Below are 72,089 nucleotides of genomic sequence, written 5' to 3'. Positions count from 1 at the left end.
GTATGAGATATTTGATTGTCTATTGATTGATTGTGCTTTGTTATTGTGTTTTCTTGTTGGGCCTTGGCTCACGGGTGCTGCGTGGTGCAGGTGAAGGTAAAGGCAGGTTGGATCAATCCTGAGACGGAGAGCTAGGGTTGAATCTACATAGTTAGCAGTTCGGCCGCCACGGCCGAGGAGTGGAACAGGACGAGAAATGTTCATCTGTCTATTTTGCCTTAGAATGGCTAATCATTGTATCTAGATCTTGAATCTTTTGTAAATGGTCTTTAACTTATAACTTTTGGGATCCCATACAAATAGAAAATGTTTATTTATAAGAAATGCAGCTTTTGAGACCAAAATCTTTTAACCTTAGTTCGACTATAGTTTCAGTAACACGTTTTGAATTAAATGACTTGATTAGCAAGTCTTGCACCTTTATAAACACACAGTGTAACGGTCTTGGCTATCCAGGGCATTACAAAAACTCTCTTTGAGGTAATGATTTCGAGCCCTTGATTTTTCTGGATTTTCTGGTTTTCAGATGGTGTTCTTGAGCTTCAAGCTCAATTTTGATTTCTGTATTTGATGAGGTTCTTAGCTAGGTTTTGGGTGTTATTAGGTTGTTTTGGATGAGATATAGTGAGTTCTGGGTTGAATTTTGAGTTTGGTTGAGGATTGGAGTGGATTTTTGGAGCCTTGGCTCGAGAAAGTTCGATGAGAAAAATCCAAGATTTTGCATGTCTGGTGTTAGCGCTGTAGCGCTAGGTTGGGAGCGCTACAGCACTAGGCTGCGTTTCTAGGGGGCTTAGGTTTCTGACTATAGCACTGTAGCGCCTAGCGCCCCTCTGGTAGCGTTGTAGCGCTATCCTGCCTCCAGAACTTGATTTTTGGGTACTTTGTTGGGTTGTTGTCCAGGGGCACAGGGGTCGATTCCACCACCCCGTTTAGTGGAATTGGTCTTCCTGAGAGCTTGGGATTGGTCCTGAAGTTGGTTTACGGAATCGAATTATAATGAGGGTTCTATTTACGATATGTGACTAGGTGATTGCTTGGATTTTGGGACAAGATCGTACTCGAGGAGCCGACTCTTGAATTTAGTGCAAGTGTAAAAGGTAAGAAAACTACACCCTTATGTGATTGTGTGGGACTGAGATTCCTTGTATTTGAATGCATATATTGTGTGATTGTTATGTGCCATGTAAGCATGAAAAAAACGGCCTAAGAATGCCGAAATTGATATTTGCGCACAGGACGCGGCTCGGCCACTGGTGGCTATGGTTAATAAAATAATCCCTAAGCTTGGCCTAAGTGAGCTAGAGTTAGTGGGTTAAACACTGGGCTCAGCCTAAGCTAGTCGTTGACAGTGGGTTAAATAGAGGGTACAACCTTAGGGCGTCGACCCTGAGTATTGTACAATGAATATTGTTATGTTATCATTGTTGTCTGGTGTGTATAACTTGTTTAATATTGAGATGAATGGCTTATGAATAATTGATTGACCTCTCTGATTGGATGACTGTTATGGCATGCTAAATACCTGGTTAACAACTTTATGGATTATTTGATTGTCGGTATTGTTTATGCGCTACATTATGGTTTACTTGATGGGCCTTGGCTCATGGGTCCTATGTGGTGCAGGTAAAGGGAAGGGCAAGGTTGACCAATCTTGAGTTAGAGAGCTCTAGGGCAGAATGTATATAGTCAGCTGCTCGTTTGCATGGACCGAGGAAGGATACAGGGACAGGAGAACCTAAAGTGCATATTTTTCCATTAGAGTGGCTTGTGGTTGTACATAACCTTTGAAATTTTGTAAACTTCCCTAACCCTTTTTTTTTTTTTGGATCCCGTGTATCAAATGTTTGTTTCAATAAAATTTATCTTTTATGACCAAAATCTTTTAACCCTAGTTTAATTATGGTTTTAGTGTCACATTTTTAACTAAATGACTTGATTAGCAAGTCTTTCACCTTTATAAACACACAATGTAACGGTCTTGGTTATCCAGGGCGTTGCAACTTGGTATCAGAGCGTCCTAGGTTTAAGGGTTCTTGAAGACTGACTGGACATGTACATTCGCCGCTAAAGACAAGCTCGACTCAGGGTTTGGTAATTATATATTCATGTTTATATGCTTAAGTGTTTGGAAAGAAATATGAATGTTGTTATCTGTTTGATTAATAGGGAGCATGAGATACTGATAGGGCCTGACCCTTGATTGTTGTGTGATGATATTGGGGCGTGCTTATTAGCATTGCTGTTGTATGTGAATGAATATTTGGATAAACGATAATATCTTGATTTCTTGTGACTGGTTGTGTTCCAATGGTGATTCGTGGAAAGATTGTTACCCTGTCATCATAGTCTAACCGTCGAGTCATTGATTGCAGATTAACTTGGATAACTATGCATCCAAGGCGATCTATACGACTAGCCGACACTGGGTCTGAGGCTAGAGATGATGACCACGGCTAGAACCCTCCGCCACTCCCTGAGAATTGGGAATAGATTATGGCAAACATGCAAGCCTAGCTTCAAAGTGAGGAAGAGCAGATCCATCTTCTAAGACAGTAGGCTTTGTTAGGGAGTGATGCATCTATTGTGCCACCTGCAGTGGTACCAGTTGTTTAGCCATTGGATGTTGGGATTAGGTGGGAGCCGCTGTATGAGCGGTTCAGGAGGCAACATCCTCCAACCTTTGAGGGAGGACCAGATCCACTAAAAGTTGAATAGTGGATGAGTATGATTACCGCTATCCTAGACTTCATGAGGGTATAGGGTAATGACAGGGTGTCCTACGCCACATATATGCTGAGGGAGGATGCCTGCATTTGGTGGGGGTGGCATCGCATACTAGAGATGTTACTACTCTAGGTTAGGATGGATTCAAGGACTTGTTTAGTCAGAAGTATTACAATGTTTCCTTCAAGGCAGCGAAGGTGAATGAATTTGTGGGATTGGTACAGGGCAACATGACAGTTATAGAATATGCCCTGAAGTTTGATAGACTCGCAAAGTTCGGACCAAACCTTGTGCCTACTGATGCAACTAGGCAGGACAGATTTATCCGAGGGCTTAATTCTATAATAGCCTGAGATGTGAGGATTACAGTAGTACTTGGGGGGACGACTTATGCCCAGGTTGTTGAGAATGATCTTACCGCTGAGGAAGCGGAGAACAAGATCTAGAGGGAGAATGCGGCAAGATGGGAGGTTCGTAGAGCGGTGCCTCCACATTCAGGATCTGGTAGGGGCCGAGGTCCCAATGATCTGAAAAGGAAGACCTCTGATACTTCGACCACTGCTGGTCCTGATAGGAGGGGTCGAGGTGTTCAGGGTGGCTGCCAGGGAAGCGATGATACATGGAGGAGCTACCCAGAGTGCACAAGGTGTAGAAGACGCCATCCAGGCGAATGCCGGGCCAAGGCCTATTATGTGTGTGGGGTGTTGGGACACCTCAAGAAGGATTTCCCAACAGTGAAGAAAGGGGAAGCAGGGAAGGTGGACAGCTTGACTCCAGCTCGAGTGTTTACCTTGACACAGGTAGAGGCCGAGGCTAGTCCCTCGATGGTGACAGGTTAGCTTTCTAGCGTTGGCTTTTCTTTTACTGTATTGATTGACTTTGGTGCTACGCATTCATTTTTTTCTAGTAAGGTGATTGATAGGTTGTGTATACCTAGTGAGTACTGTACTGTGGAGTTTGGGACTATATTGCCTTTCTAGGAGATGGATTAGAGCACTGCCAGTGATGGTTGATGGTAGGGAGCTGCTATTAGTAGACTTGATTAAGTTAGGTATGGAGGATTTTGACATGATTTTAGGGTGGATTGGCTGGTCAGATATGGGGCTACTATTGATTGTAGGAAGAAGATTGTGACTTTTGAGCCTGAGGGAGAGGATCCTTTCGTCTTCGTGGGTGCGGTATGTGGACCCCGTGTACCCATGATATCAACGCTGAGAGCTAGGGATCTATTACAGGGAGGATGTATAGGTTTCCTGACTAGTGTGGTGGATACTACCAGAGTGTTGCCAACAAGGCCGGAAGAGACTAGATTGGTTTGTGAATTCTTGGATGTATTTCCTGAGGATCTACCAGGATTGTCGCCGCACAGGGAGATTCAGTTCGTCATCAAGTTGGCACCGAGGACAGAGCCAATGTCAAGGGCACCATATTGAATGGCACCGGTAGAATTGAAAGAATTGAAGATACAGCTACAGGAGCTTCTGGATTTAGGGTTTATCAGGCCTAGCTACTCACCATGGGGTGCTCTGGTTTTGTTTGTGAAGAAGAAGGACGGGACTCTGATGATGTGTATATACTACAAAGAGTTGAACAAGTTGACCATCAAGAATAAGTACCCTCTGCCAAGGATTGACGACTTGTTTGATCAGCTGCAGGGAAAGACGGTATTCTCGATGATTGATCTTTAATCTGGTTATCACCAGCTGAGGATCAAGGACGAGGATATACCGAAGACAGTCTTCCAAACGAGGTATAGGCACTATGAGTTTCTGGTCATGTTGTTTGGTTTGACCAATGCCCCAACATCCTTCATGGACCTAATGATTAGGGTGTTCAAGGACTTCTTGGATCAGTTCGTGATTGTCTTCATCGACAACATCTTAGTGTACTCCAGTTCAGAGGCAGATCATGAGCAACATCTTCGACAGGTCTTTCAGAGGTTAAGAGAACACCGGTTGTACGCCAAGTTTAAGAAGTGTGAGTTTTGGCTACCAGAAGTGACATTCCTTGGACATATTTTTAGTAAAGACGGGATTAAGGTGGATCCATCTAAGGTGGAGGTAGTGAGAGATTGGCCGAGGCCAAGGAACGCCTCAGAGGTTAGAAGTTTCCTTGGGTTAGCAGGTTACTACAGACGGTTTTTGGAAGGGTTCTCGAAGATTAATGCGCCGATGATAGAATTGACAAGGAAGACATTGAAGTTCGTCTGGTCAGACAAGTGTGAGAACAGTTTTCAAGAATTGAAGCGACGACTTATTTCTGCACCTGTGCTGAGTCTTCCTTCAGAGGAAGGAAAGTTTGTGGTATATTGTGATGCGTTGAGGTTGGGTTTTGGCTATGTGTTAATGCAGAATGGAAAAGTTACAGCTTATGTATCACAACAGCTGAAGGAGTATGAGCAGCAGTACCCTACCCATAATTTCGAATTGGCATCAATGGTATTCACACTGAAGGTGTGGCAACATTATCTATATGGGGAGAAGTGCGAGATATACACCGATCACAAGAGTTTGAAGTACTTCTTCACCCAGAAGGACTTGAACATGAGGCAGAGACATTGGTTGGAATTGGTAAAAGACTATGACTATGATATTCTTTACCACCCAGGGAAAGCCAACGTAGTGGCAGATGCATTGAGCCGGAGAGGCCCGGGTCAGTTATTTAGTTCCACTCAGATATCGAGAGAATTGGCTGATGAGATGTCTAGAGCAAGGATAGAGTTGGTGGTGGGACGGTTGGCCAACATTACTTTGTAGTCGACCCTACTAGAACGGATTAAGGAGGGTCAGTTGGTGGATGCACAGTTACAGGAGGTTAGAGAGAATGTCTTAGCAGAAGTAGCTAAGGAGTATTCTATTTCTGAGCTTGGTTTGTTACGGTATCAGGGTCGGATTTGTGTTCCGACTGATGTGGGGATTAGACGAGAGATATTAGATAAGTCTCATACTACCCCGTACTCACTTCATCCGGGTACCACGAAGATGTATCAGGATCTACGGACGTTGTATTGGTGGCTTGGGATAAAGAAGGATGTGGTGGAGTACGTGGCCAGGTGTTTGACCTGTCAGCAGGTGAAAGCAGAGCATCAGCGACCATCGAGGTTGCTTCATCCTTTGGGTATTCCCAAGTGGAAATGTCAGGATATTACGATGGACTTTGTGGGAGGTTTACCCAGAATAATAGGGCTTCATGACTCGGTGTGGGTGATAGTGGACAGATACACCAAGTCAGTTCATTTTCTTCCGGTGAAGATGACTTATACGATGGATCAGTACGCAGAGTTGTATGTGAGGGAGATCGTACGTCTCCATAGGATTCCTAAGTCTATTGTGTCAGATTGGGATCCTATCTTTACCTCCAAGTTTTGTGGTAGTTTGTAGAAGGCTATGGGGACTCAGTTGAAGTTCAGCACGACCTTTCATCCTCAGACTGATTGACAATCTGAGAGGATGATTCACGTGTTCGAGGATATGCTTAGGGCATGTATGATCGACTTTGAGGGATCTTGGAGTAAGTATCTCCCGTTGATTGAGTTCTCATACAACAATAGTTATTAATCAACGATTGGAGTAGCTCAATATGAAATGTTATATGGGAGAAGATGTAGATCTCCCATTCATTGGGATGAAATGGGTGAGAGGAAGTATTTAGGACCGGACATGGTTCAGAAGACTAATGAAGCAATTGAGAAGATTAGAGCTAGAATTCTTGCTACGGTGATCCTAAGCGTAGGGACGTGGAGTTCCAGGTCGGGATCACGTGTTTCTGCGAGTTTCACCACTACGAGGGGTGAGAAGGTTTGGGGAAAAGGGAAAGTTGAGCCCTAGATTCATTGGACCTTTTGAAATTCAAGAGAGGATCGGACAGGTGGCTTACAGGTTAGCTTTGCCACCATCATTGTCGGGAGTTCATGACGTATTCCCTGTTTCTATGCTTTGGAAGTACGTCTCAGATACAACACATGTATTGATGTATGACGACTTGGAGTTGCAGAAAAATTTGTCTTATGAGGAACAACCGGTTCAGACTTAGACACGAAAGTTAAGGTTCTACGGAACAAGATGATTCCTCTGGTTAAAGTGTTATGGAGGAATAGCAGGGTCGAGGAAGCGACCTGGGAGCATGAGTTAGCAATGCGGGATCATTATCCCAAGTTATTCAGGTAAAATTTCGAGGACAAAATTCTCAGTATGAGGGGATAGTTTTAACGACTCAAAATTTGCTATTAAGGCTTAAGAGCCTTGATTAGCGTGCCAGGAGGGCATAATTGGTATATGTATTATTTAATGGTTAAATGCATGATTATTTGATTATATGTGAATAAATGATTAAATGTATGTTTATGAGTATTAAATGTGCATGTGGGCCCTGATTAGTTTAGAAGGGCATATGTGTAATTTGAACCCGTTGAGGGTATGATTTTGAGTTACATGCGGTGTTTCCGGCATGAGGAGATCCTGTCCCGTGGTGTTAGTCGAGAGTCACGATTGTAGTAAGTAATTTTTTAGTTGAGGTTGGTTACCATTAGTAACCTTAGTGTTAGTGGTATTAGTGAAATAAGAAGGGAAACGTGTTGTTTTTGCAAAGAGTGGAAATGACTAGGTTGCCCTTGAGGTTTAGGAAGGAAATGTTTTGAAGGAAGGGTAGAAAGGGTCATTTAGGCTTTAAATGAGATAACTCACAGCTGAGGATATGCTATACTTACAAACTTCTCAAAACTTCCATAAGTCACATTTGGTTCACTTTTGAAGAAGAAAGAATAGAGCATAGGTCTTGAGAGATGGATTTTGAAGGAGGTAAAGAGTGAGATCAACTTGAAGAAGAATTTACAGCCATCTACATTTAGAATTTCGAAATTTGGGAAGGAGGTAAGAAGTTCATGTTCTGGTTTTAGGTTTTCATTTGTTCTTGGGAATTTTGGATTTTAATTTCTGAATTTGGGTTTGTGATGAAGTTGTGAGGAATTGAGCTTGGGATTTTGAGTGTTGAAGCTTGGAGTGGTTTGGGGGCAGCCTAGGCCGAAACTATCTTTGAGGTAATGATTTCTAGCCCTTGATTTTTCTGGGTTTTCTGGTTTTCAAATGGTGTTCTTGAGCTTCAAGCTCAATTTTGATTTCTGTGTTTGATAAGGTTCTTAGCTAGGTTTTGGGTGTTATTAGGTTGTTTTGGATGATATATAGTGAGTTATGGGTTCAATTTTGAGTTTGGTTAAGGATTGGAGTGGATTTTTGGAGCTTTGGCTCGGGAAAGTTCGATGAGAAAAACCCAGTATTTTGCATGTCTGGTGCTAGCGCTGTAGCACTAGGTTGAGAGCGCTACAGCGCTAGGATGTGTTTCTGGGGGGGCTAGGTTTCTGACTATAGCGTTGTAGCTCCCCTCTGGTAGCGTTGTAGCTTTACCCTGCCTCCAGAACCTAATTTTTGGGTACTTTGTTGGGTTGTTGTCCAGGGGCTCGAGGGTCGATTCCACCCCCCCCCCCCCCTTTTGGTGGAATTGGAATTCCCGAGAGCTTGGGATTGGTCTCGAAGTTGGTTTACGGAATCGAATTATAATGAGGGTTCTATTTACAAGTTGTGACTAGTTGACTGCTTGGATTTTGGGATGGGATCGTACTCGAGGAGCCGACTCTTGAATTTATTGCAAGTGTAAAAGGTAAGATATTGTGTGATTGTGATGTGCCATGTGAGCATGAAATAAATGGCATAAGAGTACCAGAATTGATATTTGTGCACAAGACGCGGCTCGGCCACTGGTAACTGAGGTTAATTAAATAATCACTGAGCTTGGCCTAAACGAGCCAGGGTCAATGGGTTAAACACTGGTCTCAGCCTAAGCAAGCCGGAGACAGTGGGTTAAACGGCGGGTGCGACCTTAGGGCGTCGACCCTGAGTATTGTATGATGAATATTATTATGTTATCGTTGTTCTCTGATGTTTATAACTTGTTTAATACTGAGATGAATGGCTTATGAGTAGTTGATTGACCTCTCTGATTAGATGACTATTATGGCATGCTAAATACCTGGTTAATAGCTTTATGGATTATTTCATTGTCTATATTGTTTATGCGCTGCATTATGGTTTTCTTGCTGGGTCTTGGCTCACGGGTACTACGTGGTACAGGTAAAGGCAAGGGCAAGGGCAAGGTGGACCAATCATTAGTTGGAGAGCTCTGGGGCATAATGTACATAGTCAGCTACTCGTCCACCACGGCCGAGGAATGATACAGGGACAGGAGAACTTAAAGTGCCTATTTTGCCATTAGAGTGGCTTGTGGTTGTACATAACCTTTGAAATTTATTAAACTGTTCCTTAACCCCTTTTTTTTGGGATCCTGTGTATCAAACATTTGTTTCAATAAAATTTATCTTTTATGATCAAAACCTTTTAACCCTAGTTTAATTATTGTTTTAGTGTCACATTTTTAACTAAATGACTTGATTAGCAAGTCATGCACCTTTATAAACACACTGTGTAACGGTCTTGGTTATCCAGGGCATTACGTGATATTTGTTTATCTTACAAATACTTATCGCACTTGAGTTCGAACTTCCTAGTATTCATATATAGTTCATTCGATTGTGCACTATTTTGACTTCGTTATTCTCAAAATCGAATATTACTTTTACCCCGTATCTTCATTATGAAATACTTATTCGCATGTAACCTCGTTAGCCTAGTTATTTCTCGCTTATCTATTGTAACTTTTCCTCATCCTCGAGTGTGGTCTCGAGGTTACGAGGTCGAAACTTATTTGTAAAAAATTTCTAGCTCTATCTCGACTTATAAACTTTTGTTGGTTTATTAAGAATTCAAACTTGTGACGTGTCGATTAGAGTTTGCTAGGTTGTTCCAGACTTGTATAATTCGTGTTAGGTTTATGATCCATACACTGTTATTGTTTACACTTTGATTAGTTTTATTTCATTTTTATTGATGCTACATTTTCGAGCTTATGGTATTATCGTATACCACTTATGCCCCCTTAATATCCAATGATTGCATTCTTAGGTTATTGAATTTTGAGAGCTTACAAAAAGTACAACAATAAAAATACACAAAATTTTGAATAAAAATCAGTGCTTTATTGATAAAAAATCATAAATTAAATACAAGCTGGGTTAAAAATAAATCATCATCATTCCTATATTGCTGATAATAAGGTCGTAGATGTTCATCATTTCAAGCTCGTGGGACTAATTCTCCATTCAATCTCGCTAGTTTATAAACACCAGGTCGAATGATGGACTCGATTTGGTATGGTCCTTCCCAGTTATGCCCGAGAACAAGATGTCCTTCATTTCTCTTTCTGGGACACATCTTCTGATAATCAAATCCGGACATTGTTTAGATAAGAAAGGATCATCCCAGTAGTAATGCTTCACATCATGATTAAACTTTTTCAATCTCTGCCCTACAAATTCTGGTGGCACTACGTTGGCTGCCAGATAATTCACATAATCGGCAAACCATGGCACCAACTCATCTTCAACTGCAAATAATTGTTCATCTGGGAAACTCTCATTAATCTCCCCTGCAGCAAGTTCTGACTCATCCCCCAACTCAAGTCTTGATAAGTGATCCGCTACCAAATTTTCTGTACCCTTTTTATCCCGAATCTCCATATCAAACTCTTGTAAAAGAAGTACCCAACGAATAAGTCTAGGTTTAGCATCTTTCTTAGCAATAAGATGCATGATTGCTGAATGGTCTGTATACACAATAACCTTGTTTCCCATCAGATAAGGCCTGAATTTATCGAATGCTTATACAATGGCAAGAAGTTCTTTCTCAGTGGTGGCATAATTCAACTGAGCACCATTTAGTGTTCTGTTGGTGTAATAAATAGTCTGAAATACTTTGTTAACACGCTGCCCCAGAACTGCACCCACTGCAAAATCACTTGCATCGCACATTAACTCAAATGACAGCTCCCAATCTGGTGAAATTACTATAGGTGCTGACACCAATTTCTGCTTTAGTATCCTGAAAGCTTCAAGACACTTCTCATCGAACTCAAATGGCACCCCATTCATCAACAATGCTGAGAGTGGCTTAGAAATCTTGGAGAATTCCCTTATAAATCTTCTGTAGAGCCCTGCATGACCAAGGAAACTTCTCACCCCTTTCACTGAAACTGGAGGTGGTAAGTTCTCAATAGTAGCAATCTTAGCCCTATCAACCTCAATACCATTCTTGGACACCTTGTGCCCAAGTACTATGCCTTCATTTACCATGAAATTGCATTTTTCCCAATTCAATACTAAATTCGCCTCTTCACATCTTCTCAACACATAACAATTGTCAAAAGAAGACCCCATAACAGAAAAATCATCCATAAAGATCTCAATGCTTTGTTCCACCATATTAGAGAAAATAGTCATCATACACCTTTGAAAAGTGGCTGGGGCATTGCACAGACCAAACGGCATACGACGGAATGCAAATGTACCATATGGACAGGTGAAAGTTGTCTTCTCTTGATCCTCAGGAGCAATGGCTATTTGATGGTACCCTGAATAGGCATCTAGAAAACAGTAATATTGGTGTCCAGCCAACCTATCTAACATCTGATCAATGAAAGGCAGTTGAAAGTGATCTTTTCTGGTTGCTTTGTTCAGTTTATGATAATCTATACAAATCCTCCAACCAGTTATGGTACACGTTGGGATAAGTTCATTATTGTCATTCTTCACCACTGTAATCCCTCCTTTCTTAGGGACTACCTGAACTGGACTTACCCAACTACTATCTGAAATGGGATAGATCACCCCAGCATCTAACCACTTCAAGATCTCCTTCCTTACCATATCTTTCATTGATGGATTCAATCGACGTTGTGCTTCAATGGAGGGCTTACTATCATCTTCCATCAAGATCTAGTGCATAACTGTGGATGGACTTATTCCCTGAATATTTGCCAACGTCCATCCAATTGCCAACTTATGGGTTCTCAAAACCCTTAAAAGTTTTTCCATCTCCTCAGTAGAAAGAGAAGAAGACACAATGACTGGTAAACTCTCATTCTCACCCAGAAAAGCATATCGAAGATGTGCTGGCAATGATTTCAATACCAACTCTGGCAGTTTCTGAACTGATGGTAATGGTCTTTCCCTTGGCCCAAATCTTCATATTTTTTATTATAAATTGGCCCTTCAGAATTCATCCACTGTACACACTCTTGGACCTCACTGTCTAACTCATCATCTATATCATCAGTTATCAAACTTTTCTGAAGTGAATCCTCTGTGAGGTTAATTTCTGCCATCGCTTTCTCTACCATGTCAACTCTGAAACAACTGTCATTTACATTTGCAAACTTTAAAGCCTTAAACACATTGAATACCACTTCTTCACCCTGAACTCGAAGTGTCAGTTCACCTTTCTACACATCAATTAGAGCCTGCCCAGTAGCTAAAAATGGTCTTCCTAGAATGATTGGGACATTTTCATCTTCTTCCATATCCAATACTGTGAAGTCTACTGGAAAAATGAATTTGTCCACTTTATCAAGAACGTCCTCTATGATTCCCCTGGGATGTTTAAAAGAACGATCTGCTAGCTATAATGTGACTATAGTAGGACTAGCCTCCCCCAAACCGAGTCTTCTAAATACAGAAAAAGGCATTAGATTTATACTCGCCCCCAAATCACACAAAGCATGCTTACACTCAAACTTCCTGATTGTACATGGTATAGTAAAGCTCCCCGGATCTCTCAACTTTTGGGGCAACTTCCTCTGCAATATTGCACTGCTCTCTTCAGTGAGCGCCACCGTCTCATAATCTTCCATCTTCCTCTTCTTGGACCAAATCTCTTTCATGAATTTCACATAGTTGGGCATCTGCTCTAAGGCCTTAACAAAAGGAATATTGATATGCAACTTTTTGAATACCTCTAAAAACTTAGAAAACTATTTATCCAGTGTAGTTTTTCTAAGCCTTTGAGGATATGGAACTCGAACTGGCTGGTCATCAACAAAGGGAGGACAATTTTTTGAACTCTGGTGGTCTTCAGTAACCCTTTTCTCATTTGTATCAGATTTCTCACCCAACTCTTCATTCTGAACCACTGACTTTTGTACACTGGGCTGCTCCACTTGCTTACCATTCCTCCACGAAATTTCTTGAAAGTTCTCTTTAGGATTTACCACAGTATTGCTAGGCAAATTCCCTTGCGGTCTGTTATTAAGCATGTTGGCCAACTGACCCACTTGTGTCTCAAGGTTTCGAATAGAGGATATGGTCTCAGTCATGAATTGAGTCTGAGTATTAGTGAGTGTCAACAAGGCTGCTTGCAATTCATTAGGCTTTTTTGGTTGATCTTGCGGCCTAAGCTGGTGTGACGATGAGGCTTGATTCATAGGCCGTTGTGACATGTTTTGCTGGTATGGCCCTTGAAACTATGACTGTTGGCCCTGATTATTTCTCCATGAGAAATTTGGGTGATTTCTCCACCCAAGATTGTAATTGTTGGAGAACGGGTTTTGATATGGCCTCTGAAAATTACCAACTGCCTGTACTTGAGCTTGATCAACTGACATATTACCATACATGTTGGCCGCTGTACATTGTTTATACAAATGAGGCCCTCCACATAATTCACACCCTGATTGCATCTGTATAGCCTGGGCTTGAGCTGAGATCTTGTTTTGTTGCAACTGCTTTGTCAATGAAGTAACCTGAGCAATTAAAGCAGTGATAGCATCTAATTCATGTACCCCAGCTACTTTTCTCTGTGAGGTGTCTCGTTCGGCAGGCAACTGATAATTTTTCATAGCCATCTCCTCTAACAATTCATATGCCTCATCAACCCCTTTACTCATGAAAGCACCACCTGCTGCTGCATCTATTATAGTGCGAGTAGTACCGCAAAGCCCGTTATAAAAATTGTGGACTAACATCCACTTCTCTATACCGTGATGAGGGCATTTCCTGAGCAGGTCTTTGAATCTTTCCCAAGCATCGTACAATGAATCTCCCTCATTCTAATAGAAGTTATTGATTTCTCCCCTCAACTTGGCAGCTTTTGCAGGAGGAAAGAACTTGGAGAGAAACTTCTGAGCTAGTTCCTCCCATGTATTAATTGAGTTGGCCTGTAGAGAAATAAGCCAACTTTTTGCCCTGTCCCTTAGTGAAAAGGGGAACAATCTCAACCTTATTGCATCATCGCTCACCCCATTAAACTTGAACGTTGCACATAGCTTAAGGAAGTTCACTATGTGCAAGTTAGGATCCTCATTGGGGAGACCACCAAACTATACAGAAGTCTGGACCATTTGTATCATTACCAGCTTAGTCTCAAAGTTATTGGTAGTAACAGTCGGCGGCCTAATGCACGAGTGCACTCCTCTGACAACAGGGAACACATAATATTTTAATGCTCGCACATTTTGGTCCTGAGCGATGTGATTTTGACCATCATTGTTGTTAACCCCGTCTCTTTGGTTGGCAGCCATTAATGCTTCTAACCTCTTATTCCTTCTGTTTTGTCTGCAGGATCTTTCAATTTCAGGATTAATAGGCAAAAGGTTTGTAGATCCTTCACGTCGCATACAAAAGATTCACCTATTATAACAAAGTGCGACAACTTAGATTAGTTCAACTAAATAAAAACAGCCAAATTAGAATAAAAATTAACTATTTTGATATTAATCGAATATCAATTCCCCGACAACGGTGCCAAAAACTTGTTACAGTATTTTTTCTTTCTACTGCACAAGTATACGCAATCGAATAAACAAGTAATAGTAGTGTAAATACAATATCGTTCCGTCAGGGAATTGATCCAATAATTACCAATAGCAAACTTTTATTTCTTTTTTATTAATGAAAATTTAATGACAATTAACAACGAACAATAAAATAGAAAAACTGAATTTAATTAACAAAATTTAATATAAGAGAAATATTAGAGCATTCTAATTTCATCAACATTCAATTCTATTCAAACAATAATACTACTAATATGTTTCTTTGATATATGATTATAGTAGGTTTACTATTGACAATTCTATTCTTTCTCAAGATATAAAATATTCAGTTTACCTGTGAATTCGCTACATGTCTGTGATAAATTCTACACATAAACCGCATTAAGAACAAAAACCTAATTGCTACACAAACCAATTTGATACTTTTGTTCTAAATTGAAATCTATGTCTATTGCCTAAAGCTATTCCAATTCTCACTTTTCAGAGATTGAATTAAAACCAATAATCATGCAAAAGATGGCCAATCAATTACAAGCATTAAACATAAGAACAATAGATAAACATAAATTCAAAGAATCATAGAAATTGCATTAAAGATGAATAAAATATCTAGTAACTACATTAAAATACTCTAAATAAGAATTTAGTTCATAATATTAAACATCATCACAAAATCTAAAATTCAAAAGCATAAAGAAAATAATAAAAATGAATTCTTCTCTGTTTCTTTGCTCCTACCGTCAGAATTCCTCCTCCCTCTGTTTCTTCCAATCTTCTTTTTATTATTTTCAAAAACCAAAACCTACGAATTTCCATAGAAATTTCCAAAAATACCCTTGTGCCGATATATCGCCTACAATGCTGCGATATATCGCCTGCCGGATGTACTCGATAAAAACGCAATAATTAATGTCGTTTCTGATTCAGCCAAAAATTGAAATTGCTCACGCGATGATATATCGCCCAAGACAGGCGATATATCGCCTGTACCAAATTTCCAAATATTCACCAATTTTGACTACTCAAACATATATTTATCCAAATTCTCGTACTAATCAGAATTATTGCGACACACTGCACAAGTTCACCAAACAGATCAAATACAAACTTTCTCTTGAGAAAAACAACCAAATCAAACTGAAAAAGTTATGAATAAGCGTATATTTTGTACGCTTATCATCACCATTTCAAGCTTGTGGGACTAATTCTCCATTCAATCTCGCTAGTTTATAAACACCAGGTCGAATGATGGACTCAATTTGGTATGGTCCTTCCCAGTTATGCCCGAGAACACCTACAGAGGGGTCTCGTGTAGCCAAAAACACACGTTCGAGCACTAAATCTCCCAATCCAAATTTTCTGTCCCGAACCCTCTTGTTGAAGTATCGTGTAGCCCTTTGTTGGTATGCATCGTTCCTTAGTTAGGCTTCGTCTCGTCTTTCTTCAATTAGGTCTAGAGTTTCTTTGAGCTCGGATTGGTTTGAGGTCTAGTCGTATGCCTCACGTCTTATTGTTGGGATTTCGACCTCAATAGGCAACATAGCCTCGCAACCATAAGTCAGGGAGAAGGGGGTATGTACCGTTAAGGTTCGGGCTGTCGTTCTATATGCCCATACGACTTGTGGTAATTCCTTTAGCCATTTCCCTTTAGCCTCCTCGAGCTTTTCTTAATAGAATTCTTCAGAGTTTTATTCACAAAAGTGTTTATTAGAGTAGCTTACAATCTAATGTTAAAGTCACTAGTAATTAATGAGTGCATTACACATACACACTCAAAAGCCTTAAACTTGGAGTTTTCAGATATGATGCCTCAAGAGTTGCCTAAATAATTGCCTCCACAGAGGGCAATAGACCATAAGATCGACTTGGAACCGGGGACAAGGCCACCAGCCAAGGCTCCATATAGGATGGCTCCATCGGAGTTGGTAGAATTAAGGAAGCAGTTGGATGAGTTACTTAGCGCGTGGCTGATACAACCTTCAAAGGCTCCCTATGGTGCGCCAGTGTTATTTCAGAGGAAACAGGACAGATCACTCAGGATGTGTGTCGACTATCGTGCATTTAATAAAGTTACAGTAAATAACAAGTATCTAGTTCCTAATACTGCAAACTTCTTTGATCGGTTGTCAAAAGCATCTTACATCACTAAGCTAAACCTGAGGGCAGGATACTGGCAAGAGAGGATTGCTCCAGGAGATGAGTCAAAAATGACGTGTGTAACAAGGTATGGATCATATGAGTTTTTGGTGATGCCTTTCGGTTTGACTAATGCTCCTGCAACATTATGTAATTTGATGAATGATGTGTTATATGAGTTCTTGGATAGATTTGTGGTTGTTTATCTTGATGATATAATGGTGTATAGCAAACTTTGGCTGATCATTTGAGACACTTGAGGGAAGTGTTCTCGAAGTTAAGAGAATATAAAATGTATGTGAAAAAAGAAAAGTGTAAATTCTGCAGCCAGAAAGTGAAGTTTCTAGGGCATTGGGTTAGCAAAGGGAATTTGAGAGTAGATGAGTGCAAGATTAAGGCCATAATGGACTGGCCAGCACCGCCAAAAGTGTCGAACCTTAGGTCATTTTTTAGGCTGGCCAACTATTATCGTAAATTCATTAAAGGATACTCTAAGCGGGTGAGCCCCTTGACGAGTTTACTCAAGAAATAAAAACAATGGTGTTGGTTCAAGGAGAGTGAGGAGGCATTCAGAAAATTAAAGATTGTTGTGTCCTCGAAGCCTGTCTTGAAATTTCCTGATTTTGACTTGTCGTTTGAAGTGCATACCGATGCGTCTGACTATGGTCTTGGTGGGGTATTATTTCAGGAGGGACATCTAGTGGCCTTTGAAAGTCGCAAATTGAAGGATGCTGAGCAAAGATATTCTACACATAAGAAAGACATGGCGGCAGTCGTGCATTGTCTTGATGTATGGAGGTACTATCTGTCGGGGACCAAGTTTACTGTGGTGATGAATAATGTAGCCATTACGTATTTCAAGTCTCAAAAGAAGCTGACCCCTAAACAAGTTAGATGGTAGGAATACTTGGAAGAATTCAATTTTCTATGGGTTCATAGGCCTGGATTGCAGAACCAAGTGGTTGATGCACTTAGTCGAAAAAAGGTGCATGTTTATATTGCAATGTTGTCCCATGTGGAGATAACTCTTTTTGAGCAGGTGAGGGAGCAGCCTCTATTCGACTCAACTTACACCAAGCTTAAGGCACAGGTTTCCGAAGGGGTAGTAAAAAGGTACTAGGTTGAAAACGATATGTTGTATGCCAAAGGAGGCAGGTTGTTCGTACCAAGAGGTGGTGGCTTAAGGAATGAGTTGCTGCATGAAACACATGATACTTTATGGGCTGGTCACCCAGGCATAGAATGGATGCTGGCTTTGCTTTCTAGGATATATTTTTGGCCCAAGATGGAAGCAGATGTAAAGGCATATGTGAAGACATGCCTTGTGTGTCGTAGGATAAGACTGAGAGGAAAATAGAGGCAGAGTTATTACAACCTCTGCCTATTCCGGAGAAGCCATGGCAATCAATAAGCATGGACTTCATTATGGGATTTCCGGAAGTACAGGGGCTGAGATCGATTCTAGTGGTGGTGGATCGATTTTCCAAGTATGGGATATTCATTCCTGCTCCCCATTCTTGTCCAGCAGATGTTGCTCTAGGTCTGATTATGAATAATGTGGTTAAGTATTTTGGGCTTCCAGAGGACATTATCAATGACAGGGATGCGTGATTCACAAGCTAATTTTGGACAATACTATTTAACATGTTGGGATCTGATCTGAAATTTTTGACACCGAATCATCCACAAACTGATGGGCAAATTGAAAGGATGAATTAGTTGCTAGAAGTAGTGATGCACATTTTCCCCATGGGGACGGGGCCCCGCGGGGACCAACCCTAATAGGGCGGGGAATCCCAATCTAAATGGGGAATGAGGAGGGGACGAAAATAATTTTCAATCCCCGAATGTTAAATGGGGCAGGGATAGCACTCCCCTCCCCAACAGGGCCCCGTTTAAATTTTTATATATTTTTGTAATATTTTATATGTATTTTATATCTTTCTTTATGTGTTATTGTAGTATAGTAGTAACTCTTTTAATATTTTAAATTTTATTTAGGATAATGTTTAATATTTTAAATAATAAATATTGTGAAATATTTTAATTTACATATAATTTATGATTTTATTTTAAAATTTTAATTTTATTTTTTCTTAAATAAATGGGTTCCCCGTGGGGATTCCCCATCCCGCCCCCGACGGGGAATAAGCGGGGATGGGGCAGGGACGGGGATTAAAAATATAAATGGAGATGAGGACGGGGACGGGGGGAGCACTCCCTGCCAATTCCCCGCCCCGTGTACATCACTAGCGGAAAGAGTACTTAAGACATTGTGTGTTGGCTAGCAAAAGAAATTGGGTGGAGTTATTGGATGTTGCACAGTACTGTTACAATATTTAGCAGTCCTCGGCCATAGGGATGAGACCGGCCAAGATTATCTTCGGTAGGTAGCCACTTACACCACAGGAAATAGCCAAGCAGAAGTCCCAAGGAGTGTTTCCAGCAGCGTACAAGTTTTCCAGGGGCAGAACCGAGTTGTTGGAGATGGCGCAGGACTACCTTGCTAAGGCATCTAAGAGAATGAAGAAATATGCCGACAAGCATAGGCTTAATTTTGAATTCAATGTGGGGGATAAATGGTTGGTGCAGAAGTACGATGGTCCCTTCGAAGTTGTTAAAAATGTTGGAGGAGTTGCATACAAGCTCGGGCTGTCAGAAAGGTTCAAGGTGCACCCGATGTTTCATGTCAGTTTTCTTAAAAAGTTCAATGAGGACTCAATGGGTGGCAGAAAACAAGTTGTAAAGGCACCTCCAACTGTACGGAAACAATATGAGAAAGAAGTGGCAAAGGTGGTGGATCATAGGGTACTTGGTGCCAATAAAAAGAATCAGCCTACAAAGTACTTGATTCAATGGAAGGGTGAAGAGGAGGCAGATGCTTCGTGGGACAAGGCAGTGTCCTTATGGTAGTTTAAGGACGTCGTTAATGCCTACCTCAGATACATCTCGACGAGGAAGTGGAGTCTTTCTGGTGGGGGTGGATCGTTACCCCCTAACTAAGGTCTACGCGCGCGGACCTGAACACGAGTCGGTGTGCACGCAGGGTACCCGCTCGTCGGGTGGTGCGCGCGCAGCAGGAAGCCGAACTTGGTGTGTGAGCACACCACTAGTATAATTGATATTGTCTCAAACAACTTGGGTTCTAGAGGTCCTAAATAAGATCATAGAATGATTGGAATCAATTGGGAAGTGAGGTTACACGGTACGACTGAGAAATGGGAAAATATGGCTCCCAAGCAGAAATCATATATACTCCTAGCAGAAGGTTGAATGTCCAGAAGTCTCCTTAGGAGGGGTGGTCTTGCCGTCCCAAGGAGAAGTCATGGGTGTGGCTCTAGGATGGTGTTCGGAGGTGTATGCGATGCTTTTGAGCATCATGGGAGCTTGACTTAAGTACATTGGGTTTTGGCGCTAAATGGCGCCAACATACACAGAAGTGCGTGTGCGCCTCAGGAATGGTGTGCGGTGCACGTGGGCAGCGCACCCGCACATCAGGCACACGTGGGCGGATGAGAGAAGATGGTTACCGAAGGTTACTAGCAATCATCAAGGGGACTCCACGTGGTGTTCTCCCATCTGTTGGGAGCATATGTCAAAGGTGTCTTAGTCAAAACTTGGCCTTGCAACACTTGGCGGCCGATGATGGAATTGGCTTGTTATTGTGTACGTGTAACATGTTGGTTGGTCCAACAAGGTTCCTAGGCAGTTGGGAATGGCAACCGCACGCTATTGTTATATTTGATTATACTTGAGCGTCAGAGGCATCAATGATGTGATGTCCTACGCATAAACAATCTCTATTCTTGTTATTGTGCTGAATGCAAGGTTGGGAAAGGGTTCCACTATGCGATGTGTGTTCTTGTTTACTTGATAAAACTATATGTGTCATTGTGTGTTGTGTGCGAATTGTGATTCTTGAGTGTGCACTATTTTGTGTGTGTTGATTGGCTGACTAAGTTGGAACTTAGGCCTATCACATAAAAAAAAATTAGTGAAGAAATTTACCAATTGACACACGCCACTTACTCGAACTGGTATGCATTTCTTTTCTTAACAGGGGTCCTAGACGTGGGACAGGGTCGACCATAAACAATGTTCACCTGATCGGAAAATACTAGATGACTTTTGCATTACAATAATATCGAATCTTTAACCATATAAACAACTAGACCACCCATAATTCCATTTTCTATGATTTATTGTAAGAGAATAAGCAAAGCAAAGCAGAGGGCACGGGAGTTCATTCTTTATCTTTGATCTCCAGAAATGTAGCAAACCTTACTGCTTTCCCTTACAAACCATAGTAAGCAAATAATGGAGAAGCACGTACAGAATTTTCTCAACAAGCTATCCTATGTCTTCATAGCCATAGCCTCGGTCACCCTTCTTTTTCTCTTCCTCCAAATCCCCGACACCTGCGTCCTACACTCCTCCGCCAAAACCCACCTCAGATTCCCCAGATCCTCCTGCGATTACCCCTCACCGCGCGAAATCGTCACCATCGAGAAGAAGAATAAGCGCCTCTGGTCCACCCGGTCTTGGCAAAACAAAGTCTCCTCCTTTGTCCAATTCTTCCAACCATTTCGAGATCTGGGCCTTCTCCATAACCACTCCAAAGTCCTTTGCGTCTCCGTCGGCGCCGGCCACGAGGTCATGGGCCTGACCCAAATGGGTGTCATTGACGTCACCGGAACCGAGTTGGTGGACTCGCCGCCGCTGGTGAGTCGGGCCGACCCCCATAACTTGCCGTTTTTTGATAATGTGTTCGATTTGGCTTTCAGTGCCCACTTGGGCGAGGCGATGTTCCCGTCGCGATTCGTTTCGGAGATGGAGAGGACAGTTCGGCCTGGTGGGGTTTCTGTGATTGTCGTTGACGAATGTGGGGATGAGGAAACAAGCGAAATTGTGGATTTATTTAAGAATTCGATATTTGTTAATGCCATTAATGTTACATTGACTGGACTGAGAATGACAAGCATTGTTATGAGGACCCAAAAAATTCCATCTTGAATTTTTGGGTTCTTGTTGTTTGATATATATACATGTAAATACATTGTTTTATTTGTTTCGTTTGGGTTATCTTAGATGTTTGCTGATGTTTAGAGTTTGAAAATGAATATGTGTAATTGGATCAAGTTGTAACGTATTGATGGAGTTTCAGAATTGGAGGTATAAAATTACGTGTCTGAATTAACAGTTCCATTGATGTTTTCATTAGGACCTAGTAAATGGAATCAAGCTTCACGGCGCTCACACTTATGTTAAATTCATTGTACCAGAGTAACTTGACATTAAAGTATCATCATAGAGGAGGTCTTGAGCTCCAGAGGATAGAATTAGTATTTCTGAGCCATTAAAAGAAATCAACTTTATATTGTCAAACTGAAACAGGAGTCGTTTGTTTGTTTCCTTCACCTGTTTCGCCCCTAAAGCTTGTTGCAATCTTTGTATATATGAGCTACTTCATAAGTTATCACCTTGTATTCTGGTTTCAGACCTTTTTGATACCTTAGGAGTTTGAACGATTTCATAATGCATTGGTAATGGAAAGAGCTAAAGAAGTTTTTTTTTTTATTCACAGCTAGAAAAAAATTTAGCGTTTAACAATCAATCGAACTAATTGAACAAGGAAATTAGGATTTCAGTAAGTATCATCTATTTCTGCACAGCAACTACGCACTTGGAAGCTATGTTCCAGATGCAGCTACTTCATCTGCAACCTCAAAGGCTCGAGAAATCCCATGTACCGTGAACTTCTTTGAAGTGAAAATATCAGGCGCCACGATTTCGATTCCATTAATTATTAGTCCGCTTTTGAAATCTGCGGCCCCTGCAACTTCGAGAGAGAGATCACGAACCAATGTCATGAGCAACGTTCCAGCAGGCAATGCAGTAAGTTCTTTGTACGTTAACCTCTGAGGAAGTATATGAAACCACACTGTTCTTTTGAGTAGGGGCGAAGGAGATGTCAAAGACTGCAAATTTGGAGGTGCAAAGATTGTCACAGAATTCAATCCCTTGTAATCTTCAAGAATCTCATCAAGAACAGAATTTAATCCGATAGCGAAAGGAACAAAGCCGTTTGAACTCAGCAATCTGACAATCCACGACCACTCAACCATGTTCGTGGATTTAACAACATCCGAAACTAGAACAGACATTGAGTTGCATGTGGGTGCTTGGATAAGGTTCCAACCCTGATGAACATCTTGAGGATCCAACGAAGAAAACGGCTCAAGAACGCCGTGGACCGAAATGGTTTCTGCAAGAAATACATCCGGGTGAGTCACTGAAACGTTGTTGATATCAACTGATCCTTCTTTCAAGTCGATCTTAGTGATGGCGATATTCTTTTCCCGGTGAAGGGTCGGCAAGCAACTCCCTAGAGGCTTCTTTAAGAGGTATTTCATGGGAAGGTTGAGTGGAGAGGTGTGATATTGGAGGAGGTTTTTCAGAAGCCATGGTGGGAGTGAAGAGTTGGAGATGGCATCATCTTGAATGGCAAAGATAGTCGAGTTTGGAGATGAAAGGAAGATATCGGGGGAGACTTGAAGAAGGGTGGCCATGACGTTGAAGCCAGCTCTTCTTAAGGCTTTGGAGGCGTTGAGGGAGAGTTCATGGAAATTGAGTTTGGTTGGGGACGATGGTTGTTCGGATTTCGAGTGCAGTGATGTTGAGATGGCTATGAAGGCCAAGAGTACAGACACGGTGATGTAGACTGGTGCAAGCCACGAGTCGGTGCAACAACGAGCCATTGTAGTAACTGTGGTGCAATGGATTTTGAAAATGTATATGTTGGAGTTCAGACCAGTTTTATTTTTGTCGAGGCAATTGGGGAAGGAGCTTATAGTGGAGGCTTATTTATATATGGGCCAAGCTGGAAAAATGACGCACTTATGTACACCAATTAAGAAAGAATTACACTTTTAACACGCATGAAAATTATTTCAAATATGACTTTCTAAATTTCTAAAAACCCGTTTTGATTTTGATTTTTTTTTTTAAAATGTTTTCTACTTCTATTTTTCAAAAGCGACTTCCAACTCTAAAATGAAACCCGAAAAAAATCAAAATAATAAATTACATTTTAAAAAGTAACTAAAATAATACGTTATCATAATTTAATGAAAACAGTAATTGATAATTAAAATATTAAAAAAAGTAATTGAAAAACTATTATTTGATTTTGCTATAAAAGTTAGCTGGTATGTATTAGATAGTACTTCATTTTGTTATCTTATATGTAAATATTATCATTATTTGGTAATATACGTGCAGTGTTTTTTTATTTTTGAATAGAAACAACAACCAAAAATAAGACTTCAGGACATGGCAGATCTCCCTCCAGAGCAGAAAAAGCAACAAAGGGAACCTCCCCTGTTCACCTAGCAAAATCTTTGGGGTTTAAAGCATACTTTGCAGTAGTACGAGCAACCAAATTGGCCTCCCTAAGAGCAAAGAGAATGCCCCTGCAAGCTGAAAGTTTAAAGAGTTTCCTAGCTTCAAAGAGCACACAATCAAAGTCAAATCAGTCATGAAAATTGTTGCACACCAAATTAATAGCATTGATAGTCACTTTGCAGCTCAAAATTCTGGATTCTTATCTCCAAAGCTAACTTAAGACCATTACAAATGGCCTGTATCTCAGCAGTCAATGGTAATGATAAATAGGTTCTGAGCATGACTTGAGCAGCTACCACAGCACCACTAGAAATTCTGGCCACAGCCCATAAGCTCGACGCCTTCACATAAAGTCCAGCATCCACATTGATTTTAGCCACACCTTCACTCGGTTTCCTCCAATTTTTGGCCGGTCTATGTCTCACTTTTCTACAAGTTTTGTTAGCAATTTTGTAGTATGCAACATATCTCTCTGTCCACTCTAGAATTTCGCCATTTTTTGCCTTCGATTTTGCGTGTCACACATTGTTTTGCTGCTGCCAAGCTTGCAAGCACAGAGAAATGAAGAACTCAATTCTTTCTTTAGAAAGCACTTCAGCCATGTTGGAGAAAAAGGAGATAAGATCCCACTGAAGAAATTTTTAATTAAATCATTGAAACCACTTTCCATCAAAAGGGTTTGAAACCGAGCTACACCTCCAAATGGCATGTTGAACATCTTAAAGACTGTTCCCAATAATAAAAAACATGTAGTCAAATTTATACATTGTTGCCCGTCCATGAATATGAGCACTTTCAATAGGTGATGTAAAACTCCTATTTCATTAAAATAGAGAAAATGAGTAGCAAAATAACCCTTACATCAGGTGATGTTATTTGCATTTTTTTTTAGCAATGAACATCAGCTACTCTACATTTCGAGAGGGCACTATTCATTGCTCCAAACATATTTTATTAATATTAAAATGTATAAGAATGTTATTACTAGAAAAAAATTATGATAACAAAAAAGAGAGACTAAATAATTTAAGAGCATCACTAATGGAGTACTAAATTTGTGATGCAATACTAAAATATAGCACACTTTATAAGTTGTTCTAATGGTATGCCAAATTTAACACACAATATATGAAAATTTTAAGCTATTGTAATTAATTACTTTTTTATTTAATATTTTACCATTTTTAATATTTTATTATTACTTTTAGTATAACATTAAATGTAAATGAAGACTTTTTATATAATTACAATTTTAGATAATAATAAAATAAAAAAGAAAATTATTATTAATGAAATATTTATATTTGCATAAACTTTTACATTTGTGTATTGGAGAATAGTTATAAAAGTTGTGCAAAATATCACTTATTTACTTTTTGTACTAAATATAACACAATATTTATATCTCTCGAATGTCTAATATGTGTTGTTGTAAGATGATGAAAGTAAAAAAAGTTTATTAAAGATTAATGGCTCATTTGGAATGCAAGACTAGCTTGTACTGGATTGGCCTTGACTATTGTAGGGATTGAACTGTACCGACTAGATTATTTTAGTACTATACTATGTTTGGTGTAGTATGATACCAAATATATTTTAACAAAATCAAATAAATAAATTTTAAAATAATTTATATTAATATTTTTATACGAAAAATTATTATTTAAATGTTCATAAATATTATATAATATTTTAAAATATAATATATAAAACAAAACGACCTAAAAAAAAAGTATCATTGGACAATTATAACCCATTAATTAGATGAGTTGTAATAGTCCCTAAATATTGGGACTAAATGGAGAAGTGGACAAATTTAGCTTGGAATGTGCCAAGCGTGGGATAGTGTACAATTGTACCATCCAAAGTAATGTCTCACATAACAAACAGACTCTAAGATTATTGTGAAGAGTTTGAAGGAGATTTGAGAGCGTAGAGGATTCGAAAGAATTGAATGCCTTTTGAGAGTCCTTTAATAGCTTTATATAGAGCTCAGCATCTCTTCATGTAACGTGTCACTACAAAAAAAAACTTGACTTTTAATCATAACTAAAACTGTGACTAAATTTTAAAATGTTGTGACTAAAACTTTTAGTCATAAAAAAATTATATTAATATGTTATCACTAAACAGTCTGTGACTAAAATTTTTAATCACATTAAAAATATTGTTTGTGACTAAAAATCCCAACTATTATTTGTAACTAATAGTTATTAAGAAATCATCACAATTAGCGACAATTTCCTTTAAGTTACAACCCATTTATATTTAGTGGTAATTTTTGTTGTCACTAATACTTTTTTTTTGTTACTAAAAGGTTTTGACTAAAAATTAAGTTTTTTGTAGTGTGTCAATATTTCCTTAAGATAACCACAAGAAGTGGTTCATGAGTGTGAAGATCGAATCAGTTTGAGAGATCTACAATTTCTTTATTGACTCAACTCTCCCTAAAACGCTCATGACGATACTAGACTTGGATATCCGATTGAGAATGTTGACGTAGAGTCAAGACCAAGACTCACAGATGCAACAAATTTGGAAAATTCTAATATAAACCAGAAGTTTGTTGAACGTAGATTCAACACCAAAACACACAGATGCAACAAATCTAGAAAACTCTAATATAAACCAGAAGTTTGTTGAACGTAGATTCAACACCAAAACACACAGATGCAACAAATCTGGAAAACGTAAATACAAACCACAAATCAATTCAAAGAGAACTTAATTCAAACAGTTAGAGTGCAAAGCGAAATAGAAAAACAAATAACGGAAAGAACACACCAAAATTATCATTGTTCAACAACGATTTGTTGCCTACATCCAACAAAGCTAGTCCATTATAAAGATCAGATTACAAGCCTAATCACAGGGATCTCAACTCTTCTTTGAGCAACTATTTCTTGAGTAGAAAATTCAGTCAAGGCTTCTCTTGAACCATACACCTTAACTCTCACACAATACTCTATGAACTCTCAAACACTCAGAAGAAACTCTCTCCTCACATATACAGATCTCTCTCTCAACTTTCTAAAATGAATTCCTCTCACAGATGAAATAAATGACTAACTTATATAGCCGCTTAACTGTTAGAGAATATATATTATTGCTCAATAGAATTATGGAAAAACCAAATACAACTCTATACAAAAATACAATGGACAATATAATATTGATTAAATAAATATTACAACTCAATTGCTCAAAATACAAGTAAATAGAAAGATGTAGAAGAAGAAGATTACAAACTCAATACTATAACAATACAAGTAAATAAGATCAACAAGATCAAAAGAATGAAAACACAAACAAACTCTCACACAACCAAAGTGTAAAGTAGTGGGGATCACCAACTTGAACAAGGTTCAAGACCTTTGTCCAAAAGCTTATTTCCCCCTATTCTCTAAGCACTAAGGGATCTCTCTAGGAAATAGCTCTATGGAATTATCAAGCCTTTTGGTGTATTTTCCAGCCAAGTGCTTTGTGGATGGAAAATGGTGTGTCATACAAGTGAGCATTAGGCTCCTATTTATAGAGTTTGAGATACCCCTTTGAATTTCAAATTCCACCAACCCCCATGGTTGTTACCAATGTTTAATTGGATGTTTATGGAATTAAAATGGAGATTTGGGAGTTATTTGGGATGTTAGAACCGTTCAATTTGGAAAAAATTGAAAATTCACATAGGCTGCCAGCCTCACTGGCCGCGGCCACTGAAAGTCAGTGACCGCGGCCACAGGCCATTTTCAACACAAATAAGTCATTTTTCCAAAACGTCCCAAATCATTTCCCACATGATTTTGTAACCTCCAAACATCTATTGGGAGTTAAAAACATGTCTCCAACAGTCATATATCATCACGACTTTGTGAAATCCAATCTCAAATGTGTAACATATAATATACACATTATTGGGTAATATTTGGGAGTTACAAATTTGTAACTGATTTTGTAACTGCAAAATATGTCACATTTGGGCACACACATGTGTCTAATTTTGTGACTCTCAATAATATGTTACAAGGTGTGACAAATCACATTTTGTCAGATTATTTAATCGAATATTATATTATATGAAATAATATAACATTCTCCCACTAGATTAAATAATCACTTTTTGTAACACTTATTTAATCAATCAAACATTATATTAAAATATAATATTCCCCCACTTGATTAAATAATCACTCTCTATAGAAACATTTGCATTGGTGCACAAAGTAAAATGTCTTTCGACTTGAATTTTACCTTAGTGTAATTATCACAAAGTTTGTTAAGATTTTGGTTGCCGAAGCATTGAACCACTATCCCTTGATAACAAACCGGTGATAACACACACACCTTTGCTGTGTTCACTTGAGACCTCAATGTCTCGCTTTTGCACCGTTAATGGCCATGTGCACATTCCATTCATAGACTTTTCTTGAGAATGACTCCCAATTCTCATGAGGGGCGGCACCACCCCTAGGTCTATATAGGTAGAACTCTTACAGTATTTTGTTACCCTAAAATACTTGTCTTTTCAAGACTGAGTTCTATTAAAAAACCTTTCAGTTTTAACTCTCATTTTGGTAACACACTAGTACTCATATCTCAGATGGGACAAGATTTGTGTACTACTTTCTATTCATTTGATTGACTTGTTATTACCTATTGAACCTAATACTAGTTTGGTTATTAGTATTAAGATAGGTTACCATCAACTGTGAATCTCTTTAGGGAGTCTAAGTCCCATCTCTTGAGATGTAAAATTGACTCCATTTGAATAATTTCTTTTCTCATGTATGCATACTTAGACACTCTCATTATTTTATTCAAACTTTGTTGCTAGTCATAGTTTGATTAAAATAGTTACCCCTTTAAAATAGTGATTTTGACCATAGTCAACACCCCCACTATTTTATAGTTTAATATCCAAGAAAAACATTTGAATATTAATTCTAGAAATCTCTTTGTTTCTTAAATTCTCCTTTATGTTTTAAATTGATTCCTTCTTGAATCAAAATATTACAAACAGTAACTTTAGACACCAAGCATGTCTAGATTTATCCACTCTATACACATAAAGCCAATGTGATTTAAAATGTGGAATTCCAAATCACCTATTTGATAGGATGACCAAATTAATCAATTGATTAACAACAAAATAAATTGATTAATTTTGGAGCATCACCCCCACATTTCTCACATAATGATAATAAAATATCACTTTAAAATAGAAATCTCTTCATTTCTAATAAGTCATTTATCCTCCAAGAGAAATCTAGACCTATGATTCTCAAAGTTCATTATGAGTCCTTAAGCTTCATGATAAACACTCAATAGATCAAGATAAAAAACCTCAATGTTTATCTTGATTCATTTACTTGCTAAAGCAAGGCACACTTATTTGAAAGTAACTTTCACTTGGTTGCTTTCTTTTATATATTTCACAAAATAAAATGTGAACACAAATGTAATGTGAGACTTTCTCAAACAAATAATCACATTATGAAATAATAGGTCTACACACTTACCTATTATTTTAACAAGTTCATTTTGAAACTTTGTTAATGTCTCACACAAATGTCTCATAGCAAAATAAAGAATCATCATAGAATAATACTTTAATTTTATTGATAGCTTTCAAGAGTACAAGCTTTGTTACAAAATAACAATTTTCCCAATAAGGCACATAAACATGGTAATCATGCTAGGATCTCTTCTTCCTTTTCTATAGCATTTACCTCATTCTCATGTGGGTCCTTTCGGTACCTACACACTCTAGCATAGTGCCCGAGTTTTCTACAAACAAAACAATGACCTCTCACGTCTTTGAATTGTCCATGATCTTTCTTTGGACCTAAAGGGTTCCACTACCCCTTTTGTTGTTGTTGTTGCCCTTTGGATGCTTGTGTGAAACCGCATTGGCCTTGGAAGTCTCATCTTTAGACTCATTCACACCCTTGTCTCTTATTCTCGATTCCTCTTCAATTCTAATGTGTTTTTGGATCTCTTCCAAAGTATAATCATCATTCTTATGGAGGATTCTTTTCGTATAGCTCCTCCAAGTTGGTGGTAATTTTGCCACTATTGCACCAACTTGGAAGGCCTTGGGAAGCTCAATCTTGAGAACTTTCACTTTGTTCACAATCACTTGTAACTCATGAATTTGAGGTAAAAGAGTTTTCCCATCAATGAAAGAAAATTCAAAATATTGATAAATTAAGAATTTTCTTGTACCTTCTTCCTCAGCCTTGTACTTACTCTCCAAGGCATCCCAAATCTCCTTTGCGGATTTGGTATTGGTATAGAGATCATATTGCCTGTCGGATAGGGCATTAAGGATATGACCCCTACAAAGAAAGTTGTCATCTTCTCTCTTCCTTCTTTTCTCCACCTCTTCGGGAGTGTCTTTGTCGGATGGCTCGGCTAGAGGTGCCAAGGGTGACTCAAGGATGTAGGCTATCTTGAGTGTTGTCAAAAGAAATTTCACCTTGTCTTGCCACCTAGTGAAAATGGATCCATCAAACCTATCCAACCTCACTAGGTCTTGGTTCATGATCTTGATGGTCTCCCCTTCCATTGAAACAAAGAGTAATAAGCTTTTGATTGTTAGAGAATATATATTATTGCTCAATGGAATTATGGAAAAACCAAATACAACTCTATGCAAAAATACAATGGACAATATAATATTGATTAAATAAATATTACAACTCAATTGCTCAAAATACAAGTAAATAGAAAGATGTAGAAGAAGAAGATTACAAACTCAATACTATAACAATACAAGTAAATAAGATCAACAAGATCAAAAGAATGAAAACACAAACAAACTCTCACACAACCAAAGTGTAGAGTAGTGGGGATCACCAACTTGAACAAGGTTCAAGACCTTTGTCCAAAAGCTTATTTCCCCTATTGTCTAAGCACTAAGGGATCTCTCTAGGAAATAGCTCTATGGAATTATCAAGCCTTTTGGTGTATTTTCCAGCCAAGTGCTTTGTGGATGGAAAATGGTGTGTCATACAAGTGAGCATTAGGCTCCTATTTATAGAGTTTGAGATACCCCTTTGAATTTCAAATTCCACCAACCTCCATGGTTGTTACCAATGTTTAATTGGATGTTTATGGAATTAAAATGGAGATTTGGGAGTTATTTGGGATGTTAGAACCGTTCAATTTGGAAAAAACTGAAAATTCACATAGGCTGTCAGCCTCACTGGCCGCGGCCACTGGCTTCTATCCCCCAGGTCGCGGCCACTGAAAGTCAGTGACTGCGGCCACAGGCCATTTTCAACACAAAAAAGTCATTTTTCCAAAACGTCCCAAATCATTTCCCACATGATTTTGTAACCTCCAAACACCTATTGGGAGTTAAAAACATGTCTCCAACAGTCATATATCATCACGACTTTGTGAAATCCAATCTCAAATGTGTAACATATAATATACACATTATTGGGTAATATTTGGGAGTTACAAATTTGTAACTAATTTTGTAACTCCAAAATATGTCACATTTGGGCACACACATGTGTCTAATTTTGTGACTCTCAATAATATGTTACAAGGTGTGACAAATCACATTTTGTCACATTATTTAATCTAATATTATATTATATGAAATAATATAACATTAACACCTAGACAACTAAATATTGTTGCAACTAAAGAATAGTTGTTAAGTTTGTTATAAACAAATGAAAAGTTGTGAGAATTACTCCACAAATCCACCTTAATTCTTGCAACTTGAATCTAAATATTGATGAGTGGACATCCTATCTCAGTACCCTCTTCATTTCTCTCCAAGTTGGATCAAGTTTAAGCAATGCCTAAACATGTCCAAAGTCAATACTTTAGTTTCCAAGTCAGCAGGGTTCTCTTCAATGGGAACCTTTTCCAATTTGATCACTTGTTGATCAATATTTTCTTTATTCCAAAACATTCAAATAGCAGTGTGTTTGGACTTCTCATGGTGTCAAGGATTTTTTCACAAATGTATTGAAGACTAGATGTTTGAAAATACAGTAGCTTTTCTCTTCAAAATCTTCAATTCTTGTAACAATCCCTGTAGCCAAATCGCTTCCTTGAAGGCCTTGGTATTTGCCATAAATTCTGACTATGTAATAGAGAGTGCAACAACAGGTTGTAACTGAGATTTCCAGGAAATACTATTACTATGTAATAGAGAGTGCAACAACAGGTTGTAACTGAGATTTCCAGGAAATACTATTACCATTTAGCTGAATAATATAAGAAGTTATGGACATTCTATTTTCCTTATTAGCTGCATAGTTGGCATCAACAAATCCCTCTAAAGTTGCTTGTTTTTGCTGACCTGAAAAAATTAACCCACAATCTTTTGTACCTTTAATATCTCAGCAACCACTTGAATGCTTTCCAATGTTGAATCCCCAGATTTGACATGTATCTACTTAGCACACTCATAGCATGAGCTATGTCAGGTCTTGTGCTAATCATGGCAAACATCATACTTCCTACAACAATAGCATAAGTTATCTTTGCCATCTTTTCACTTTCTTCTTCTGCCTTTGGTGATTGATCAGCTGCCAAATTGAAGTGTCCTACAAGTGGTAACTTTACTGGTTTGGCATCCAACATATTGAACTTTCACAGAACCTTTCTAAAGTATCCCTTTTGTGACAACACCATCTCCCTCTTCAATCTATCTTTATGTATCTCAATGCCAAAAGTCTTCTTTGCCATTCCAAGATCTTTCATCTCAAACTCACTGTGCAATATTTGCTTCAGCCAACCCACTTTCTCCTTTTCCTTGCTAATCAAAATGATGTCATCTACATATATTAGTAGATAGATTGCTTCAACTTTCTCTAAGTCCTTATAATACAAGCATGCATCAAAGTTGGACTTTGTGAACCTAAGTGAGGTAATAAACATATCGAATCTTATTCCATTTTTGAGGAGATTGCTTCATCCCATAAAGTGACTTCTTAATTTGACACATTAGATCTTTCTCTGGTTTCTCCACCTTAAATTTGTAGTGTCCCAGAATTTTACTTAGCTAGATAGTAGTAGTAGCAGTAGTAGTAGTAGTAGTAGTAGTAGTAGTAGTAGTAGTAGTAGTTAGTAGTAGTTTGTAGTATGTTAGTTGCCGCAGATTTTGGTTCAAACCGGGACTTAGTTGGAAACTCATAGCAACAGTTATGGATTTTATAAGTTTAACCTATAGTTTATAAATATTAATTATAACATAAGGTTTGATTAATATTGCTGGTCCTAGAAATATATTTATTATAACCTAAGTTTTAGATAGAATTATTAAGAATGTGACACTTGTCATAATCATGTTTATCAAGGATTTAAGTATTTTTTATGAATAGTTTAAATAAAAGAATAATCTAGAAGCTCGAGAACCTTCCAGCACCTGCTAAAATCGTGTTTAGACTCAGTCAAGCTGTTTAATCAATTTCAAATATGCTGAATAAGTGCAAATACGTGTTTGATATATCAACGTATGCCGATATATCGCCTATGGAAGATATAGAAAACACGTCGACTTCGCATGAACGATCGAACAGAGGCTCAGGAACATGTGGAGGCGATATATCGCCTATAGGGGGCGATATATCGACCCCACCCTTGCATTTTTGAACTCCGTAGAATCCGAGCTTAAAACATCCCTTAACCTCTTGGACCTGCCTTTGAACGATTTTGACCGAGTTCTGGGCATCTGTTGAACGGAAATTCAAATCTTTTTCATTTTATATTCATTTATCTATTCAAATTAAAGGGGTCAGTTTCATATTTCATATTTTACTTTGTATTTTGCACAATATTTATTTTGGAGTTTTAAATAAAGTTATGTTATTTCTTATGTATGTTTCCCAAAATAGAAGTTATGTCTAGTTGTTTTTAATGGTCCAAGGTCTTAGAAATAGTTGGGTCATTACAAAATCCTTCAGGTTGTTCTATAAAAATGGTTTCTTCAAGATTCCAATGTAAAAATGTTGTCTTTACATCCATTTGCTCCACCTCAAAATCATGAATGTAATGAAAGTAAAATTCTGATTGTTCTAAACTTAGCCACATGTGAGAATATGTCAGTATAGTCCACTCCTTCCTCTTGAGTGAACCCTTTTGCAACAACTCTTGCTTTGTACCTAGTTGGTTCCTCATTTGAAATACCTTCTTTAATTTTGAAAATATATTTGCACGAAACAACCTTTTCTCTGCAGGCCTTTCCACCAAATCCCATGTTTTGTTCTTTTTAGGAGAATCCATTTCCTCTTGCATGGCGGCTTTCCATTTATTTGACTCTTTGCTCATTAATGCTTCTTTAACAGTAGTTGGTTCTTGAGCATTTTCTATCATAATAGTTGTGTTCAATGCAAATGCAACCAAATCCACTTCATCTCCAAATCTGGTTACTGGCTTGATCTCTCTCTTGGCTCTGCCTCTAACCAATTGGTAATCAGCTAAAGGATGCATGTTATCTAATCTTGTAGTATTTTCAATCTTAGCACTTGAACTCGAACTCCCAATCTCATCTGTCAAACCATTGGTTTCATCTTTCAGACCACTAGATTCTTGTTCATTCTTAGATGCAATGATTCTGGGAAGTTGAACTTCGAATTCAGTCATCCCACCATCACTGTCATGTATACCTGCATCATGAACAGAATATCCCTTCACTTTGTTCAGATGTGGAAAATTAGTCTCATCAAATACCACATCCCTACTTATAATGACCTTAAAGTGATTGTCTTCTAGAGAACATAACCTATATCCCTTAGTACCGTTAGGATATCCTAGAAACAAGCATTTTACTGATCTTGACTCTAATTTATCACCACATTTGTGTGCGTAAGCAACACGACCAAAGGCTCTACGGTGTGACAAACTTGGTTTCTTATTAGTCCACAATTCCTTAGATGTTTTTAAATCAATTTTCCTATTTGAACTTCTATTAACAAGGTAGCAAGCAATTTCTAAAGCCTCACCCCCAAAGTCTTTTTGACAAAACAACCCCTAAAAGTAAGCATCTAACCTTGTTTAAAAGAGTCTTATTCATTCTCTCAACTACACCGTTTTGTTGAGGGGTATGTATAACTATTCTATGTCTTTCTATACCTGATTCTTTGCATAACAAGTTAAATTCATGGTTTATAAACTCTAGACCATTATCTGCTCTTAAAACCTTAAGCCTTAGTCCAGTTTGATTTTCAACAAGTAATTTCCATTCTTTAAACTTAGTTATGCATTCATATTTTTCCTTTAATAAATACACCTAAACCTTACAACTATAGTCATCTAAAATAGAGAGAAAATACCTCTTTCCACCATGAATTAAGACATAGATTGCACCCCATAAATATGCATGGACACAATCAATAATTTATTTTGATTTGTGCTTGCTGAGTTTGAACTTCAGTCTATGTTGTTTTCCTCTTATGCATGTCTCACATAATTTTACACTCCCTGGTTTATGCTTTTCCAATAAACCTTGTTTGTACAGCTCTTGCAATCCTTGATCTCTAATGTGGTCCATTCTCACATGCCACAATTCAATAAGTTCATCAATTTTGTTCACCACAACAGCTTCTTCATTCAAGATTGTTTTTCCTGCCAAAAAATACAAACAATTTCTCTTAGTTGCTTTCATAATAACAAGGGAACCTTTACTTACTCTGAGAACTCCATGTTTGGATTTGCACTCAATCCCTTCATCATAAAATGTTCCAAGTGAGATCAAATTTCTCCTCAAATTTGGAACATGTCTAATATTCTCAAGTATTCATACTATTCCATCAAAGTGCTCTATTACTATTAAGACAATTCTTTCAACCAAGCATGATTGATTGTTTCCCATCAAAACTCTACCTTTATGAGCTTTATATTCAAAGAACCACTGTCTAATCGGACACATGTGGTAAGTACATTCGGTATCCATTATCCAATCATCTGAGTTCCCTTCATTTGAGATTGAATATAATTCCCCATCTGAGTCTTCATTCTCCTCTGCTACAGATGTTGAATCTTGGTTTGAATTCTACATTTACTTCTTTGATTCCCAGAAAAATTTCTTGATGTGTCCAACTTTTCCGCACTTGAAACATTTCTTTGGTTCATGCCCCCTGCACTTTGATCTTGCTGGAGACTCCCACCTTGGCCTACTATGATCTCTTAGTTTGCTGAAATCTTTCTCTCTTAGTTCTTTCTTGAAGGGTCTTCCTCTTGTTAAAAGCACATCTTCTTTGATCTTCTATTTTTCTAGCTGCAACTCAAATTCTTTAGCTTTGACAACACCAAGAACATCTTCAAGGGATATAGATTCATGCCAATACTTCATGGATGACTTCACCTCTCTGCAAGATTCAGGTAAAGTCTGTAACAAAATCACAGCTTGAGATTCCTCATCAATTTTAAAATCAATATTAGACATGCCAAGTATTATTTGATTAAAAACGTCAATGCTAGCATCAATGGATAGGGATGGATTCATTTTGAATCCGTCTAATCCTTCAAGTAAATTGATCTTGTTTGACACAAAAGGTGTCTTATACAGCTGCTCTTATTTCTCCCAAACACCAAAGGCAGTCTTCTCGGATCGCACTTTTCTGATGACATTGTCTGACAAATGAAGGATGATCATGTAATAGGCTAACTCCTGCAATTCTTCAAGTTCATCACCTTGTCCTTATACTTTTCCTTCAGTTTCGTTTGATTGCTAATAACCTTGGAAAGTTTGTGATGAACAAGCAACCCCTTCAACTTTTCTCTCCAAAAACTAAAATCACCACTACCATCAAACTTCTCCAGTTCAAGCTTTGTTGTTACCATGAGTTCTTGATCAATCTTGGTTGAGTCTTGATGAACTTTTCTTTAAGAATCGGGACCTGGCTTTGATTTGTTGACATAGATTCAACACTAAGACTCACAGATGCAACAAATCTGGAAAACTCTAATATAAACCAGAACTTTGTTGAACGTAGATTCAACACCAAGACTCACAGATGCAACAAATATGGAAAATGTAAATGCAAACCAGAAATCAATTCAAAGAGAACTTAATTCAAACAGTTAGAGTGCAAAGAGAAATAGAAAAACAAATAATGGAAATAACACCATCAAAATTATCCCGGTTCAGCAACAATTTGTTGCCCATATCCAGCAAAGTTAGTCCAATATAAAGATCATATTACAAGTCTAATCACAAAGATCTCAACTCTTCTTTGAGCAGCTATTTCTTGAGTACAAAACTCTGCCAAGGCTTCTCTTGGACCATACACCTTAACTCTCATACAATACTCCAAAAACTCTCAAACACTCAGAAGAAACTATCTCCTCACATATTCAGATGTCTCACTCAACTTTCTAAAATGAATTCCTCCCACAAATGAAATAAATGACTAACTTATATAACCACTTGACACCTAGACAACTAAATATTGTTACAACTAAATAATAGTTGTTAAGTTTGTTATAAACAAATGAAAAGTTGTAAGAATTACTCCACAAAGAATCTAAGACCCATAAGAATTGAACCTAATTAGTTTTTGGTAGATGTGTTGCACTCATAATGGATTTTGGCTTTAACTACGTAATAATTTTTATCGCCCTTTGGAAGATGGCACACAATTTGTTGTGCGATAGTATTAATACTTTAAATTTATTTATTTAGCCATGGAATTACAATTTTCAACTTTGTATGTAGAATGATTGTTTAACAGTGGTACATATATTTTTTTTATTGGGATATAATTTTTGTACAATAGTAAATATTTTTTTTAATGATTTATTATAATTTCAAAATTTTGTTTTTTTATATATATTATGTACGTTGCAATAGTTGAGAATTTTTTATATTTAAAATATGTAATCAATTATTATCATAACATTGGAGGTTATTTCTTATTACATAGTACTAAAATATAGCATTGCCAGACATAAGTTATAATTTCACGTTAACTAATGGGGAAGAATGGACATACACATGATAAAGTTAATATGCATTGTAATAACCATATTTTACTGCATGTGTTATTATTTGACAAATCATTATCCCAGATGCATATGGGTTGTGCATTAGTAGCATCTGGAGATCTTCGTGGTTTCAATTGCCACATGGCATTAGTTTTTTTTTGTTAGTGTTTAACTAATTCTATTTAGAGGTTGTTGGTGGTGTTGTTAGGCTTAGTTAGTTGTATATATGTACAGTTAGTTCTGGGTATTGAGTAGGAAACCAATTCATTGTTACAGAGAGTTTTGGTTGTTCTTGTTGTTTTCTCTCTAATCTTTTTGTTGCAGGTTTCTTTACTATGGCTTGTAGTTTTTTAGATTCTATAGATTGAATAATAGATGGATCTGTTCTAGGAGTTCTTAAGGGATTTCAGAGACTTATTGCTGAAGGGATTTCAGCCATTCTTCTAAGGGAGTTACTGTTGGGGTTTTATGCCCTAATTAAAACTCAATTTCTTTGTAATCTCATTTTATTGTCAATAAAGGAATAGAAATAATTTTTGACTTGGTCAATCACTTTGCTCACATGTTTTATTTTCATGATTATTTGTTTAATATAAACTTCTATTAAATCTCGAGCATATAACTAATCATATTTATAGTGACGTTATCACAGTGGAATATAAATATGATTATATGTTAAAACAAAAGTTAGTCCTAAGATTAGTTAGTGCACATCATGATTTACATTGATTTGCCAATCTACAATATAATCTACTTACACATTGCAATGTTATGTTCTTTCCAGAACATTAGCAAAGTAGATAAGATCGGATGTATTTGTGACATCGGACTGGACCAATATTGACAGTAGATGGGATAAGTAAACATACTGTTATTATCTATTCTAGTCATATTATATAGTTGACCATAGGTCAATTTAATCTCAATTCTGAGTGGTTAGTATTCTAACTGATTGTATTATTTGAGTTCTTTGACTTGTTCGTTACCAGCTTACCCTACGAACTATCTCATACTTACATCTTGGGAACTCTGTAGTATAATTGAGTGGGAGTGTTAATCATAGATATGAACATCTATAGCTTATGATGAAGAAGTAAAATGATGATTTCTTTTTAGTTTGGTTCGAGGTGCTAAATGATAGAATCTCATTTTAGTAATTAATATTAGTATACTGAAATATCATTTACAAGAAACTAAGTGTTTTAAGGATAAAATACAATGAGGAGTAAAACGGCATTTTAGTCTCATCTCATTGTAGACCGTCTATTGAGGATTGAGTGATAATTATGGTTGTAACAATGGATAACTAATAATGTATCTATATTGCTTATAGAGCATTCTATGAATTTAAGAGTGTAATTCTAAGTCTTTAGTGGAGTGTGATGAATTGATAAGTTAGTAAATTTATTTGTTAAATTTATGATAACTTATTGGAGCTTGATTTCATAGACCCATGGTCCCCATAGTACCTTGGATAAAAGCATCTAGATACTCTCAATTAATTGATTTAATTATCAATTAGAATTACTAAAGTTGACCACATCAATTTTGGATAGTTTCACAGAGTTATGCAATTTAGAGAAGAAAAGAGTTTTTATGGCAGATTTATAAATTAAGACAAATTGGTGTCTAAACTAATAAATAAGTTTAAATCAAGGTTCAAATTATAAATAATCAATTTTATAAATAATTTATATTAATTAATCAATAGAAAATAATATTTGCCTTGAATTTAAGTTCAACAAGCTTATAATTAAATGGAAATTTCATGGGCCTAAAGCCCATGATAATTTCGACCTAATGACTGATATTACCTATTATTTTATTAATTTTTTAATTAAATAAGTGACCTAATTGATCCTATAAAAGGAATGCTAAGTGAGAGTTGAAATCAGAAGATCTGGAGATGAACAAATGATCAAAATATCTAGTTTTGACACTTTAGGGTTTCAGAATCTCTCTACAACAAATGTTATTTTCTAAGCCTCAATATTCTCTTCTCTTCTTCTCTTTGTATCTATCTCATGTGTTGAGAATTTTCCGCTCTAGTATAGGTGATTCTAAGGATACTATGGAAGGCTGTGAAGAAATTTGAAGAAAAATCAGAAGGTGGCGTTTCTTGCAAATAGTACCCACTCGGACACATCTAAGGAGGATGTAGATTTTGTTAACTTAGATTCTTATAGTGTGGATAGGCAAGTTGCATATGAGCAGATGTTTGACCAATGGTCATTTATGGCTAAGAAGTTCAAGGCATTGAATGACACAAATGCACAACTGGAGGGCAATATCAAAGACCTCACTACAAAACTCGAAGAAAAAGATGAATTGATATACAAGTTGGAAGATGATCTTGTTCGGGCCAAACAAGATATTGAGTTCATTCCACCTGGTACAGTAGCACTTAATCATTCTCTTCACATTCAAAAACCTTATGGTGACAGAACTGCTCTTGGTTACAAGTTGTTGTATAAAAAGGGGAAAATCTAACAATAGCGGAGCTATTATCATCTTCATCAACACTAGAGTTGTCATTTGTATATGCTGGTGTAAGCAAAATTAATGATGGATCTTGCTCATTTGCAGATGTCATCAACAGCTCCAAAGGGGCCACCATTTCAACCAAAGGTTCTTTTCTCTGAGCAACTCCCACATTAGTTTTACCACCTCAAAGCAAGAGATTCGTTCCAACATGTCATTTTTGCCACAGGCATGGCCATATACAATCAAGGAGTTACAAACTTCAGTCCTACTTAAAAGTGATGATTGAATGGGGTGGCAACCTGATTCAACCTTCTAAAAACTCTAGAAAGTCAGCTCATGGTCAGTGGAGGCCTAAATCTGAACCCAATGACAATTGTGCTCTGGTGTCTCATACATTGTTCTCAACATTCAAGAATGACCATTGGTATTTAGACAGTGGCTACTTTAAACATATGACTGGAAACAAAAATATCTTGTTAAATTTCACGGAGTCTCGAGAAGTACTTGTTACATTTGGCGATGGTAATAAGAGTGTTATTTTGGGCAAAGGCGGCTTGGTTCTTGCAGGGATCCCACCCCTCATGGGTGTCTTGTATGTCAAAGGTCTAAAGGAAAATCTTCTGAGTGTCAGGAAAATGTGCGATGCTAGCTTCACTGTAAGATTTACTAAACTCAATGTTTAGTTTCATCTAACCAGTGTTCAATTCTGACATGAAAGAAATCTTCCAATAATTGATTCATGTTGACTTGAAGGGGCTTTTGCAAAATGAGATGTTAACTGATTATGGCTACCCACAGGAGTGTTTAACAATATATTGTGACAATACAAGTGCCTTTAACATTTCAAAAAATCATGTGCATCACTCAAGAACTAAACATATAGATATCAGATATCATTTCATTAAAAGCTTGGTTGAATAAAAAATGCTCACTATTTCCCATGTTTCTACATATGCTCAATTAGTTGATCTGCTTACCAAAGCTTTAAATGTTGACACTTATGAGCACCTAAGAAATAGTATTGGCCTCTGTGCCATCTGAATAACTTCTTGTTGCCTCTATTCAATTTTTTTTGCAATTCAATATCTCACTTTTTTTTGTTTGTGTTGTGGTTCAGTTGTTGCGTCTCTACTCATCCTCTAAGTTGAAAGGTACTTTTCATCTCTCTTTTTTTTTTCCAAGACTGATTTGAGCATTTATTTGTCTCAGCTAAAAAGACTATCATTTTCAGGTGCAATGGGAAGAGTTTCCCTTTTGGAAATTTATGCTTTGAGAAGTTTGCTCCTACTTAGTATTCTTTTATTAAGGGAGACGACTTGTAATGCCCCGAATTTTCTAATGTGGTTTAATGGCGAGATTAGTAGGCCGGGAGGGCCATACTTGTTTAATTATGCCATTAAATGATATTATGCATGTATATGTGAATTATATTATAATATGATGTTAAATGTATGCATGTGGGTCCACATTTTTAATTATAGGGGTGTGACGGTGATTTGGCCCGTTGAGGGTAAAATTGTATATTTGTATGCATGTTGGTGATATATGTTGAGACTAGATTATAATGTGGGTTTGTTCGAGCCATTCGGCATGAGACGATCTTGGAATGTTGATTAGCGGTCTAGTCACAATAGGTTTAAGATCGGGGCTCAGGTTGAGTCTCGGGGTGATTTTAATGATTAGAGCGTTACCGGGTATTAAAGGGTAACGGGATGTGAATTATTGGTGTTTGAGATTATCGAGAATAGCGGGAATTGGAGAGCGTTAATTATGATTAACGAGATAGGTGGAAAATACCAGATATGCCCTTGGGAGCCTTTAGAAACTTTAAATTGACCTTGGGGTAAAATGGTCATTTCACCCCTAGGATAGATATAAGTCATCTTTGGCTGAGGAAGAGGTAGAAAAACAAAGCACGTTTAAGAGTTTTCCCGTACCATCTTCCTATCAGTTTTCTTTGTGATTTTTGAATCATTCTTAAGGATTCAAGGTTTGGAAGAAAGCCTTGGGAGTTTGGGAGTGTGTTCCTCCATTGAAGGGCTTCATAAGCTGAGCTTTGGGTAAGTTTATAACCATAGAATTCCCTGGTTTGCTCTGTTTTAGCTTTGTTTTGCAGCTGTGATTTCTAGGTTGAGACTTTGGTTTTGTTGGGAGTTTTGACTAGGGTTCCTATGGTTGGGATGTTTGGGGTATGTTAGGAAGTTTTTTGGGTTCATTTGGCATCAAAAATGGGTTTTGGAAGCTTTGGAATTAGGTGGGAATCGAAGGAGATGAAGAAGGGCATTTCAGGGGATTTCAGTGCTGGAGGTAGCGGGCGCTACAGCGCTACTCATGAGGAAAATGGGCATGTTGGGGGTTCTGAGTATAGCGCTGGGGCGCTAGGGGTCAGCGCTGTAGCGCTACTCTGTTCTTTCAAAGTCTCGTTTTGAGTGTTTTTAAGGGTTTTTGACTTGGGGTTTCAATCCTTAAGGCCCGGGATCGAATCTACTCACCATGTGGGCATGTTTCGAGGTCCCGAGAGTGGTGCTTAGGTTAAAACCCTATCCATGTTGATTCTCTTTAATTGAGGTTATAATTGGTTGTGATTAGGTGACTACTAAGGAATCAAAGGTCGATCGTTCTCAGGAGTTGTTCTTATTATTATTTCTCACTCGAACCAGAGGTAAGAAAACTGCACCCCATATGTGACATGCATGGTTATTCATGAGGCATGTTGATTGTGTAAATGTGGACATGGATTGATTAATGAATGCTTAGCAAACCTTGCTCATTTGTGTATGGTACTGACTCATTAGTCAGATTTGGCAAAGGTGCTAGTATCAACTGTGAAGCTGTGACTTATTAGTCAGGTTCGACGGTGGTACTAGGCACCGGTCACATAGTGCTGACTCATTAGTCAGGACGACCTTAGCGTGTTTAGCGCCAGCCAATACAGATTAGATCTAATCGACCTTCTGCATTGGATGACTCAAAGAGCATTAATGCCAGACCGACCTCAAGTTCGATGAATATTATAAGCGCTTGTGTGGCTTACCCATCAGTCACTCATCTGTTAAATTAAAGGCTTACCCATCAGTCTCTCATCTGTTTAAGGCTAGTGGCTTACCCAGCAGCCACTCTTCTGCTTAAATTAGTGACTTGCTTGTCAGTCACTCAGTATGGTTTTCCAGAACCTCAAGTGATATTCACTCATCTGTTTAAGAGCTATAAGCTCTGTGTGGTTATAATGATAATCAGTTGATAATGTTTACATACAATACTGTGTTTTCTTGCTGGGCTTTGGCTCATGGGTGCTATGTGGTGCAGGTAAAGGGAAAGAAAAGCTCACCCAGCCTTGAGTGGAGAACTTAGGTGGTGATGTGTACATATGCGGCCGCTTGACCACCACGGCCAAGGAGTTCTCAGAGGAACTAGGGGGTTTACCCTATTTTTGCCGCTTAGGTCGGCGGGGTTTGTAATTTTGAAACAGTGATGACCTTTTTGAGTTGTAAATGACTTGTAAATGTTCTTGTGGGCCCATGAACAGTTTTATGCATATAATAAAACATATCCTTTCCTTTTTGTTGGTTTTCACCTTAACCTGTTAATGACACTTAAAACACGTTTTTAACCAAAGGACTCGGGTAGCGAGTCAAATTTCTGGTTCACCGTTCACCGTAACGGTTCTGGGGTAACCAGGGCATTATACGACTACATCTCTGGAAATGAGTGAAAGTCATAGCTGATTGCTTTGAAAAAAATCCATGAGTGGTACATTAAAAAAAAGAACAAGAAAAAAGAAATAAAAAAAATCAGGAGTGAGTGAGCCATAACTTTGGTTCACATGAGGCCACATGCACACACATATGGTAAATTTAGGCTCAAAACTCTTGTTGAAAAAAATAATTGATGTTTGTTTGTCAAACTTTCACTTTTAAGAGTTTATTTTCAGATTTTATGAATCACAACATACTCTTACATCTTTTGAATATTGATTTTATTGTTTAACAAAGCTTAATGTTCATTTTCCCTATTGTGTCATGAGGCTAGCGATCATTTTTATGGGAAATAAAATTTGTTGTTCATATATGGTTACTTGAATTTTCAAAGGCTTGTTTATTTTGATCAACTTTTACTGTGCATCCTAAAATTTAGCACGAGTCTTTTATTTAGCTCGTGTGCAGCTGACAAGTAAAGAACTGTAATAGATGATCCATAAGTCTATATTTTCTCCACAAAGGCAGCACTGTTCCCCAGGTCAATAACATGAGCTGGGGAATGCAAAGCAATAAGCATGAGCTTGTAATGATTATAAGGCATAGCATCCGTGACACGAGCTCACGGTGCATTCAGTTCGGGGTACGCTGGAGACCTGAAGTATCCTTGGATCCTTAGAAACTCGGATACGTTATATAGATGTGCATGGTCAGACATGGCATGTCCACAGATCCCTGAAAACCCGGATACGTTATATAGATGTGCATGGCCAGACAGGGCATGTCCGATGATCCCTGAGGATCCAAGATCAGTTTTACCTAATGATCGGACCATGCCTTAGGATGAATTATAATAATTATAATTAGTGTGGTACAGATAACACTGGGGGTTAAGTCACGTGATGACCCCAAGGCTTGTCCAAGGATTTTCTCTATAAATACTAAGATCTTGGATAAGGAAAAAGAGAATTGTTTCTATAATAAAAAAACTCGATCAAAATTTAGAGAGAAAAACAGTAATAATATAGACTCATGTACTAGGTGGATTTTGACCACCGAACCACATAAAAAAGACGAGTGTTCTTGAGAGTTCTTTTCTGGTGCTCTTTAGTATCATTTTCTTATTGCGGTTTATCATTAAGCACTAATTCATCCTAGCTATTTTCATAATCCGCTGTTGGCGAAAAACTGCGTCAATAGTTTGGTGCTTTCATTGAGAGATGCAGATTAGTGCTTTCATCAAAATCCCAATCAAAGTTCGTCACGGTTGTCACTCGATTGAGGCATGACAATGAAATGGAACAGCCTGGTGGGAAGGAGGTTCACCATACTGCTGTTTCCGATGAGCATAGCCCTGAAATCCGGCAACGATCGGGAAAACAACCGATGGGCCACGGTGACACTGGGAGTTCAGCATCATTGCCACCGAATCTGAACCTGGATTACTTGACTGCAGTAGAACTGGAAAACATGCAGTTAATAAGCCATTTGGCCAAAGAAAATAAGCAAATCGAGGAGGTTTCGGCTCGTCTACCCCCTCTTGCAACCGACGTTAATGTAGGAAAGAGGCAAGGCGGATCTCATAAGTCCCGCCGGAATGACCGATACAAACAAAGTCGATCGATTAGGACCTTGACCCCAAGTTCTACGCCCATGGCACAAGATCACCAAGATGTTCAGCCTAATGGCCCTCCCAGGGGTCATTGGCAAGTCAGTTGGTTGGTTAGGACATCGACCACATGTTCGGTACCACCGTCGTATGCGCCTGGAAACGCCCATGGCAACCCATGGGAAAGGTCTGGGGCAAACTCACAAAGACCGCACGTTCTAGTCAACCCTCCTGCGTCACGATCAGATCGCCAAACGCAAAGAATTAGAAATGGTGGAGCAGAACGATTGCAGGCTAATTTGGTTCGTCTTGACGGAACAAGAATTGTCTCGCCAGTTAGGCATCCCTGATCGCCCATAAGACATCCAACACCGCCTCGTTCTGCGCAAAATATTCCTGCTTATGGGGACAGCATGAGAAATCCTCTTCCTGCTGCCCCTACTTATGCCCTACGGACATGCGGCAGTATCCCAGATCCCCATCCTCAACCGCGAGCACTAAGCTTCGCTAATGGGAGTTATTTGGCCTGAGAGCCATCGAAGTGGCGGGTTCGAAACAAATTTGAGAAATCACCTGAGTTCGGCTCAGAGCCCTCAAGTTGATCCCCAAACCGATCTTCAAGATTGCCTAAACTCACAGAGGAGAAATTCAGCCCAAAATGGAGTCAGTTACATCGTCAAGAGAGAGGTTCTTCTGAAGTACGTGATAAAGGGAATGTCCCACCAAACCAAGCTCCGACTTGGAGGGACAACAACTCGCCAAACGCGTACGGTCGGACGGGAGCTGTGGAACAGCCCCGAAATAACCAAGGAATCAAAGACCAAACCCTCGAAAGGTTAGCCCAGATGGAGGAGCTGATGAAAAGACTCCTATCAGAAAAGGAAAAAGATGAATATGATTTAGGAGATGAGCTCGAGCGTTTCACCCCAAACATTGCAGCAACCGCATACCCACCAGGTTTCAGGATGCCCCATTTATCCAAATTTGATGGAGATGGAGATCTGTCCGACCACTTGGGAATGTTCAACACCCTGGTGATGGCCCACAACATTGGACCCAAGCTAAGGTGCCTAATATTCCCCTCGACTCTGATCGGGGCGGCTAGGCAATGGTTCAAACAGTACAAAAAACACTCTATCAGCTCGTGGAAGAATTTTTCTGCTGATTTCAAGAGAGCTTTCAGAGCTTCTCAGGCAGCTTGGATTAAGGCTGACTCCCTAGAAAATGTAAAGCAACAGCCCTGAGAAACGTTGCCGCACGAGCTAGAGACGCCGACGAGAGTTCTAAACTCATGGCAATGAGGACGGGGATCCTTGTGGGAGGCGACCTATGGCAGGAACTACAGAGAAAGGGAGTTAAAACTGTGGATGAGTTCCTGAACTGAGCTGAAAGGTGGATTAATCTAGAAGAGGCACGAGCTTCTGTTGCAGGAGCCAACCAAGCCCCTGTTCAACCTGTTGGAGCGGCAACAAATATGGCTGGTGCTATAGCTCAAACCATTACCCAGAATAACCAAGGGGGTAGTAAAAGAAAGGGAAATGGTGAAGGCGGTAAGAGCGCGTTAAAGAAAAACAAATCCGCGGAGAAATTTAAACCAATCTATGCAACTTATTCCGACCTCACGGATACTAGAGAGTGCATCTTCTTGGCGAATTTTGCCCGCCTTCTGTGGAAGAAGCCAGAGTCGTTAAAGAATCAGAGGGCGAAGAAAGATCCCTCGAAATTTTGTCGATTCCACAATGATATCGGTCATAATACTGATGACTACAAAAAATTAAAGGATGATATCGAGACTCTCATCAGGGCAGGACCTTTGGCTCAGTACGCCCGGAATCGAGGAACTCCCAGACAACCCGCTGGACAAAACATTCCATCAACTCCGGAGGCTCTAATGAATCAAAATTGAGATCAGGTGAATCAAGACAACCCTCATCTGATCAAAGGAGGAGATATAGCAACTATTTCTGGAGGTCCTCACCTGGCAAGCACGAGCAGAGGTGCATAGAAGAGGTATATCAACAAGCTAAAATCCCACAATGGAGTGGAGTTCATCCTGGAGCAAGGACTATCAAAGCACTAGCGGTTAGAAAAGCAACCGATCATTTTTATGGAGGAAGATGCCAGCCATGTCCAGTTCCCACACAACGACCCTCTAGACGTGACGATTCAACTCGCCAACCGAAGAGTGAGAAGGATACTAGTAAATAACGGAAGTTCTGTGAATTTACTCTTTAGGTCCACCTTAGAAAAAATGGGGTTATGTGTAACCGACCTGAAGGCAACTTCCATGATTTTATATGGATTTTCCGGTGAGGGATCAGCGACTATCAGAACGATTGAACTAGTGGTGACATTGGGTGAAGGTCCACGAACTGTCTCCAAACTCCTTGAGTTTGTGGTCATCAATTGTCTAGCGGCCTATAATGCAATCTTGGGCTGACCTGCGTTGATGACGTTTGAAGCCATAACCTCTATCCACCACCTAGCAATCAAATTCCCCTCCTCTGCGAGAATATGCACTGTCAAAGGCAATCAGCTCGCTTCCAGGGATTGCTATAGCATTTCCATTAAGGGTAAATCCCAACCCGGGCAGCAAACAATGGCCATATATGATGGAGGCGAGGAGTCCCAGGAAGTAGAAGTTGCTTCTGGAACGGAAGAACCTCAGAAAGCCAAGGATAAAGGCATCGCCCCAAGTGATGATATTGATCCACGAATGGGCGAGGATAGATCAGAGCTCCAAGCTATCGAAGAGCTCGAGGAGGTAAATATCGATCCCAAAGACGCTTCGAGAATCGTTAAGATTGGGAAAAATCTTGACGATGAGAGGAAAACGAAGCTGATAAATTTTTTACAAGGGAATCTACATATTTTCCCCTGGTCCCATGAAGACATGGTGGGAATAAGCCCGAGTGTGATCATGCACTCCTAAACTTGGATAAAAGTGTACATGCAAAATCCCAAAAACAGAGACGTTTAGGAACAACTCGAGCTAAGGCGTTGGATGAAGAAGTAGCTCGGTTATTAAAGTGCAGGTTCATTCGTGAAGCAAAATATTCGATCTGGGTCATGAATCCTATTGGTCCCGAAGACAAACGAAAAGTGGCAAACCTGCATCAATTTCTCCGACCTGAACAAAGCTTGTCCTAAGGATTGCTCTCCATTGCCGAGAATTGATCAGTTGGTAGATGCCACTGTGGGGCACAAGCTCATGTCCTTCATGGATGTGTATTCTGGATATAACTAGATCATGATGAATCTTGCAGACCAGGAGCATACTAGTTTTATGACTCCAACAAATGTATACTGTTATAAAGTTATGCCCTTCGGATTAAAGAACATCGGGCTACCTACCAACGGTTAGTTAACAAAATGTTTGTTGGCTAGATCGAAAAAAACATGGAAGTGTATGTTGACGATATGCTAGTCAAATCCAAGACTGCCGGCAACCATGTATTCGACCTATATGAATGTTTTGAGATCCTGAGGAAATATAACATGAGGTTGAATCCCCATAAGTGTACTTTAGGAGTGGCATCGGGAAAGTTTCTGGGATTCATAGTCAATACAAGGGGCATAGAGGCAAATCCAGATAAAATCAAGTCATTAATGGAAATTCCTTCGCCCAACTCACGTAAAGAAGTCCAGAGCCTGACTGGAAAAGTGGCAACCCTTAATCAGTTCATTTCAAAATCCATTGACAAATGCTTGCCATTCTATAACTTGCTCTGAGGGAATAAGAAATTTGAATGGACTGAGGAGTGCGAACATGCATTTCTCAATCTAAAAACGCATTTGGCTAAACCCTTAATATTGTCTAAGCCAGTGGTAGAGGAGACCCTATTCCTTTATTTGGCTGTGACAAAAAATGCAGCCAGCGCTGTGTTGGTTCAAAAACCAATATATTATATAAGCAAAAGACTTCTCAGAGCTGAATCATGGTATCCCCTAATGGAAAAGATGGTGTCCTGCCTGATATTAGCCTCCAGGAAGCTTAGGCCGTATTTCTAGTCCCATTCAATCCATGTCATGACCGACCAACCTCTAAGGAAGGTATTATAAAAACCTGAAGCGTTGGGATGTCTCTTAAAATGGGCAGTCGAACTCAGCTAGTTCGAAGTACTGTATGTACCACGGACATCGATCAAAAGTCAGGCCCTCGCTGACTTCATGGTTGAATGCACCGGATTTCAAGAGGAGCTTTTGAAAGAACCAGTATAGATGTTGTGGAGAATGTTCGTGGACGGATCCTCTTATGAGAATGGGTCCAGAGCTGGAATGATATTGATTTCTCCGGAAGAGCATCGATTCTGTACCGCGCTACGATTCGGGTTCGAGGCATCGAACAACGAAGTCGAGTACAAGGCTTTGTTAACCGGGCTTAGAGTGGTAAAGGAATTGAAGGCCAGGGTCGTCCAATGTTATAGCGATTCCCATCTCATAGCCAATCAAGTGTTAGGAGAATACCAAGCGCGGGGTACCAAGATGGCAGCTTACCTAGCTAAGGTGAAGAAAGAGATATTAGAATTTGAGTATGGCACCGTCGAAAAGATCCCTCGCGAGCAAAATGCTAACCCAGACGCATTGGCGAGGCTCGCCACCTCCAAGGAAGCTGAGACTTTGAACGTAGTACTGGTGGAATTCTTGGAAAATCCAAGCGTGGTGCAATGGGGGTCGAGATGATCGACACTAGACCGACCTAGATGACCCCCATGATAGAATATCTTACAATAGGGAAGTTGCCTGAAGAAAGAAAAGACGCAAGAAGGATACGCTATTAAGCTCCAAGATATGTAGTCGTGGAGGGAACATTGTATCGATGTGGCCATTAATTGCCTCTTCTACGGTGTGTTCTGCCAGAGGAGGTTAAAACTACTCTACAAGAGGTGCATGATGGCTTCTGTGGGGATCATGCTGGGGGCAAAACCTGGCCTTAAAAATATTAAGGCATGGTTATTTTTGGCCCACTTTAACAAAAGATTCCATCTCCCAAGTTCGAAAGTGAGACAAATGCCAACGATTCGCCATAGTCGCACGAGCTTTGCCGGTCGAGCTAACAATGATCTCATCCTCGTGGCCATTTGCAGTATGGGGAATTTATTTAATAGGAGCTTTACCTACGGGAAGGGGAGGAGTTCATTATGCGGTGGTGGCAATTGATTATTTCACGAAGTGGGTAGAGGCCGAGCCTTTGGCAACCATCACCTCAAAAAGAGTCCTTGACTTTGTGATTAAGAGCATTGTGTACCAGTTTGGGCTTCCTAAGAAGATCGTGTCAGATAATGGAACTCAGTTCGACAGTGATCTCTTCACTGAGTTCTGTGAAAAGCACGGCATAGTTAAAAGTTTCTCTTCGGTTGCGTACCCACAGGCCAATGGGCAGGTCGAGGCCGTGAATAAGACCCTCAAGGCGAGTCTTAAGAAAAGTTTGGACGAGGCCAAGGGAGTCTGGCATGAGCAACTTCCGCATGTACTATGGGCGTACTGGACCTCCCGCCGGACTTCCAGGGGACACACCCATTTCTCCCTGACTTTCGGAAGTGAGGCCGTCCTTCCCGTCTAAACAAAAGTAACCACGCACAGGCTCCAGACATTCATCTAGGAGTGGAATAATGAGTTGCTCAAGGTGTCTCTTGACCTAATTGATGAGAAACGAGAGGATTCACAACTACAGCTCGCGCATTACCAACAAAAATCACTCGTTATTTTAATTCCAAGGTCAAAAGGCGTAGTTTTGGTTTGGGCGACCTAGTCCTCCAAATAGTATTTTTGGCAAACAAGGACCCCAAAGATGGTGCTTTAGGTACAAACTGGGAAGGGCCCTATCAAATAGTGGAAGTCATGCATGAAGGAACTTTCAAATTAGCTAGACTTAATGGAGAAACAGTCCCACGGACCTGGAATGCCATGCACCTGAAGAAGTATTATCAATGATGATACCATCCATCTATGTAAGGCTTATTTATAAAAGCCATTTGATTAAGAAATGAAGGGATCGTTATGTATTTCTTGTCTTTCATATAGCTTATTTATGTATTAGTTTGTGTGATAACATTTGTCCAAGTAACCGAGAAAGTTCACATTCTGGTTACTTGGGGGGCATATAACCCGAGATAGATCAGAACATTCGATACACTTAAAATCCTGGATATAACAAATTAAAAAACTATCCTGGATACAACCAGGTCAAAAACTTAGAAGTTAGTAAAATTGATTAACCGATTTTTTTTCTTCAGAAAACCCAAGGTGTCAATAAATCTAGCACGAACTAAGTTTTAAATCATTTAAAACCCTGGATACAACCAGGTCCAAAACTTAGAAGTTAGAAAAATTGAAAATTCGATGGCTTCCCTAGAAGCTCGAGACAGCGGTAAACTTAATGTGGACTAAGTTTGAAATATTTAACATCCCGGATATAATCGGGTCCAAGGTCTGATACTTAACAGGTATGATATAAATCAACACATTAATTTTAGATATAACCAAATTCAAAATATCTATCCCGATCTAAAAATCGATTCCTAAGATATTGAATGTGCAACTCTAGAAAAGCTTAAACATGAGAGACAATCAAGGAAAAGACAAATAGATAAAAAGTTAGATATGTGAATTAAAAGCAAATTATCTCGAGGAAAAATAACCTCAAACTAGGCCAAATGGAGAATTTTTACAAAAAGAAAAAAGAAAAGAAGGGAAAACGTCATCAAGCCCCTCCAGGGCTCTCTGAGGATGTAACCTCTTTAGTCTCCTGCTCACCCGCGGTGGAAGCTTCCCCGGTCTCAGACTGCTCTTGTAGGATCCGAGCTTCTCGAGATATGGATCCCACACTTCAAGAGCCAGGAAGGAGAAGTTACCATCCTGGTCGAAGGCCCAGCAGTGATATAGCATGCTCTCCATGGAGGACAACGAGGTCGCTTTCTCCTCTTTAACAACAACCTTGCCCTCCAGTTGCTTGGCTTTGGCCTCAGCGACCACGACTTGAAGAGCGGCCAAGGCAACCTTTGTAGCCTGCTCGCTTTCTTGAGACGATGTAAGGGCAGCCTGTTAGGAGTGTGTCCTAAAAGCATGTAAAATACATTTGTTATTTCTATGAATAAATAAATACAATGGTTTATTATTATTGTTATATTTAGATTATTAAATTATTGTTTTAATAATTTTGTAAATATCAGAAAATCCATATTCATTATTAAGGATGTGATCTTGTATTAGTACGAGAGAATTAAGATCACATGAATGAATAAAAATAGTCAAAAACAACAAATTAAAGTTATGGAATTCTTTAATTGGGGTTGTAAGTACGGTTTGCTGATTATCATGTTGATACAAATAATCTAAATTCGGATTATTGATGTGGTAAGGCATCTCGGTAAATGTGCTTTATATAATATGATTATATATGACATGGACCGATATGAATAAAAGTCTTTATGCAAAATCCATTTAACAATAAAGACTTGTAATTCATATCATAACTTATGATCATTTATAGATCAACCTAAATCCTGAGTGTTCATGAACTCCTGTTCATGTTTATTAAATCTTTTGATTCATTCGTTAAGGTCTCTTCATAGAATGAGGCTAATGACTTTTGTTTTGCAGATTTAATACCATGGATGGCTAGGAACATGTATCAACATACAGAATCTAATCTTTCCTAACAGATCGTATATTAGTTCCCTTAAGGGTTAATTCTGGAACTAAATGATTTTGAGCTCAAATCTATAATTAGATTATAGATTAATTATTCACTAGTGAATTAATGGTACTTAAAGAATAAGAAGAAAATTAGAAAGTTAAAATGGTAATTCTTCCATTCTAATTTATGAACTAATTAATTAAAGGGTTGAACTATTGTAAGATGGTTATATCAATGGACGACTTAAGACAAGATTTCTGTAAAAGTATATCCATAACATAAAGAGTGCAATTCTGAAGTTATAGTGGAGAAATATCAGAATTAATAAATTAACTATTATAATTAATGAGTTTAATTATTTAGTTTCAATTTATTGGAGCTTAATGTTATAGATCCATGGTCCCCGAAATGGCTCAAACAAACACTGACAAAGGTAAATACAAAAATGGGCAAAAATGACTTATTTGATAAGTAAAATATTTTTCTATGCATCAAACATAATTATTGTATAATTATGTGTAATTAATTAATTATTTGATTGAACAAAAATATAATTAATTTTGAATTAATTTATTTTTGGGATTTTTCGTATTTAAATAATAATAAAAATTGGGAAAAATCACATGTCATCCCTGGCATGTGGTACACGTGTAGCATAGTGCACAATCACTGTGCTACACGCATAAGAGACTCTGAGTAGTTTCTTGGTTCCATAATTTTAGTTATTTAAACATTAAATAAATAATGAGATATTGTAATATGATTAAAATATTATTATTTAAACATAATCTGATAACTGATTAGTTATTTTCAAATTGTTTAAAATAACTAATATTTTATTTTTAATATATTGAATATATTAAATATAGGATATGAGTTTTCCAGAACGTAACTTTTCAGGGATAGAAAAATATCGTGAAATCTCTCTAAGAAAAAGAGAACAGTGATACAAGCATAGGTCACTGTTCTTCACAAACTTAGGTCCAAACTTTATCAGATCTTATGTGTTGAGAACATCTGATAAATAGATTTTGCCTATTATTTTGTATAGCGAGCCCACACTCGTTTTTTGTGTGTGAGAACATTTTGGAAGTTCTTGGTGTGAGATCTCAAGGATTTTTGCCATAGCAGCAAGGAAGGACCTGAGGTAATATTCTATTCATGTCTTTGATTCAATATATATATGCATGTGAAAAAGTAGATCTAGAATTCTTGTGGGATTAAATTAACAATTTTGATTATTGTTCCGCTGCGTATAATCTCTGATTTGATCTATAAAAACCAACAAATGATACCAGAGCCATCTTCACATATATGCATATTTAATCTGTGTGGGTTTAATTTTATGCATTTATTTATTTTTGATGAATGAATGGATGGCTTAATATGATTGAATGCATGGGAATGTTGAATCGTTAATTGTATGGTGTTTTGGGTTAGGATTTGTTTATGATTAAAATATTGTGTAATCCATTAAAGGGCATAGGATCTATGTAATTTTATTTGGTTTTTTACACCATAAAATTGTAATTCCGATCACACAAAAGTCAAAACGGAGCCCAGGATTCAGAATTCAGCCACTGTTCCTCCGAGGCCGCCCTCCGAGCCGCTGCCGGGGACGTCGTACTGACGGGGTCCATACGGATACGTACAGTTCCGTACAAAACGGCCCCGGCAGCCCTGTTTGACGCCATGTGTCCCCGTCCTGCTGGTCCAGAATTTATTTTTATTTTTTCTAAAATTATTCTGTTATTTTTTTAATTTTAAAATTTTAAATATCCTATTTATTAGAAATTTGATATTTAAATAATGTGATAATTTTGTAATCCTAACAAACTTTTTTTTGAAAATCTTATTTCAAAATTTAATTTTAAAAATAACAGATTTTAATTAAATATTTAAGTTTCTTGTTTTAAATTAAAAGTTGTTTTAATTAAAAAATAAAAATAAAAATAATGATTATTTAAAAGTTTATTTTAATTAATCAAAATAATTATAAAATTGTTTTCTTATTATTATTCTGGACCACCAACGACGCATATCCTACCGAAAGTAAAGTAAAGAAGCCCGATGAAGATCAAGGCGGTTTTTTTTTTAATTTTATAAAGAGGTTGTAAAATTAGAAATACCCAAAAGCACCCAGTTCAACATTTATTGTTTATTTATTTAAATAATTATTTTCATGTGATTGATAACATGTTCATGCATTTTGTGCCATACATAAAAACCCACAAAGTCATAATCATGCATCTCATTAGTAGAAATATGATTATTAGGATTGTCCTATATGTGTTATATGAATTGTTTTGTGAAACCAATTGCATATAAATTACTTAGTTTTATTTTTGAAAACTTGGTAAAAATATCACACCAATTTTTAAGTCTTTATGACTTAATTTCTTTAAACCAACTTTATTTTAAAATTGTTTTTTTTAGTAAAGTTTAGATGAACATAATTAGGCTAAAAACACTTATTTCAAAATAGTGAGTGGGAGAGGGTTGATATCTCAAACATAACCCATGGTCTCCATTATTAATATGTAATGACCCACTACTCTAGACTTTTGGATCATTAACGAAACTATACATGCAAATTCTTACTAAAACTTACATTTGCGAAAATACCATAATTTTATTAGAAATTTGTAGAAACAAAAGTTACTTTCATAAAATAAGTAGGATATGGGTACCCATTGTCTTTAAAACAAAACATAACTTAAAGTGAAAAGGAGTTACATAGAAAGTGCGGAAAAATACATGTAAAACCATAAAAAGGTAAAACAAGACTACATCCTCGAAAGATCGAACTCTCGACTCCTTGAATCCATTCACCATCGATACACAATCTCCAAGCATCCACGAACCTTACCGCCACTAATAGCTATTTTCCTGCACATAAAACAAAAAGGAATGAGCCTAATGCCCAGCAAGGAATATCTAACACATAGTCATAAACATAAAATTTCATAATAAACATAAAGACATATCATAACACTTATTACATACACTTATTATAATGACCATTATTACTTGGGGTCCCATAGACTAAACAAGTCATATGCCCATGAGATTAGTGGGGTCCTACTAGCTAAGTAGGTCATATACCCATAATCTTTTTGGGGTCTTGTTAGTCATATGGGTCATATGCCCAAGCCTACAAACATACACATTTCATAACATATTTGTAACATATTTCATAACATATCACATAAGATAACACAAGCATAAAACATATAGATTCTATCCTATTTTCCTTACCAAAGTTACCGGGATATGTGGACAGCGTTGGGACTTTGGAACACTCCTAATAACCATTGTGAGAAAGAGTGAGTCTAATGAAGAAAAATAGATGAAAAGGAATGGGAAGACTAAACCATTAAAAACATGCTTACCAAAACTTATGTGCTCAAGAACTTAGATTTCCTAACCAAGATAAGAATGAGGTTAGGAGACTGAGTAGAAGGCTATGAGAAAGAAAATAACATAAAACAAATGAACTAGAGTTTTGGTTTACCTCAAAGACTTGTAAGACCAATCTACACCACAACCGAAATACTATAGAACCTTACTTCCCAAAGTGTTTGATAAGCTTATGATGTTTAAGCTTATGATTTCCCCAAAACCCAGGAGTTTATACTCTCACACTCACTTAGCACTTGCAGCCTTTGAACTTAGAGCAAAAGGTGAATAATGGCTGGGTACTAGGTCCTATTTATAGAGTTTAGGAATGAAGGGATCTTGATTTTACTTGAATAAAAATAATAGCTTTTTAGGTAAAGATAATTTGAATAATTGTTCAGCAGAGGTTGAAGACTCGTTCAAAAAGATGCTGGACTTATCAAGAGGTTGAATGGCTGAATGGAAAAGAATTCAAAAACTTTTGAAAATACACTGATGGAGGCGATATATCGCCCCCTGTAGGCGATATATCGCCTGGGCCAGTATGCCCAAGGCTGTCGTGCATCGTCTCGTGTTTTCCGTATCTACGTGCTGCAATATATCGGCATACGCTGATTAATTAAACACGAAATTACACATTTTTAGCTAAGTTTGAATGGAGTAAACAGCCTTGACTAAGCCCTCAACGTATTCAAAGCTGCTGACTGACCTTATAGCATTCAAACTTTACTCCTTATTAAATTTAATCCTCAAAATACTTAATCCTTAATCATCCATTCATAACATGTGCTTAAAATCCTATTGGTCCTCATCTAAACCTTATAGTATAACAAATATTATCCTTAATATCAGTCATATAATCAAACCTTAGGTTAAACTTAATATTCTTAAACTATAGGTTAAACTTAGAAAATCTATAAGTACTACTATGAGTGTCCAAATAATTCCCGGTCTGAACCAAAAATCCACAGTTACAAAGATAATGCTATAAATATTATAATACTATTATCTATCTTAGCTAAGTAAAGTTCTTGGACTCTACAAATATAACACCATGAGATGTGAATAGCGCCTCGCGACGGCTTTGTTTTCGTCCCCCTAAGGAAGGTGTCTAGACATGTCAATAGCAAGGTTATATTTCTTACAAAGATAGGAACTAATGATGTATTTTAGGTTTGACCGACCCTAAGGCGGCATGTCCTAAGTTAAGTCATGAACTCCGAAATAATGGGTTACACTCACAAAGTTATGATTAAGCTTTTGCAGTGGATAATCATAACTTGACCAAACTAAGCGGTACTTTAATGTTTAAAAGAGAAAATAAAGAGTTATTTTAAGTTTTAAACAATAAAGATAAGAATGTCTTATAAATTCTCTAAGATTAATTTGACCGACCCTAAGGCGGCACTTTAATTGTTAGAAAGTTTTATCGTGGAAATTATTCTTTATTTTATGTGTTTTAATTGTGCTCATGCATCACATTTTATTTCTTAAACTTTGATATTTATTTATCTAAATATAATAATATTTGTATTTATTTATTTATTCCAAACAAAGATGTCTATTGGTGAATTACACATCGATGCTTTTCTCAAATCCTTGGTTTTTGAACCTGAAAATATGCAACACTGGTTTTGAGGCATGTTGACCATTTTTTCTTATAAAAAGATGATGTCAACAGTCTGTGAAAAACCTCCAACAGAACCACCTCTGGCTACTTGCTGTGAAGCAGAAGAAAAATATGCAAATTGGATGAAATCCGATCGCTTGGCACGTTATTGCATGCTTTCAACCATGTCTGACGAAACAAAGGAAAAATATATACACTATGACTCAGCACATGAGATGTGGCGAGCAATGACAGAAGAAGTCTTTGCTGAGTGTCATCGTTTATATCAAACGAAAAAGGTAAATAAGATTTACATATATTTTTCAAATTTGAATAATAGATTAAAATACAATGAATATTAGATTCAAAATTTTTGGATAGTAGATTCAAAAATATATGCCACTAATCTATTTTTCTTTTGTTTTTCCTTTCGCGGAATCAGAACCCTAAAAAGGAGGAATAGACTAATGAGAATTTGAATAGCAAGTAAAAAGCTGGAGGAGCTGGAGAGTAGTTTTATTTAGTAATTTTATTGTTATTTGAACAATTTAAATTTCTTTATTTTGTTTTTAGAAATTTTAGATTTCTTTAAACAAAGAAAACTACAGTCTAGAAATTTAGTTCATTGTTAGTAATTTTGATTATTGATGTTTGGAAACTTATTTCTATTTTTTGCATAACATTTATTTCTTTTATTAATAAATTAGTTATTATTTAAAGAAATTATCTATTTACTTGTTATGCAAATGCTTTGGGATAAACAAAGTTTACATACTTATGATGAATGACAATTTTTTTTTTAATTCTGAATTATTTAAAACAACTAATCCTAAATTTATTAAACTGATTCCGATAGTGAGACATATCTGTAGCACTTGAGATTGGACCATATTGGTCTAGACAGAATAAATAGGCTTTTAAAGGATGGTCCTTTAAGAGAACTATCTATTGGATCTCTCCCTGTTTGTGAACCCTGTCTAGAAGGCAAAATGACCAAGAGACCTTTCTCTGCTAAAGGTCCAAGAGCCACAGAACCACTTCAACTAGTACATACGGATGTTGCAATCCACTTAATGTACAAGCAAGAGGAGGTTATGAATATTTCGTCACTTTCATTGACGATTATTCAAGATATGATTACCTATACTTGATGCAAAGAAAATCTGAAACTTTTGGAAAGTTCTAAGAATTTCAAGCAGAGGCTGAAAAGCAATTAGGTAAATCACTAAAAGCTCTTCGATCTGATCGAGGAGGAGAGTACTTGAATTGTGAATTCAAGGACCATTTGCATGAGCATGGCATTCAATCCCAACTCACTACACCTGGAACACCACAGCAAAATGGTGTTTCAGAAAGACAGAATAGAACGTTATTAGATATTGTTAGATCAATGATGAGTTTCTCATCATTACCATTGCATTCTGGGGCTATGTGATTCAATGTACTCTAGACATATTGAATGTTGTTCCATCTAAGTCTATCCAAAAGACACCCATAGAATTATTGAATGGTTGTAAACCTAGTTTACACTATTTTTGAATTTGGGGGTGTCCTGCACGTGTGCTTAAAGGAAAGACCGGGAAGTTGGAATCACGTTCTGAAAGTGTGCATGTTTGTGGGATATTCCAAAGAGACTAGAGGTGGAATTTTCTATAGTCCAAAAGAAAATAAAACATTTGTATAGACAAATGCAACTTTTCTTGAAAATGACTATGTTAATAACCACAAACCTCTCAGTAAGGTTGTAGTGGAGGAGATGGTCTCGAATGAAGTTGCAGAGTCACCAGCAATAACCAATGAAAAACGGCAAGAGGAAACTGCTAGTTCCAGTCAGAATAGTAGAGAACTTCATCGTAGTGGGAGGGTTAGATAGTAAACCACGCACTATGAACACGAAGTTCAAATGCTTGTGTTTGACACAAACAAAGACGATCCATTGACATTTGATGATGCAATGAATCATTCTGACAAGGAAAAATGGCAAGAAGCCATGAACCAAGAAATGGAATCGATGTATTCTAATTCTGTCTGGGTTCTTGAAGATCCACCTGAGAATATCAAACCCATTGGTTGCAAGTGGATATTCAAGAAGAAAAGAGGAGCAGATGGGAAAGTAGAGACTTTCAAAACAAGGCTTGTAGCCAAAGGTTACATCCTGTAAGAAAGGGTTGACTATGAAGAAACCTTTTCTCCATTAGCCATGCTACAAATCCATTTGTATACTCTTGTCCATAGCTGCGTGCATGGATTACGAGATCTGGCAAAAGGATGTCAAAACAGCTTTTCTGAATGGCTACTTTGACGAAACCATTTACATGTCTCAACTAGAAAAGTTCGAATTAAAAGGTCAAGAGAAAAATGTTTGCGAGCTTCTTAGGTCCATTCATGGACTCAAATAAGCTTCTAGATCTTGGAATCTTAAATTTGATGACACAAGTAAAACATTTGGTTGTTGAACAAAATGTTGACGAACCTTGTGTCTATATACAAATCAAATATGGTATAGTAGTATTCCTCATTCTTTACGTTGATGATATATTACTGATTGGAAATGACGTAACATCATTATCAAGGGTAAAGAACTAGTTAGCTGAACAATTCCAAATGTAAGATTTGGGAGAAGCCAAGTATGTTCTGGGCATTAAGATTCTTAGAGATACACATAACAAATACTTAGGCACTGTCTCAAGTACCTTATACTGATAAGGTGCTAGAACGCTTTAATATGCAAAACTTCAAAAAGGGTGGTATGCCAACCCATTCTGGAGTATTCCTTTCCAAGGAGCAGTGTCCCAAAACACCTCAAAAAAAAAAAGGAAGACATGAGAGAGTATCCCTATGCATCAGCAGTAGGCAATCTGATGTACACCATGTGTGTACAAGACCTGACATTTGTTATGCAGTAGGGATAGTCAGCCGTTATCAATCTAATCCTGGATTGAGTCATTGGATTGCAGTGAAGAATATTCTCAAGTATCTTAGAAATACTAGAGATTATATGCTTGTATATTCATGTGGAGACATGAACCCCACTGGTTACACTAATTTTGATTTCCAATCAGACAAAGATAGTCGAAAATCGACTTCTGGAGAAGCATTAAGCAAACCAGCATTGCAGACTCCACCATGGAAGCCGAGTATATAGAGGCTTGTGAAGCAGTTAAGGAGGCTGAGTGGCTCAAAAAGTTCTACTCCGATCTGAAAGTTGTTCCAGAAGTGGAGAAACCACTTATTCTTTACTGTGACAACAGTGGAGCAGTGGCTAATTCTAAAGAACCAAGAAGCCACAAGAGGGGAAAGCATATAGAGCGCACATACCACTTAGTTAGAGAAATCGTACAAAGAGGAGATGTGTCCATTCTGAATTCGTATCAGAACACAACCTGACAGACCCGTTCACGAAGATGCTTCCTCCAAAGCAATTTGAGGGTCATGTACGTAATATGGGATTGAGAGAAATGCCTTACTTGCTTTAAGTACAAGTGGGAGATTGCTAGGAGTGTAACCTAAAAGCATGTAAAAGACATTTGTTATTTCCGTGAATAAATAAATACAATGGTTTATTTTTATTGTTATATTTAGATTATTAAATTATTGTTTGAATAATTTTATAAATATCAGAAAAATTCCATATTCGTTATTGAGGATGTGATCTTGTATGAGTACGAGAGAATTAAGATCACATGAATGAATAAAAATAGTCAAAAACAACAAATTAAAGTTATGGAATTCTTTAATTGGGGTTGTAAGTACGTTTTGCTGATTATCATGTTGATACAAATAATCTAGATTCAGATTATTGATGTGGTAAGACATCTCGGTAAAGGTGCTTTATATAATATGATTATATATGACATGGACCGATATGAATAAAAGTCTTTATCCAAAAGCCATTTAACAATAAAGACTTGTAATTCATATTATAACTGATGATCATTTATAGATCAACCTAAATCCTGAGTGTTCATGAACTCCTGTTCATGTTTATTAAATCTTTTGATTCATTCGTTAAGGTCTCTTCATAGAATGAGGCTAAAGACTTTTGTTTTGCAGATTTAATATCATGGATGGCTTGGAACATGTATCAACATACGGAATCTAATATTTCCTAACGGATCTTATATTAGTTCCCTTAAGGGTTAATTCTAGAGCTGAATGATTTTGAGCTCAAATCTATAATTAGATTATAGATTAATTATTCACTAGTGAATTAATGGTACTTAAGGAATAAGAAGAAAATTAGAAAGGTAAAATGGTAACTCTTCCATTCTAATTTATGAACTAATTAATTAAAGGGTTGAACTATTGTAAGATGGTTATATCAATGGACGACTTAAGACAAGATTTCTGTAAAAGTATATCCATAACATAAAGAGTGCAATTCTGAAGTTATAGTGGAGAAATATTAGAATTAATAAATTAACTATTATAATTAATGAGTTTAATTATTTAGTTTCAATTTATTGGAGCTTAATGTTATAGGTCCATGGTCCCCGAAATGGCTCAAACAAACACTGACAAAGGTAAATACAAAAATGGGCAAAAATGACTTATTTGATAAGTAAAATATTTTTCTATGCATCAAACATAATTATTGTATAATTATGTGTAATTAATTATTATTTTTTTTTTTTTAAGAAAAGAAGAGCTTTATATTCAACAAACACAAAACAAATACAAACTCAGAACAAACTAGCAGCTACAACAAGCTGCCAAAAGGAAAGCAATTACAGAGAATTGATACGCCTAATTACATCTCTGTCTCTAGACTTGGACTTGGAACAATTTAATCCCTTAACTCTAGCTTTGATAGCTAATTTAATAGATGAACTAACTATCATCACTGAGTTACAACACAGATCAAAAACACATTTGTTCCGATTACACCAAACTGAGTAGATGACTGCTGAAAGAATAGCATTCCACACCTGACTCAACAGGTCAGAACAGGCTTTAGAGCTCCAAGACTTCCAGGCTTCTAAGGTCTGAGGCCAGCACCGAAAACCAGACCAAGAGCTAACTACTAGCTAAATTTTCTTAGTGAAGGTGCAGTCAAAAAAGAGATGCTGGTGGGACTCAATGGAAGTATCACAGACCGGGCACTGATAGGAGGCCAGGTCCAAAAATTTCCCCAGTTTATCTCGAGTAAGAAGATGTTCATTGATTGCTTGCCAGGAAATAAACCTATGTTTCGGGACACATAAATGATGCCAAATAGCAGAAGCATAATGAACCTCATTAGCTGTAATAAGAGAAAGATAAAGAAATTTCGCTTTGAATTTCCCTTTAGATCCCGAAGAGCTAACAGCAGCAGCATCTAAAACAGACCTCAGCTTCAATAATTTCCTAAAGTACCAGCTAGTGTCACTTAGTAAGGGAACAGACCAGAAACTTTGGCCTTTAAGGTAGATCGAGTCTATCCATTTAACCCATAAGCAATCCTTTTTGCTAGATATAGCCCAGATGTACTTTGCCATCAGCGAAATATTCCACTTCCTGCCCTCAAAAAAGCCAACTCCTCCAAACTTTTTGGGGAGACAGACTTGTTCCCAAGAAGTAAAGTGAAGTTTGCTGCGGTTCCCTTTTAATCCCCAGAGAAAGTCTCTACAATTTTTGTCTATAACATCAACAACTTTCTGAGGAAGGATGAAGATGTTCATCCAGAAATTCCTAATACCAAGAAGGACAGAATGAATAAGTTGAGCTCGACCTGCAAAAGAAAGATTTCTGCTAGTCCAGGAATGAAGGTGCCGCTAAACTTTCTCAATGATTTCCCCACAGTCTGCAGCTCTCCACTTAGTTGGTCTAAGGTGAACTCCAAGATACTTAAGAGGAAATGAGCCTTCTACCATTTGAGTAATCTCCACAAGCTGAGATTTACACTCATCTGTAATACCTCCAAAGTAAATATAAGACTTAGAATTGTTGATTGAGAGGCCAGTTGTAGCACAGAAGCTGTCAATAGCTGCCTGAGTGAGTCTCATAGAGTTCGCATTTCCCTTGCAGAAAATAACTAAATCGTCTGCGAAACAGAGATTGACAAGATTAACCTGCTTACATAAGGGATGGAAACCGAACCCTTTTTGTTTAGACGTCTGAAGTAAGAGCCGCGTCAGATACTCCATAATCAAAACAAACAAAAGAGGAGAAACCGGATCTCCTTGTCTAAGACCCTTTTCCCCTCTAAAGGTGCCATGAAGCCGACCATTGAGCATCAATATATAAGAGGTTCCCTTTAAGCAAACCAACACCCAATGAATGAACCTCGAAGGGAAACAAAGACCCTTGAGCAAGTCAGCCACAAACTGCCAATCAACTGTATCGTAAGCTTTACTGAGGTCGATCTTCATGATACATCTAGCTGAGATATTTTTCCTCGTGTACCCCTTGAGCAAGTCCTGAAATATTAGAATATTATGAGCCAAGAGACGATTTTTGATGAAAGCCCCTTGATTACTGTGGATCAAGTGAGGGAGAACTTCAGACAAGCGAGAACACAACATTTTAGAAATGCATTTATAGAGCGTATTGCAGCAAGCAATAGGTCTATAATCAGCTGCTGTTTTAGGGGAACCAGTTTTCGAAATGAGAGAGATAGTTGTCTCATTAAGAACGTTGGGAAGAACACCATCACTAAAAAAAACTTAAAACTACCATACTTATGTCACTTCCTATCTCATTCCAAAGACCTTTGAAAAAACCAGCACCAAACCCATCCGGACCTGGGCTCTTTATGGAGTGAATGCCAAACAGAGCTTCTCTAACATCTTTCTTAGAAAAAGGCCTGATTAAGTTGACTTGCTGCTGAACAGAAAGTTTCTCACCAAAACTTAGGCAATTAGTATTAATTTTCCTAGTGGCTGAGCTCTTTTTCCCCATGAAATTCCTGAAATGATTAAAATAATGCTCTACCACCTTATCATAGTCATCAATCACCTCCTCATTAACCACAAATGAAGTAATTCTATTCTCAGCCCTTCTTTTTTTCATGATTGCATGAAAGTAATGGGAGTTTTCATCATTAAATTGAAGCCAAGTGATCTTACTGGTTTGTTGGAGGAAACTGACATATCTCTTCCTGGCAAGAATAAGTTCATGAAGCTTGATCTGTTCAGTTATCTGATGCTCGGTATTGAATGGATCATTAGCTGAGATACCTTGGGCCAAATTGAAACTTTCCTTAGCTGTCTGATAGCTGTAAGGAATATCACCCATTTCCTTTTTTTTTGAATTTCTTTAGCCTGTGTTTCACCCTGTACAACTTCAAGATACTATCAGCAAGACCTGTTTTGGAGGTGGCTTTGTTCCAACTGTCAAGAACAACATCTTTAAACTTACTGTGTAACATCCAACAGTCAAAAAACCTAAAAGGCTTAATACCAATATTCCCAATAACTTGGTTCTTAATAACACAGTAACTATGATCAGACATACTATCCCATTTACAAATACCTTCTGTGTTAGGGAAGAAATCCAGCCATTTCTCATTGGTAAAGACCCTATCCAGTTTAGAATATATTCGGTCCCCTATGTCATGCTTATTGGACCAGGTAAATGAGGAACCAGCGCAGCAAAAAGCATCAACTTGGCCTAATGACAGCCAGTTTTGAGCATCCTGGACCTCCTTAGCAGTGATTGGTCTGCCTCCATTCCTGTCTTGATAACTGAACATAGCATTGAAATCTCCTACAATAATCCAAGGAAGATTCAGATAACCAATTCCAGCAAGCTTATCCCACAAATTTTTCCTGTCCAAAAGAGAGTTAGAGCCATATACAGCAGTAAGAAAGAACTCTGTAATATGACCGGAAACTCTGATTTTACAATGCACAAACTGAGTGTCTTCTCTAAGGATCTGAACTTGAACAAACTTCGATTGCCAAATAAGTAATATTCTGTAAGATAACACACTACTCGAGTAATAATCCCAGTTGGGAAAACTATTACTAATTATTCCTGCTGTTTTCTCATGGTGGACTTTGGTCTCAAAGAGAGCCCCAAAACCAATGTTATTCAACCGACACAGGTCTCGAATATCTCTCTGTTTATTACCTTTATTCATACCCCGGACATTCCAGCTAAGGATGTTGCACTTCTCCATATATACTAGAGTTAGAGGTGGTATCCAGATTCCCAATCCCTGGCTCTTGGAGCGCTGCATAACCATTTCGATTAACTGCTTTAGAAGGCTGAACAGTCTTGGATTTAGTTCCCCTCCTTCTTGGCGTTATCCACTCACCTCCTGTTCCAGTGTTCTTTGCCACTTCTATATTGTTAGGAGGAGCTTGCTTTGCACCTTTACCTTCATTAGCATTAACTGCCTTGCTTATAACATCGACTGTGTCATACGAATTTAGAGCATCCTGGGACGTTGTAGAAGTTTCAGTCACACCAGCAGCTTCCTTAGAGTCTTCCTGAGCACTAGAAGCTAGCTTATTTTCAACATTAATCTCAGCTATATTCTTACCAGAATTCATCTCTGAAGCCTTATTATCTGGGTTGGATTTTTTGACCCATAAATATCCCTTGTCTTTCGAGCAGTTCACCATAGTGTGTCCCAAACAACCACATGATTTACATTTGGAGGGAAGCCATTCATATTCCACCAATTGATCAACTAGCTGATCTCTTTCATTGACAAACGAGATAGTCTTAGGAGGGGTCTCGGAGATTTCCATGTCAACCAGAATTCTAGCAAATTTGACCATCGATCTATCACGAGTAACTTGATCAATCATTATGGGTTTGCCTAAGGTACTGACTAGAGCACTTAGACTTTTACGACCCTAATATTGAAGCCCCAAGCCATTTAATCGAACCCAGATCGGAACCGATTTCACCATCTGAACGGTGTCCATATCAGGTGACCAAGGACGGAGAACAACCGGCTTCTTGTCGAAGTGGATAACACCAGTTTCCAATACAAGATCCCTAGTAGCAACATCATGAAAACTCACCAAAGTGAACCCAGAGTTCATGCGCACTATCTTATCAATGCCAAGGTTTCCCCAGATTCTTTTAACAAATCCTTCAAATACTCTGAAGGGGGGGTTAGCACCCAACACGACACAAACAATCGAAGAGCGCCAAAAGGAGGCTTCAATCTCAATTTCATCAATGTCTAGTTTAGCTATTATTTGGTCCCCAACCTTGATAGGTTCTATGTAGTCCAAGCTAGTAGTTGGAGTTTTCACCTGGTTAGCTTTAAATTTGCTCCATACGTCTTTGGCTGAGTTCATGTAATCTGTTTTCTCCATCTCCTCAGCCCAATTCGCAGCTCTGGACGGACCAGCTATGCCCCCTGTTTCTGCTGGCAAAAGATGATCAACGAACGGTTCAGTTTCCAGCATGTCACATGGGTCATGGTATTCCTCTACACTGTTCTCCAGTACAACATGATCTCGAATTGAAGGGAGATCTGGTTTCATCTGACTGTAGTCCGGAGAAACGGCCACCGCCGTCGGCTTCGGCACCTCCTTTTTCTTCCTACCCATGGGGAAAGAGAAGAGAGAACCACACGCCCACACAAATAATTTTTATTATTCCAATTAATTAATTATTTGATTTAACAAAAATATAATTAATTTTGAATTAATTTATTTTTGGGATTTTTCGTATTTAAATAATAATAAAAATTGGGAAAAATCACATGTCATCCCTGGCATGCGGTACACGTGTAGGTCGTACTGTGAGGTTCATCCCTAAGGCGGACTCCAGGACGTTCTCCGGGCTCCTCTCTTCTATTGTTTGTAGGTCCCTCGGGTTGGCTTTGTATATGTAATGCCCCAAAATACCTAATAAGGTTTAGGACCTTGATTAGGAGGCTGGGAGGGCCATAATTGATTTATTATGTTATTAAATGATTATATGCATATTTATGTGAATTATGTTATAATATGATGATAAATGCATGCATATGGATTTATTTTTAATTATAAGGGCATTTTGGTAATTTGGCCAGTTGAGGGCGTAATTGTGTATTTTCGTGCATGTGGGTGGGTTATGAATGGTACCACATTATATGTGGATTTTTTTCATGCCTCTCGGCATGAGACAATCATTAAATGCAAGTGTTCGGTTTGGTCATAACGGGTTTAAGTTCAGGGGTCGAGGTGATTCTCAAGGTGATTTTAATGATTAGAACATTACCGAGAATTATAGGGTAATGGGATATGATTTATTGGTATTTGAGAATATTGAGAATAGCGGGAATTGGAGGGTGTTAATTAGGATTAACAAAATAGGTGCAAAAGGACGATTTTGCCATTGGTGGCTGTTAAGGTTTTATTTTAGACTTGAGGGCATTTAGGTCTTTTCACCCTTAAGGATTTATATCAGCCATTAAGGCTGCAAAAGCTTACCAAAAACGGAGTCTCACTTCCCTTCTCCCTCAATGGTCATTTCTCCCCCATTTCTCTTTGGATTTTCAAGCTCTTTTTGAGGAATCAAGCCAAGGAACCAAGCTGTGATAAGCTAGGGTTATGTTCTGCCATTGAAGAGGGTGTGTTGCTGAAATTAAGGTGAGTTTTTAGCCATTAGAACTCTTGTTTTTGCTCTGTTTTCCTAGTTGGGTTTCAGCTGGTTTTTAAGTTGGAAAGTTGGGAATTGATTGGAGTTTTGGCTAAGGTTCTTGGGGTTTTGGTGCCTAGGACATGTGGGGATGGTTTTTGGGTTCATTTGGAACTTTATTTCATGTTTGGAAGCTTTTGGTTTGGGTTAGAAATGGTGGAATCGAAGGAAGAAGTTGCTGGGCATTTTCAGGCTGGAGGTAGCGCTACAGTGCCCAGCAAGGGGTTCTACAGCACTACTTGAAGAGGTTCTGGGGTGGTTTGGTTCTGTCTTGAGCGCTGAGGCGCTAGGGGGGTAGTGCTACAGCGCTACACCATTTCTTCTTAACCCTGTTTTGAGTGTTTTTGGCTCGGGGTTTCAATCCATAAGGCCCGGGATCAAATCTACTCACTGTGTGGGTACATTTCGGGGTCCCGAGAGTGGGGTTTAGATCAAGACCCTATCTTTGTTGATTTTCATTAATCGGAGATTGTATTTGGTTATGACTAGGTGACCGCTAAGGGATTAAAGGATCGATCGTTCTCAAGGGTCGTTCTTGTTCTAATTCTCGCTCGAACCAGAGGTAAGAAAACTACACCCTGTGTATATGTGACATGCATGGTAATTCTTGATGCATGTTGAATGTCTAAATGTAATGCATGTGATGCACGAGAAACATGTGATTAGGGCTTGCTATGAATATTGAATATGAGATTGTTCAAAGCTTCAGCCTCTGTGTTTATGCATGATCCTAATTGTGCTAGCAATTGTTAAGTAAGCATGTTGAAGGCCTTGTATTCAGATATTTGACATATGATATATGTTTGGTAGCATTGCTTACTTGTGTATGGCATTGACTAGTCAGGGTTGGCACTGGTCCCGTATTACGGACCTAAGAGCTGAGAATGGCATAAGCATCATGAACGCAGGGCCGATAAAAGATTAGATCTAATCGATATCAGCGTTGAATGACTCTGGGAGCATTGATCCTGGATTGACCCTAAGGTCAATGAAAATTCTAAGCGCTTGACTAGTCTAGGACTAGTTATTCAGAGCCAGGGCCAAAGGCCTAGGTGACAGTTTGTCACATGGCTAGAGAGCGGAATCCCATGGTTGTGACTCTATGGTCATGCGATAGGTTATATTGGTGACTAGTTCATCGAGTACCTATCTTGTTCAAGCTAGTGAAATGATCACTTATCTATAAAGCCTCGGTGACCCTATCGTCACATGGCTAATGGGAACGGAACCCACCTTAGTGACTATTACCAATGTCACTCTTCTATTTAGGGCTATAAGTCTGGTATGGTTACCAAAGCCACTAGTGTTAAATCATTATTCTGATTAGGATTGACTTGATAGTCATCCACTTAGGAGGGTAGGATTCCTTATCATGGATACCCATCATTACATAGATTTATTTGCGTGCTTGAATAGGGCTATATTTGTTATGTGTGTGCTTATGATTTGATGACATGTTATTACTGATCATGAGCATATTAAGTTTTCTTGTTGGGCTTCGGCTCACGGGTGCTATGTGATGCAGGTAAAGGCAAAAGAAAGTTGGACCATCCTTGAGCTGGAGAGCTTAGGTGACGACGTGTACATATGCAGCAGCTCGACCGCCACGACCGAGGGTTGAAAAAGGAACTAGGGTTAAACCCTGTTTTGCCGCTTAGATCGGCCAGTTGTAAATATTTTCTTGTAATTTAAATTATATTTTTGGGATCCCAATGTATACAGTAAACGTTCTAATGAGACGTTATATCTTAACCAATATTTTTAGTCCTTAAACCGCTAATCATACTTAGTTACACGATTTTGGCCAAAGGACTCGATTAGCGAGTTTAGCACTGTTTATAAGACACACCGTAACGGTCTCTGGAGTTTAGGGCGTTACAGTAGATGTGCTCCACCACATGGTTCGTCGTGTCATAGAGAGTCCCCCGAAAAGTATCGGGGGTCTTCTCCAAATCCTGAGGATTAACTGAGATGCACACGGTGATGGTGGGGACAATAGGTGTTGTGGGAACATCTTATATTGTCTAATCCCATGCAGGAGCAGGTGGAAATCGAGGAGGAGGCGAAAGAGGACCCCTTTTTTCTGTTGCAATGGGAGTCGGAGCTGCCGAGCTCATGCCTTTCCCCTTAGCCAGAGATTTGGAAGTATTCTCTGTCGCAAGGGGCGTCTTCTTTGCTGTGTACTGGGGTTTCTTTACGACAGGCCCCGAGCTGGTTTTTCCCTCCTGGAAAATCGTGCGGATGTTGGGAGCTCCTGGCTGTGACATTTCTTTGCCTGAAAAGAATGAGAAGGAAGTTAATATACAAGTAAAGTCGTTAGTTTACATAAAAGAAATAAATTAAAGTTCTACCCTCCGGGCTAGGGGATGAGTCTATTGTCACGACCTCCAGCCTTAGGACTGCTGGAGGAGAGAGGGAGTCTAAGTCTACAATTTCTTGAATTATGGGAGGTTCAGGCTTAAATCCTACCTCGGGGCTAGACTCATCTACATATTGCCTAAATCCAAGGGCAAAGATGCCTTGGAGCAAAGAAGGCCACGACCTACAGTTGGTCTCATATTCCTCAAAAATAGCTGACCTAAAGGTTGAAGTGTTGTCTAATACAACAGTACCCTTAGGATAACCCATATCATAACGTAACACTAGATGATCCACACACTGGAGCAGGATTAGGTTGCGATTTGGATTACTAGGATGGCGGTGAACGAGCTGGTTGGGGTTAAATCTAACTAACCTAAAATCAGCGACAACCCTGTCTAGTTCCTTAAAGGGATATGGGTTACCTTGGCCGGAGGGGCCAGCGGCTGCCCCCGATGTAGCTTGTTCTAGGTCAGGGCCCCAGGCAGCCTCGGGAGCCCGCCTCTTCCTCACAAGAGGGACCTCGTCTTCTTCTTGTTCCTCCCCACCAGCAGCCTCGAGCTTTTCTTCTTGGGGGGGTGGGAGCTCATGGACTATCGGAAAGGTAGCCCGAGTCCTTCTTAAGGCCAATGCTTGGCCTTCGCTGATCAATTGACACACCAGCATCGTAACGTCGTTCATGAGCTGGCGATAATCCTTCTCACGGGCTGGAAGCCCAGATAAAGTCTCATACTGACCCCCGAGGGTCGCAGACTTCTCCGTCCTCGCAAATATGGCTACACAAAAAAAAAATATAGCAAA

The 72,089-nt window shown here is 38.3% G+C and overlaps 2 protein-coding genes across 2 annotated transcripts; one reads left to right on the top strand and one right to left on the bottom strand.

Annotated features, from left to right (window-relative positions):
• Positions 1-20,726: 20,726 nt before the first annotated feature.
• Positions 20,727-21,777, top strand: LOC133817640 (uncharacterized). The gene has a single exon (XM_062250215.1). The coding sequence runs from the start codon at positions 20,890-20,892 to the stop codon at positions 21,583-21,585; it is 696 nt and encodes a 231-aa protein (XP_062106199.1). The 5' UTR covers positions 20,727-20,889; the 3' UTR covers positions 21,586-21,777.
• A 435-nt stretch (positions 21,778-22,212) lies between these two features.
• Positions 22,213-23,375, bottom strand: LOC133817639 (fasciclin-like arabinogalactan protein 21). The gene has a single exon (XM_062250214.1). It carries the CDS (start codon positions 23,328-23,330, stop codon positions 22,263-22,265), a length of 1,068 nt encoding a protein of 355 aa, XP_062106198.1. The 5' UTR covers positions 23,331-23,375; the 3' UTR covers positions 22,213-22,262.
• Between the last annotated feature and the right edge of the window lie 48,714 nt (positions 23,376-72,089).

This window comes from Humulus lupulus, chromosome 2 (genome assembly GCF_963169125.1).
Source record: "Humulus lupulus chromosome 2, drHumLupu1.1, whole genome shotgun sequence".
Lineage (NCBI taxonomy): Eukaryota > Viridiplantae > Streptophyta > Magnoliopsida > Rosales > Cannabaceae > Humulus > Humulus lupulus.
The sequence above is the reverse complement of the archived record's forward strand: the minus strand, read 5'-3'. Positions and strand labels throughout refer to the sequence as shown.

Bases quoted from the DNA above. Each gene is read 5' to 3' on its own strand.
- LOC133817640 (XM_062250215.1), top strand. From the start codon at position 20,890: ATGGAGAAGCACGTACAGAATTTTCTCAACAAGCTATCCTATGTCTTC.
- LOC133817639 (XM_062250214.1), bottom strand. From the start codon at position 23,330: ATGGCTCGTTGTTGCACCGACTCGTGGCTTGCACCAGTCTACATCACC.